This window comes from Gorilla gorilla, chromosome 7 (genome assembly GCF_029281585.2).
Source record: "Gorilla gorilla gorilla isolate KB3781 chromosome 7, NHGRI_mGorGor1-v2.1_pri, whole genome shotgun sequence".
Taxonomy (NCBI): domain Eukaryota; kingdom Metazoa; phylum Chordata; class Mammalia; order Primates; family Hominidae; genus Gorilla; species Gorilla gorilla.
This window is the reverse complement of record NC_073231.2, coordinates 132,920,285-132,992,373: the sequence shown is the minus strand read 5'-3', so window position 1 is coordinate 132,992,373 and position 72,089 is coordinate 132,920,285. Positions and strand designations below refer to the sequence as shown.

General features: G+C 38.9%; 1 long non-coding RNA gene across 1 annotated transcript; it reads left to right on the top strand.

The window, feature by feature from the left end:
• The first annotated feature begins 42,917 nt into the window (after nucleotides 1–42,917).
• Nucleotides 42,918–67,697, top strand: LOC129524236 (uncharacterized). Its single transcript, XR_008667989.2, has 3 exons — nucleotides 42,918–43,015; nucleotides 43,632–43,746; nucleotides 67,509–67,697. It is a non-coding gene; the product is annotated as an uncharacterized lncRNA (long non-coding RNA).
• The last annotated feature ends 4,392 nt before the right edge of the window (nucleotides 67,698–72,089 follow it).

The following is a 72,089-nucleotide window of genomic DNA, read 5'->3' as shown; positions in this document are numbered from 1 at the left end:
ATTACTAGTCACAGCAAAACCATACATGCTTATTTCTATTCTTCTGTAGCCAAATTTTGCTGTTAGTATCTTTATGAGTTGAGTACTGTTGTGTAATTTTAGACCAACCTGATGGTTGTTGGTCTGAAATTATGAGATTGAATACTATTGTACTATTGAGCACTATTGTACTATTATCTTTTATGAGATTGAGTACTATTGTGTAATTTCAGACCGACTTGATGTGAAAATTCAATCACAGGATTCTCAAACTTTCTAGCAATGTGTAATTCTAATTAAGGAATTATTCATATATTTGCTTTTCCATATCTTGGTAATGAAATGATTTCTATCAACATTAGCTCCTAATAAGTTATCTTTTATTTCTTTCACATTGAAGAACCGAGAGGACAATAACATAGCTTTGTTTTATTATTGTGTTTATTGAGTCCTCATGACCAATTTCTCCTAATCAGAAGAAAGAAACTTTCTCTTGTCCATAGAAGAGGGAAACATCAGGATGATGTAGTCACTAGCTATGTATGACTTGAAAGTTATGTGCAATAATTCTCCTCTATCAGATGAATATGACTTCTATATCGTCTTAAGTTTTAACAGATCAACATAAAGGATTTAGTAAGAAGCAACTAAGAAATTATTTTAAAAACATGCCGTTACCCATAAAGAGAAATTGATAATGTCTTTATGCTTCCCTGTGCCTTTTTAAAGAAAAAGTCCCAGTAATTCACCCCCTCTTCCAAGTTGATATCACACATGCCTGGAGACATCGTAAGGGGCCACAACAAATTAAATTTTGTGTTATTAAAGAAAGTTCCCATCTTTGGGTTGAGCATGAGACATTTTCACTGCCTCTGAGGTGACTGATTAGAATTCTTACCAACTGACCCACTTTCTGCCAATTGCTGCCTACAAAAACTAATCACACCCTCTCTTTTATAAATGTAAAACAAAGATGTGGGAGGGTCACTTAGCCCAAGGTGTTTACACAGAGCAAAGCTGAGCAACTTTCTAGATAACTTCTGATGCCTATAGAGCCAGAAGTAAGGAGACCTGGGCTCAGAGAGAGAGTGCTGCTGAGATATCATTTCTCCTCCTATCTTAAGCTTCTTTGTATCTTGGAATAGTTTGCTTGACTTTAAAGAATCTATAAATCTCAGGAATATCTTCAGCTAGGCTGGCCCAGACATACGTCTTTAAGATAGCCTTTTTGATGGCATTTCCATGCAAATTTTAAATCAAGGTTGATAACATCATCAGACAATAAACACTTGTGGTTTTAATCTTCATGATTTTGACTCTTTGGAAAAGATCTTGATGATCCATGAAATTTTTTAAAAAGTATTATCAAACCTCATCTCTAAAAATGTTGTGGTGGCCACTCCACATGTCTCTGTCCTTTCTTTTTCTACATTCATTTCCTAATCAAATGACATGACTTCAAATGCAAAAAATGTTTATCGTTTTCTGAAATTATTACTTAGCTAGTTAATTCTCGTATCTTTATTTAACCTTTCTTATGTTTCTGCAATGTTTTCTCAATTATTTGTAATCTCTTCTGAAGCCGGACTTCATATATTGATACTCTGCATCATCATTCCTGATTCAAAGTGAAGTACTCTAAGCCTCCCACAAAGCTTCTGTCCATTCAGTTCATTCATGCGTTCATTAATTTTTCTACTTCATTTATTTATTCATGCAGTAAATATTTATTGAGTACGTATTTTGTTTCACTCTTCTTTTTGTTGATACATAATAACTGCATATTTATGAAGTTCGTGTGATATTTTGATGCATGCATATAATATATAATGATCAAATAGGGGTAACTAGGATATCCATCATCTCAAATATTTATCATTTTTTTGTATGGAAAACATTCCAAGTCTTCTCTTCTAGGTATTTTGAAATATACAATAAATTATTATTAACTATAATCACCCTAGTGTGTTATTGAACCATAAAACTTATTTTTTCTAACAGTATTTTTGTAACTAACAAGCCTCTTTATTGCCTCCCCTATCAGCCTTTGGTAAGCACCATTCCACTTTCTACTTCCATGAGATCAGCTTTTTTAGCTCCCATATATGAGTGAGAATGTGCAATATTCATCTTTCTATGCCTGGCTTATTTCACTTAACATAATGTCCCCCAAGCTTACCCATGTTACTGAAAATTACAGGAGTTCGTTCTTTTTTATGGCTGCATAATATTCCATTGCCAGGCACTTTTCTTGATGCTAGTATAATAAAAGAGGCATTCTTGCCCTCATGGAGCCCATGTTCTAGTGGATCAAGGAGGCAAAATATATAGGAAACCTAGATAGCACAAGGGAGAAAATTAGCAGCTCCAGGTCTACTTGGCAAGGTTAAGCTGTCTGCATGGAACCCTAGCCAGCAATGGCCAAATCAAGAATGGTTTCCTGCCCATGGCTAGTTCCTGCTGTATCTGGTGTCAACACTGAATGGTGGAATGTTGACTGCTCTGAAGGTTTTCCTTGATGCCCTTCAAACTGGCCTGGCCAAAATAATTGGACTCTTCTCTCACTTCCTGTCCCAGATTTTATTTCACCAAGACTAAAGTTTTGCCTTAAATGTTCAAGCTTTACTTGAAAACTTGTTCCCTGATCTGCTCTTTCCAGCTCCCACTGGTAGAGATTGTTCCTGGTCTTTCCTCCCCTAATCCTGGCTAAAATACTGCTTTAAGATGGAATCATTACCATGGCATTTCCCTTTCTCTGTTTTTTTTTCCCAACAATTTATTTATACACATTAAAATAGAAATGAACTGCATGCTGTATATGAAACATTTTCCTGGGAATTGGGGGTATAGAAGTAAATGATACTTTTGATCTAACATGATTTACCATGTTTCACATGATATTTCTTACGTAGCAGCTACTCAATACTCTTTTGTCCTATTTGTCAATATAAAATTGTTTTCAAAAACTTTAAATGTCTTATCAATTTGTCAAGGATTTCCTCTGGCTGTAGATATGCTTTTGTGTGTGGGGTGTGTGTGTATGTGTGTGGTATATGTGTGTGCATATGTGTGTGTGTATGGGTGTGTGTGTGTGTTATGTCTGTACGTGCTGTATGTGGTGTGTGTGTGTGCATGTGTTTGTACATGTGTATATGTGTGTGTGTGGTGTGTGTGTGTGTTTTGCATGTCCTTCTAGGTTGCCAAGCACAACATCATGTGAAAATAAGGAATTTTGAATAAGAAGATATAAATGCAATATAAATTATTTCTGTAATGGTATAAATTTTTGTGCTTAATGTTATGGATGCTTTTGAAAATGGTAGCTAAATCAATGTTGAGTCACTTTATTTGCACCCATAAGATATCAGGAATTATGCAGAGTTGATGCATGTGCAAAGGTGTCTGTTATAGTCTGGATGTTTGTCCCCCTAAACCTCATGTTGAAATTGGATCCTAATTTTGAAGATGGGGGCCTAATGGGAGGTGTTCAGTTCGTGGGGGCAGATTCCTCATGAATATATTAATGCCTTCCCTGGAGTGGGAGGAGAAGTGAGTGAGTTCTCACTCATTAGTTTTCAAGTGAACTGGTGGTTAAAAAGAGCCTGGCACCTGTCCCCCCTCCCTTTTGCTTCCTCTCTCACCATGTGTTCAGTTCACACCAGCCTTTCCTTGCCTTGTACTGTGAGTGGAAGCAGCCTGAGGGTGTCATCAGAAGCAGATGTTGGTGCCAGGCTTCTTATAGTTTGTAGAACTGTGAACCAAAGAAACCTCATTTCTTCATAAATTATTCAGCTTCAGGTATTCTTTTCTCACAATACAAAATGATCCAAGACAGTACCTAAAAGCTTCAATTTGCCATTTGATTCTTTCTATGAGATGACTAGATTTTTTAGGAGGACAGGTCTATCTATCTGGAAAGAAGCCGTTTGGAATGGAAGCAGTATGAAACAAGCATAATTTTCTTGGTTTAAGCCAACCTTATATAAGCCCCTGAATCTTACAACTTTATTACATTTCTGCAAATATCCAGAAGCTTATGTATTTATTATTCTTTCAGGCTCTTGAGTTTGTGCTTTCAAGTGACCCTCAGAAATTCCCCCATTCACTGCAGAGGTTCTGCTTCTCCTTGCTTTGTTCTGACTTTACGGCAGAACTAAGCTAATGAATTAGTTACTATGGGTTATCACTTGGATTTGAAGAACCATCATTTCTAGGCATTGCTGCTCAGAGTGGTAAGTGGACCATCACAAATCAACATTACCTGGAAGCTTGTTAGAATTTAGAATCTTAGGCCCTACCCAAGACCTACTGAATCAGAATACAATTTAACAAGATCCCCAGGTGCAGTATAGTTTGAGAAGGACTGAGAGTCTAGAGGAATGGCAGATGCAAAGCAATAGGAAGGTCCATGCTTAGGGTTGTGGGGAGATACAGGTTCCCACACCTCTTCTCACCTAGATCCTCCGTAAGAGCAGAATTTACTGGTAAATTGTTTTGATTTTAGGATACTGACTGCAGACCTGGGACTAGGGTAATGTAAGTGAGGCTTACAGGGTGCAACATTTCCAGAAGCACCCACTCGCAGGTGCTGACCCTGCAGGTGTCACAAATCTGAGAATCCATGCCTCTGTAAAATTTTCACCTGAGGGGCCTTGCTCACCTCACCCTAACCTTGCCCTGTGGAGTGCTCAGTTTGACTATTAAATGGGAGCAACAGTTGTTGAGACGTTATCTACCTGTGGGCATCTCTGCTCTCTCCTTCCATTCTTTATGACAAAAGCCCTTCTAGAAGTCTCTCTCTCTCTCTCTCTCTGTGTCTCTGTGTGTGTATGTGTTTTCTCTCTCTGTGTGTGTGTATGAGTGCATGTGTGTGTGTTCTTCTACACTTCTGCAACTCTTCTGTGGTTTGGTAAGAAAACTGAGAATTGGAGAGCCCCTCTAGTCTATTAGTTGGGCCATTTATGTTCAGTTTACTAAGACTTTGGGACATCAATCTAGCTCAGAAAACTCCAGACCTTTGTTTATCTTTTCTCCTTCATCTTCAAGCATGAATTTTCCCAGATGTCTCATAGAGGGGTTGTTGAGAAATGGGGTAGGATTCAGACATTCCTGCAATCCCAGTTTCTTACTAGAGAGTTCCACATTTAGAGATATTTGGGGTTTCTCCGGTTATTTATGGTGTTAGTTTATTTTCTATATAGTTAATGCTCCCTGGGGCATGGTTTCCACAGCAGAAAACTCTGAGAGGAGGACAGCTGAGTGGCTGGGTTGCCACAATACCACCAGGGCTGGGGTAGGCTCCTGCAACTTTTAAATCTTCACTTTCCTCCTCTATAAAATGAGAATGACACTAATTTCTACTCTGTAGAATGAATGAGAAGATTACATTAACAAATTCATGTGAGTATTTCAAAAAAGACTATGCAAATATTATTAACCTCTTGATTGAGTTTTAAGAAGCATATAGGAAACAATATTTTTTGGATCAAAAAGGCTCAGAAATCTTAAGTGCCATTTCAAAGCCCCACATTCTGTAGGTTCTGGAGTAAGGCTTGGTCTGGAGTGCTCAGCTCGCTTTCTTTCCTTCCCATCACGCTGCCTCTCAGATATGTAGCACAGATAACTCATTGTTTATGTTCTTTTAAATTTGAATGGCATCTCCTCCACCCTGCATTTACTTTTCCTCATTATATCAAGACATCTCTTCAGATTCAGTCCCTTGGAACCTAGTGTCTTCAGTAAAATTATTATTGATTGGCTTCTTGCAGAGTAGGAGGGGAGGCAGCCTCTGAAGCAAAGCAGGCTCTTCCTATTTGCATTTCAGGTGGGTCAGCAAAATGTGGCACTACAGTTGTGCCTGCACTGACTGAAATAAAACATGTTGGAAGGCACAGTGCCTCTTTAGAAGAATTGGATCCACATTCAGTTCAAGCCAGGAAACTCTCCATGGACTAACAGTCCCCCTGACCACCCAAGTAAAAACTTCCCTGGGAAAACAAAAATCTACCTTTGAAATGCCTCATACGTAGACACTGCCCTTCCCAGCCTCTGCACTGCTCAGCTTCTCCAGCTGCATGGAAGCCCTTGACACTTCAATGGAGACTTCCTCCTACCTGTTTCTAACGTTAATCCTCAACAGAGGCCAGAGAGAGCTCAAAGGCTCTAATGCCTGGGATAAAGCATCAAGTGCTCACTCCTACAGGCCCAACTTTGCCACACTTCTGACTTCCAGGATGTTCCCTCAACCCTGTGTCTATCCTCCAGCCCAGAATCTAACCTTGGGCCTCTAAAAATGGGGTATTGACTTGTTCTTCTCAAATGACTTTCATAAGTGGCAGATCACCCTGCCTCACATTTCCAGACCCTTTCACTACATGTTTTAGGATCCTAATCTCACAGTCAATAAGCTACCCTAATTGTTTGTTCATTCACTCTTCTATTAATATTTTAAGTGTCTTTTACGAGCCAGACTCTGCCATGCACTGGGGACTAATGAAGAACAACACTAGTCTTATGAAGCTGTAGCTTCTTAAAGTTGACAGATGTTCACTTATTGACAACAAATATTTATTAAGCACCCTCTATGTAATAGGGATTTTTTTTTCTTTTTCTTTTTCTTTTTCTTTTTTTTTTTTTTTTTTGAGACAGAGTCTCGCTCTGTCGCCAGGCTGGAGTGCAGTGGTGTGATCTTGGCTCACTGCAACCTCCAGCTCCCTGGTTCAAGTGACTCTCCTGCCTCAGCCTCCTGAGTAGCTGAGATTACAGGCACACGCCACCACACCCAGCTAATATTTGTATTTTTAGTACAGACGGGGTTTTACCATGTTGGCCAGGATGGTCTTGATCTCCTGACCTCGTGATTCACCCGCTTTGGCCTCCCAAAGTGCTGGGATTACAGGCCAGAGCCACCACACCTGACCATAACAGGGAAGATTCTTAAAATGAAGGATACAGTAGAGAATGAGCAGATACAGTCCCTGACTTCTACAGCTTACATCGTACTGGGGTAGGTTGGGGAGGTATGCAACAGACACAAAATAATGATGTGCCAGGTGGTAGGATATGACAAAGGGAAAATTAAAGCAGAAAAATGGGAAAAGGAGCAATGAGGGGGATGATTTTAGGCAGGATGATCAGGGATGTTTTCTTTGATAAAGTGACGTTTGAACTGAGACTTGAAGGAAACTGGAAAGAAAGTTGTGTGGATATCTGGGAACAGGATATTCTGAGAAGGAACAGCAAGGATATAAACGTAAGATTATGTTTAAAGTGTTTGAGAAGCAAGAAACAGAGCAGTGCACTGGAGTGGAGAGAAAAAGGGAAGTGACATCAGACAAGGTATGGGAGCAGAGAGCAGTGGGCAGCTTTGAGTAGAGCCCTGTGTGCCCTGGTGAAGATTTTCAATTTTACTCTGAGTGAGATGATAATATACTAGAAAGTTCTGGACAGAGGAGTCACGTGGTCTGACTTAGGTGTTAAAAGATTTGCTTTGTCTAGCATATGGAGACCAGACTGTATGAGACCAGCGGGAAGCAGCAATATCATTAGAAAGGCCTCTGTGATGATTTTCCATGTAAGAAGTAGGTGGTTTGGACCAGGCTGCTGACAGCAATGTTGGTTAAGATATTCTGAAGGTTAAGCAGTCACATATACAGAAAGATCAAATTCTGAGTGTAAAAGGAAGAGAGAACTCAAAGATGACTCCAAAGCTTTCATATGAACCTCAGAATGAATGAGGTTGTCCCTTACTGACATGAACCAAAGAATTTCTCAATGGAGGCTAAAATCACAAATCTCGATGAGTGCTAATGTTGAAAGATGCTGGACCCTGTAACTTTCCAATTTCATATCCTCCACTGTCCCTTTTGTTTTCTGTTCTCCTGCTAACCACGTCCCCTCTCCCCACAAAGACCTTGCACAAGATGCCGCTTGTTAAGGATTTGGATGTGATCTAAGAATGATTAAAAGCAAGCATTACATTATACAACACAGTGAGATAAACAGATTTATGATTTGGAAGCTCACTTTGTCTATAGGTTGGATAACAGATTGGGGAGGAGTAGTGTAAATGAGGGGAACTAGCTAGGAAATGACTAGAGATCAGGAATGAGAAGACAGTGGCTTGGACCAGGGTGTCATCACATTAGATAGGCCAATATTGCAGGGCCATTCTGGAAGCACTAATTTCTATGATCTTCCTTAGTACCTAGTTGTCATGTAGGCATGGCGGTAGTTGGTAAATCAGAAAAGGCTAAATTGAGCTGTGGTAGGAGAAAGACAGGAGGCAACAGCAGGTATAGATTAAGTAGAGGAGGAAGTTAAATGTGGTTTTCTGGGTGGGGCCCTCAGGAAGCTATGAGCTATTTCCAGGAAGAGCTGGCACATTTCTTTGATGGCCTAGTGGTTTTTATATTTTTCTGCCTGAAGTTCACCACTTTCTACCCACGTACTCCTCTCCTGTTTTCATGACCCTCCTTCTTTCAGGACCACTTGAAACCCTTCATTTCTGCCCAACTTCTGGATGTTCTTCCCTATACTCTATTAGACCTCCAAACAGCTTGAAAAGGAGATATTATTGCATAATGGTTAAGAGCACTGGCTTCTGAGTTGGACTGGCTTGGATTTGAAACTCAGTTCTATTACCTACTAACTTCGAGGCTTTGGGCTGATTACTTAATTTCTTGGTACCTGATTTTTCATACCTGTAAACTGGTAGAAATTATGATAACATCTACTTCATAGGATGGTTATCATGATTAAAAATGCCAGGGATTTCTTGTTTCTAGTTTGACATAGAAGCAGCTTGAAGGTCCCCACTCCATCGTAAAAATAAGTAAATATCTGAAGAAATGGTAAAAAAAAAAAAAAAAAAAAAATCAACACCTCTTCTTAGATACATAAGTGAAGGAAGATCACAAGGGAAACTACTGCCCCCAGAATTGGAGGGACAGATGGGCAGATAAAGAGAATCACAACTTACTGGAGCAGAAACCTATGGGCTGAAACATCCATTGGAACCAGTGCCAGGGTGGGAAAACCTGAACTATACATTGATTTATTTCTGGAGGCTCAGTGTCAACAAGTCAGAGATAAATCTCCCAGAGGATCCAGAAATAGGGGGTACCATACTTTTATGAGTTTTACCTCTGGGAGCTCTAATACATTCTTACATTGAATATCTGAGAAAAATTTCTTCATGCTTTGGCAAGAGGAGAAAAAAAGGAAGCATTTTGAAATAGAGCAATGCATTCTTTTTTTTTTTTTTAAACAGGGTCTGCCCTCAGGGGAAGCTATCTAACCAGAGCCTGACCCACTAGGGTTTTATCAGAACCTAACTGACCTGAGGAAAAGAAACATTCAACTCCAGCAAGCTCCAGCCTTCCAAATGGAGGAGGAGAAAACCCAACTCCAGCCCACTTCAGCTATCTTGTCCCACATAAAGGGGAAGTGGAAGAAACCTGAGAAGCAGGCATGAAGTTCACAGTCCAGAGGTACAGACACATCAGAGTTCAGTATCTGATGAATTAGATGCAAAAACCTCAACAAAGTATTAGCAAATTGAATTCAACAATGTATGAAAATTATTACATGCCATGACTAATTGGAATTTATCTCAGGTATACAAGCCACGCTGAACATCTGAAAATCAATTCATGTGATCCATCACATTAGCAGACTCAAGAAAAAAACCCACATTATCATATCAGTAGATGTAGAAAAAAAAAATTTAACAAAATCCAGCACCCATTCACAATGAAAATGCTCAGTAAATTAGAAATAGAAGGTAACTTCCTCAAATTGTTAAGGAGTATCTCTAAAAACCTACAACTAAAATCATACTTAATGGTAAAAAACTAGAAGCCTTCCCAGTAAGAGTAAGAACAAGGCAAACATGTGTGCTCTCACCACTGCTTTTCAACATCATATTGGAAGTCCTAGCTAGTGCAATAAGCAAAAAAAAAAAAAAAAGTTATATTAATAAGAACAAAAACTGTGTTTGTTTGCAGATGACATGATTTTTTATGCAAAAAAATTCAAGATAATCAACAACAAAAAAATCCTGAAACTAGTAAATGATTATAGCAAGATTTCAGGATATGAGATTTATATACAAAGGTCAATTACTTTCATATATACAAGCAATGAACAAGAGGGATTTGAAATTAAAAATGAAACTATTTACATTAGTACCCCCAAAATGAAATCCTTACGTATAAACTTAACAAAATATGTACAAGATACATATGAGAAAAACTACAAAACTCTAATGAAAGAAATCAAAGAAGAACTAAATAAATGGAGAGATATTCAATGCTCATGGATAGGAAGACTCAATATTGTCAAGATGTCAGTTCTTCTCAACTTGATCTATAGATGCAATGCAATCCCAATCAAAATTTCAAAAAATTATTCTGTGGATATCCACAAACTAATGCTAAAGTTTATATGGAGTGGCAAAATACACAGAATAGCCATAATGAAGAAGAATGGAGTTGCAGGACTATTACTACTGAACTTCAAAACTTACTACAAAGACTGCATGATATTAGTAAAAGAATAGGAAAATAGATAGATGGAACAGAATAGATGGCCTAGAAACAGACCTACATAAATACAGTCAACTGATAATCAACAAACGAGCAAATGCACTACAATGGAGCAAAGATAGTCTTTTCAACAAATGGTGCTGGAACAACTGAAAATTCACATGCAATAACTCAGTCTAGACATAGACCTCATACCCTTTACAAAAATTAACTCAAAATGAATGTAAACCTAAATTAAAATATAAAAGTATAAAACACCTAGAAGATAACATAAAGAAAACTTAGATGACCTTGGGTATAGTGATAATTTTTTATATGCAACACCAAAGGTACAAACTGTGAAATAATTAACAAACTGGACTTCATTAACATTAATCATGTCTGCCCCATGAAAGGCAACGTCAAGGAATTTGCAGAAAAGCCAGACTGGAAGAAAATATTTGCAAAAGACACATCTGACAAAGAACTATTATTCACAATATACAAAGAACTCAACAATAATACAACCAGCAATCCTACTTATAAATGGACCTGCAATCTTAATAGACACTGCACCACAGAAGATATAAGATAGCAAATACGCATGTGAAATGATGCACCATATCATATGTCTTCAGATAAATACAAATTAAAACAACAATAAGATACCACTACACACCTATTAGAATGGCCAAAATGCAGAATACTGACAACACCAATGCCGGCAAGGATGTGGAGCAAGAGAAACTCTCATTTGTTGCTGGTGGGGATTCAAAATGGTACAGCCACTTTAGAGGGCAGTTTGGCCGTGTCTTATGAAACTAAACATACACTTGCCATAGAATCCACCAATCATGCTCCTTGGTATTTGCCCAAAGGAGTTGAAAAGGTATGTGCACACAAAAACCTGCACATGGATGTTTATAGCAGTTTTAACCATAATTGCCAAAACTTGAAAGCAACCAAAATGTCCTTCAGTAGGTGAGTGGATAAATAAACTGTGGTATGGTGGACAATGGAATACTATACAGCACTGAAAAGAAGTGAGCTATAAAGCCTCATGAAAAAGCATGGAGGAACCTTAAATGCATCTTACTAAGTGAAAGTAGCCAATCTGAACAGGAAAACGCTACATACCATATGATTCCAACTATGTTACAATCTTTAAAAAGCAAAACTATAGAGACAGTAAAAAAGATTAGGGATTGCTAGTGGTTGGGGAGAGAGAGGGATAAATATGAGGAGCACAGAGGATTTTCATGGCAGTGAAACTATTCTGTATGCTACTATAATAAGGATACATATCATTATCCATTTGTCCAGACCCACAGAATGTACAAGAGTGAAACCTAATGTAAGCCATGGAATTTGGGTGATAATGATGTGTCAATATAGATTCATTGACTGTAACCAACGCACCCGTCTGGTAGGGGATATTGAGAATGGGGGAGGCTATGCGTGAATGGAGGCAGGGGGTATTTTGGAATACTGTAACTTCTGATCAGTTTGGCTGTGAATCTAAATATTCCCTAAAAATAAGTTTATTTTTTAAAAACTCCTTGTTACACAGTGTTAAAAAAAGAGATAATATCTACTAAGTACATGATGCAAGGCCTGGAAAATAATAATAGCTGACATTATGAAATTCTTAATTTGTATTAAGCTGTAAAGTGCTTCAGGTACATTAACTTGTTTTATCTTTCAAGCTATACTATTAACTCCATCTAATAGATGAGGAAACTGAGGTACAGAGTGCTTTAGTAGCTCACGCAAGGAGACAAGGCTATTTAGTGTTAGAGCCAGGGTTTGCGCTCAGGCAGTCTCTCTCAGTGAGCAGACTGTACAGCCTCTCTCAAGTAGTAAACACTTAACTAAGGCAGCTATCAGTAGCCTCAGTGGGGCATTTTAAAAAATGGGCATTCTAGGATCTCAGTTAGGGGAGATCCTAGTTACTTAATTATTAATTCTACATTTTTCTTGCATTGTCTTTTAAAAAATTACTGCTGAGAATCTTTTTACAATAACTGAATCCACTTTCTTAGAAACCTAAGGGGAGGGTCGGGCGCCGTGGCTCACGCCTGTAATCCCAGCACTTTGGGAGGCCGAGGCAGGTGGATCACCTGAGGTCAGAAGTTCAAGACTAGCCTGGCCAATATGGCAAACCCTGTCTCTAATAAAAATACAAAAATTAGCCAGGCATGGTGGTGCATGGCTGTAGTCCCAGCTACTCGGGAGGCTGAGGCAGGAGAATCACTTGAACCCAGGAGGAGGAGGGTGCAATGAGCTGAGATCGTGCCATTGCACTCCAGTCTGGGTGACAGAGAGATACTCCATCTCAAAAAAAAAAAAAAAAAAAAAAAAAAAAAAAAAAAAAAAAAGAGAGAGAGAGAGAGAGAGAGAGAGAAAGGAAACTTAAGGAGAAAGAATAGGTGTTCAAATGTTAAATGAGTAAATGAATGATTGGATTGCCTGTATTCATTGCAGACCATTAGGAAGTGTTTGCTGAGCAAATGAGTATCAGGATTAGGAATGTTTAATAGGATCAGGGAAGCCTCCAATGAAACCTTGTTTAAAAATAGAAGGGACCAGTGTGGTGTTGGTTGTGTTGAGTACGGCAGAAGAGTTAAGTGCTGCTGTGTTATCGTTTCTGTATCAGAGCAGTGACTCTCCCAAGTTTTCCAGCCTTTTGGCAGGTAATATTTTTTGGCTGAAACAGAATACGCAGATCTTAATATTTCTATATTTAAGTGTCATAGGCTATGAGCCCCTGGCATGATGAGAGGCAGTGTGTGTGGTGGTTTGGCATGTAGGAGCTCAAGCCAAACTGCCTGATGTTTGAATTCTGATTCCACTACTTTCCAGCTGTGTGGTCTTGGGCAATTGTCTTAACCTTCTGGTGCCTCGATTTCTCCATCTATAAAATGGAGATCAAAATAGGACCTCAGCCATTTGACTGATAGAATAATTGAATGAAATAATACATACAAAGGGTCCAGCAAAGAGGCAATAAATGTTAGTTGTGACAACAGAGTGCCAGTTGTGGGCCATGACAGGTGACCACTTGTGCTAATTTTAAAGTAGAATAACTCAAGAAAAGCACCAGACTTTTAGGTCCCTATGTAGCTAAATCATCTGGCCTGGAACTATAATGACAATTTCCTGAATTTGCTAATGACTTTCAAGCCAATTAAACACATCTCTATATGTCTCAAAGCATTTAATGAAAAAGTCCATCTAATTCTATTGCATTCTGTATTTCATTTCACAATTTTGACACAATAATCTGTTTTATGTCCTGGTCTGTTCTGGTCCATTTCATTTGATTTCATTCTGTTTGCATTCCTATAGTGTATTCCACACCATTTCATATTCCATCGCATTCCATTCTACACAATTCCACATCTCCCTGGCCACATCAGCCTGAGAGTAACAAACAGGTAGCAATTGACACATTTCTTTTGCTCCATCCCCACCTACTTTCTGTGAATACTTTCCCCTTAAATTCTTCCTGAATAACTCTGGGTGTCCTGGAAGATCTATGGTCTAAACTAATAATCTGGTCTGTTTGGTGATCTGCAACCTATCTCACTCCTGTGCCAACTTGCTATGGGGGCTCCTCTGGCTTGAGTCCATTATACCAGAGGCAGCTGGTTGGGATAGTGCAAGCATTAAAGTTTAGACATTCTAAATGGAGCAACAAGACTCCTCCACTAATGCTACCTCTTGCAAATGGAAACAGTTATGGTTTCTTCTTCCTAGTTGCCTCCTTTTCTGGGTAGTAAGGTCTACAGTTGCCTTCAGAAATTAGATCATTAAGAAAAATCTATACTGGTGCTCCTTGGAGGTCTGTTCAGGCAACTGACACAGTGACTATAGATTTTACTCACTTGATAACATCAGGACTGAGCAGAGGGTGGGCCTTGTAAGCAGCCAGGGTTTTCAGCACCAAAATGTTGGGGTGTAGGGGGGCATAGTTGTACTGCTCAACAGTGACACCTGTTGACCCAGATAGAAACATTTTTTTTTCAAGTGGGGTTGGGGAAGGCTTTACAACTAAACAAATACAAACAGCAAGAATTCAAACTGACAACAGAGCAAATAACGTATATGAAAGCCATCTGCTCCCATCTGAGTTGGTTTCCTTGCTGCCAGAGTTGAGTTAACTTTAGCCAGGATACAATAAAATGTTAGCAGAATTGATGAGTGCAAGGCTTTGCAGGATATTTAACGAACATTTGGAGACAAGCAATGTACTCTGGTCAGTTGAGGGAAACTGAGGTCCATACATACATACATACATACATGCTCTGTATGAGCTATTGTATAGTAGTGGAGCCTAGACTAGGAATCAATCTGTTGAATCAAAATCTAAAAGACTTTTTACTTCAGTAAAAAGAGTAATGATTCTTACTTAAGTCTCTTTTGCTTATGAAAATGAAATCATGTCTGTATGCCTGCTGCCTCTCTCCCTCCCTCCCTTCCTTTGGATTTTCCTTCCTTCCTTCCTTTCTTCCTTCTACAAACACATACAAGATAGGTTTGTTGACACCATGAGTCAGGCACTGGACTGGACGTCGATGATGAGCATGACTTGGCCTAGACATGACGAGGTTCATCAAATTTCAGAAAGCCATTCCTGCCCATTATCTGGTATAATCACTGACACAGCTGAGCCCTATACTATAGGCTGTGACATCCCAGAAATGACAAAGATGGTATCTGGCTGAGGGAATGGTAGGTCAGTGAAACCTCCACTGAGGACAGGATTTTTGAATTAGGTCTTAAAATGACAGTAGAAGTTTCCCAGCAGAAGTAAAGAAACTCAATGGCATGGAGGGAAGTGACGGTTCGGAGAATGGTTAATAGTCTTGTGTGCAAAAACCTCTTGTTTATCAAGTAATTCTTTTGAAGATCGCATGGGGGCAGTAAAAAGAGCATAGGCTTTTGAAGAAGTCAGACCTAACCAAAATCCCACTCAGTAGCTATGTAGCTATGGCAAGTTAGTAGACTTCTATGGGCCTGTTTCTCCATCTATCGTGTAGAATTAATATCTACTTCCAAGGACTGACGTGAGGAAAGATGAGGTAACGTAATAAGGACATTAATACTGAGCCTACAACATGAAAACTAGTGGAGAAATGGTGCTGTCTCCAGATTCCATAGATCTGAGTCCTGTTCTTCAGTCTCCAAAGAGGCACATTGGCTTGTAATCGAGTAAATGTCTGCAGGAAAGACCATGCCATGCAATTAGTAGGCTGCCTCAGGCTTGTGAACTTTCATGTAAATGTATTATGTGCACACACACACACACACACACACACACCCCATAAGGTGACCTGAAAGCAGAAAATCTTCCTGTGGAATATCACAGAACTAGATCTGCAAACAGGAGACCCTTTCATAAAAGTTTCCAGATAGCCCATTTGGTACTTTCTACAACACTGAGAATCAGACCAACATTTCCATCTCTCTTTTGGCCTCTCCTTGCCAGTCATGGAAGCAAACCTTTTGCCACCTCCATTTTAAATTTAGATTTTGACATCATCTCCTGGCCTAAACGTGGGTCATGGTGGAGGGCCAAGTTCACATGGCTGTTTTCTCCAACTTCAGCTTTCCTCTAATCTGTGCTCTCCTGACAGTTTCATTCATTCCTTACAGAGTGCTTACCACCTACCCTGCTTTTTTTTTTTTTCAATTCATGGAAATGAATCAGATCTGTGATGGCGTCATTCAAAAGAGAAAGCTAATTAAAAAGGTCCCCTTTCCTTCCTCTTACAGACCTTGCCATCGTATCCCCTTTTGGAGACACAAGTCAGGAAGGAAGCTCTTCAGTGCAGCTGTGAATAGAGAAATGCTGGCTGAGGTTTTGGAGACACTGGGTGATCATTCCCAGTGAAATTTTTAGATCCCTGGGGACATGAGCTGCTTTGTCTTTTCCAAGATCAGGATAAACAGAATAACTTCAGGCTTCTCTACCCAGAAAGAACATGTGGCATAAATATCAACTGCAGAATAAATATGATTAATCTGGTACATGGACGAAGATGTTTTCTAGGAGATGCTTATCCTGGGATGAGAGCTTTCATAAGCATTGATATTTACATGACTCTTACTGTGTGTCAGGAACTGTTCTAATTGTTTTACCTATGTCAATTCATTTGATAGTCACAACCACCGAAAGGAGTAACTACTCTTATTACTTCCATTTTACAGATAGGGAAACTGAGGTATAGAGAAGTCAAGTGACTTGCCCGAGGTTATTAAACTACTTAATGTCAACACCAGGATTTGAACCCAGATCATTTGTTTCTGAAGTACATGCTCACAATCACTGCATTACTGATACACTGTTTTGTCTTTGCATACTTAAGTGGTCATAACTTAATCTGAAACACTTTGTGAGAGCAGGAAGCAAACTGTCCCCTTATTAGGTAGACCAGTATAGTGATAATACAAAAATGTATTGCATTTGAATTACTTGCTAATATCTTCTAATTGAGGCAATTTTGAACAGGAATATACATATCTAGGCTCTATTCTTCTAGCTAGAAGTTCTAAAATCCCTGGGCTTAATATTGTATGGCAACAATTGGCTGGAGTTGAGTTGCTGCCACTCTCTTTTAACTGAGCCATGCTCTCTCTAGTTTGCTACAGGCCCCACCACTCCCTATTGCCTCTCCAATACCAGGTCATTTGGCATCTTATTCAGCTCATTTCATGCACATGTGTTCCACAATCGGTAACATAACCCTTAAAGTATTTGAGTTTGTGGCTTCTGCTCTTGTGACAGAAGATTTTTCTCCAATTCCAAGGTCAATATATACCATATTGACTCTGGGCCACATTTTTTAATGTGCTCAAGCTCAGTTTTTCTCCTTAAAAAACGAGGGGTTAAAAATAACACTTCGTAGTTGCCTCATTTGTGGATTGGGAGAATGAATGCCTGTCATTTCTAGAGTTGTAGTAAGGGTCAGTTGGGGCAGTGCCTGTGAATATACGCAATGGGCCATCAAGCAATCTCAGGGTTTCAGGCAATGCTGGGGTTTATAAAGCACTTTATGTTTTAAGTTCACTTTTATTTCTAAAGTCTCATTGACTGCTCTGAAAATCTCTCAAGTAAAGTGGGCACTAAAGGCTTTATACTCTCTCCAATTATACCTTCCATTGTATAGATTTGGAAGCTGGGGTCCAAACGTGTTAAATGACTTGCCTGACACGGTCCATTCATGTAAGTACAGAAACGGAATGAGACCCCAAATCTGCTTCATGGAGGGACACTCTTCTAAGATACTGTGATGCTTCTTCCCAAGTAATTCCGTCTTCAGACTTCAAGGTCTCAATTCGAATGATAATTCATTATAGGACTTTCATAATCTTAAAAGCAACCTGACAGTCATTACAGCGGGCTGTGAGAAATACTAGCGCAGAGCCACATACTCTGGGCTTCATGCTAGGTTTTGCCACTCACTATCTTTGTGACATTGGGCCAGTGACTCAACCCATTAAACCTCAGTTTCTTCGCTTATACAATAGGGATAATGTCACCTGTTCAGACTACCTTACAAATTTGCTGTGAGACTCCATTGAGATGATGTCAGTGAAAGCACGATGTCACTATACATTAATATCAGAATGTGTATGTCTCTTAGCCTCCTGACTAAAGACTGAGCTTCAGGAGGGTATGTTGTAGACTGTCTTCTCTATTCTGGGTGCTTTTGTACTTCTCACATAAGGATGCGTGAAATGCCTAAACAATAAGACCTTAGCCGTCAGGTGGTTCCAGCCAGGGAAGCAGGAGATGGAGCCATGAAATGATTCTTTTTTGGGGACTGCTGTCAAAAAAATGAGGAATGATACTCGAGTTGAGGTCTGTTTGCTTTCTACCTGTGCAGGTATCAGCCTATGGGATTCCAAGACATTCTTGATCACTAGTCAGCAGTTCACACTGTCAACATTCAAAAATTACTGTCAGGGTAAAGGAACATTGGAGTTTAAGTCAGAAGATGTAGCTTTAAATTTTGATTCAGTTCTTTAGAAACTGTCCCTCTCTGGACCTCAACTGGGCTGTCATAATTAAAGGCGTTCTTAGACATAGCAAGCATTTATATTGGTTCTCTTCCTTCTTATAAGCTTTATTACAACACGCAAATTTTCACTGAAAGCTTGTACTAGGTTTGTATTGTATTTGCCTTTTTCTTATTTTTTTCTCTCTCTTTCTTCCTGTTTTTAAATCCACTTGTGAGCCAAGTTGGCTCTTATTCATTTTATCCCGAGTTACCAAACACCCTGCCCAAATTGAGAGCATTTCTTCTCCTCAGGCTGAAAATACTCAGTGAGTAAACCCAAGGTCTTTAATAGCAAGACAATCAGATCCACTTAATGTAATTTGGTTTCTGCCTCAGAATTAATGTCGCAAGAAGTATTTGAATGAGCTTTGCTGTCTTTTTTTCTTATAGAATTGTAGACTGGATCCCAGAAAAATTCTGGTCAAACTAACAAATGATTCACTAAAGAATGGGGGCAGAAAAAAAAAAAGCTGGCTTCTTGTTCTGTCTTTCTAGCTAATGAATCGAATTGATACAGGAACTTCATCGTGTTCTCAGGGAAATCCTGTTGGCTGGGGCTCACCCTTCAGCACCGCTAAATTTAGGTCACGGCTCGGTGAAGAACAATTACAGATTCTTAATAAAAGATAATTTACCCGGTGACATCCAACAGGACATCTGGGCAGGCGTTCTCATTTTCTTGTTAATGTTGTGGGGATGGGGAGCGTGGAGTGGGGATGAATGTTGACAGAAAGTCATTTTCTGACCTGCTTTGTGGCATATGTCAGTCCATGCTCTTCTAGCAACTGAAAGCTGAACCTAATGGGACCCCCACAAAATGGTTTTCTAAATTGGGCCAGGACAAAAAAATGCTAAGAAGCTTAGTAGTGGGAAGGCAGAGTTCATAAGTCCTGCATTTGAAACCTGGTTGCTCATGCCTTCTCTGGATTAATCTTTTTCTACCTTACCTTCTGCTCTCTACTAACTGCTATCTCTACTCTTTAGCCATGCTGAATTATTTTATGGCTCTTCACAAACTGTGGTTTATCTGTCCCACCTCCTGCCACCCTCCCTTTTTTTTTTTTTTTCTTTTTAGACAGGGTCTTGCTCTTTTGCCCAGGTTGGAGTGCAGTGGTGCAATTTTGGCTCATTACAACCTATTCCTGCCAGGCTCAAGTCATTCTCTTACCTCAGCCTCCACAGTACCTGGGTTCACAGGTGTGTGCCATCACCCCTGGCTAGTTTTTGTATTTTTTGTAGAGACAAGGTTTTACCATTTTGGCTAGGCTGGTCTCGAACTCTTGAATTCAAGCAATCTGCCTGCCTTGGCCTCCCAAAGTGTTGGGATTACAGGTGTGAGCCACCATGCCTGGATTCTCCACCCTTTTTGTCTTTGACCATCCTGTTCCTCTAGGTTGATATGCTTCCCCCTCCTTTTTGAATGACTTATTTTTGCTTTAAAACCTATTTCCATTGTCGTCTCTTCCAGGAAGCTTTCTGTGACCCTTGAAGGCAAAGTGTGAAGCCTTTCTCTAACTCTTTGCTTGGTTTCTTCATTAGATTGAGCTCTGCCAAGTACAGACTGTGTCATAGTGTTCTCAGTGTCCCAGGAGTAACCTACTCCATTCAAATCAGTTTTCTTAAAGTCCTAATGGCCCCACTGTTGCCAAACACAACAGACATTTCGCAGTCCTTATATATTTTCCCTTTTAATGGAATATTACACTGTTTACAAGTTCCTCCTTCTTGATGCCTTCTACTGTGGATTGAATTGTGCCCTCAAAAATACATGAAGGGCCGGGCGCGGTGGCTCACGCCTGTTATCCCAGCACTTTGGGAGGCCAAGGCAGGTGGATCACAAGATCAGGAGTTCGAGACCAGCCTGATCAACATGGTAAAACCTCGCCTCTACTAAAAATACAAAAATTAGCCGGGTGTGGTGGCATGCACCTGTAATCCCAGCTACTCAGGAGGCTGAGGCAGGAGAATCGCTTGAACCCGGGAGGCGAAAGTTGCAGTGAGCCTAGATTGCACAACAACACCCGAGCCCGGGCAACAGAGTGAGATTCCATCTCAAAAAAAAAAAAAAGTGAGGAGTTGTTGTTGTTGTTTAAACTTTTTATTTTCATTTCAATAGTTTTGGGGGACCAGGTGGTGTTTGGTTACATGGAAAAGTTCTTTAGTGGTGATTCTGAGATTTTGGTGCACCCATCACCTGAGCAGTGTACACTGTACCCAGTGTGTAGTCTTTTATCCCTCACCTCACTTCCAGACTTCCCCCTAAGTCTTCAAAGTCCATTATATCATTCTTATGCCTTTGCATCCTCACAGCTTAGCTCCCACTTATAAGTGAGAATATACGATGCTTGGTTTTCCATTCTTGAGTTATTTCACTTAGAATAATGGTCTCCAACTCTATTCAGGTTGCTGTGAATGCCATTATTTCATTCCTTTTTATGGCTGTGTAGTATTCCATGGTATATATAGGAATGCCATATATATGGGATTGCTGGATCAAATAGTAGTTCTATTTGGAATCTCCATACTGTTTCCCATAGTGGTTGTACTAGTTCAAATTCCCTTCAGCCATGTAAAAGTGTTCCTTTTTCTTCACATCCATGCCATCATCTGTTATTTTTCAATTTTTTAATTATGGTTATTCTTGCAGGAGGAAGGTGGTATCTCATCGTGGTTTTAATTTGTATTTCCCTGATAATTAGGGATGTTAAGTATTTTTTCATATGCTCGTTGGCCATTTGTATATCTGCTTTTGAAAATTGTCTATTCATGTCCTTTGCCCACTTCTTGATGGGATTATTTGTTTTTTTTCTTGCTAATTCCTATGAGTTCCTTGTAGATTCTGTATGTTAGTCCCTTGTCGGATGCATAGTTTGTGAATATTTTCTCCCACTCTGTGGGTTGTCTTTTTACTCTGTGGGTTGTCTTTTTACTCTGCTGTTTATTTATTCTGCTGTGCAGAAGGTTTTCAGTTTAATCAGGTCCCCTCTATTTATTTTTTGTTTTGTTGCATTTGCTTTTGGGTCCTTGGTCATGTACTCTTTGCCTAAGCCAATGTCTAGAAGAGTTTTTCCAATGTTATTTTCTAGAATTTTTATAGTTTCAGGTCTTAGATTTAAGTATTTGATTCATCTTTAGTTGATTTGTGTATAAGGTGAGAGATGAGGATCCAGCTTCATTCTTCTACATGTGGCTTGCCAATTATCCCAGCACCATTTGTTGAATAGGTCCTTTCCTCACTTTATGTTTTTGTTTGCTTTGTCAAAGATCAGTCGGCTGTAAGTATTCGGCTTTATTTCAGGGTTCTCTATTCTGTTCCATTGGTCTACCTGCTTATTTTTATACCAGTACCATGCTGTTCTGGTAACGATAGCCTTGTAGTATAGTTTGAAGTTGGGTAATGTGATGCCATCAGATTTGTTCTTTTTGCTTAGTCAGGCTTTGGCTACATGGGCTCTGTGTTGGTTCCATATGAATTTTAGTATTTTTTGTTCTAGTTCTGTGAAGAATGATGATGGTATTTTGATGGGAATTGTATTGAATTTATAGACTGTTTTTGGCAGTATGGTCATTTTCACAATTTTGATTCTACCCATCCATGAACATGGGATGTGTTTCCATCTGTTTGTGTCATGGATGATTTCTTTCAGCAACGTTTTGTAGTTTTCCTTGCAGAACTCTTTTGCCTCCTTGGTAAAGTATATTCCTAAATATTTTATTTTATTTTTTTGCAGCTGTTATGAAATGGGTTGAGTACTCGATTTTATTCTCAGCTTGGTTGTTGGCATATAGCAGTGCTACTGATATGTGTACACTGATTTTGTATCCCGGAAATTTGCTGAATTCATTTATCAAATCTAGGAGCTTTGTGGATGAGTCTTTAGGGTTTGCTATGTATATGATCATATCATCAGTGAATAGCAGCAGTTTGACTTCCTCTTTACTGATTTGGATGCCCTTTCTTTCTTTCTCTTGTCTGATTGCTCTAGCTAGGACTTCTAGTACTATGTTAAAAAGAAGTGGTGAAAGTGGGTATCCTTGTTTTGTTCCAGTTCTCAGGGGAATGTTTTCACTTTTTTTCCTGTTCAGTATAATGTTGGCTGTGGGTTTGTCATAAATGGCTTTTATTACCTTAAGGCATGTCCCTTCTAAGCTGATTTTGCTGAGGCTTTTAATTATAAAGGGATGTTAAATTTTGTCAAATGCCTTTTTATGCATCTATTAAGATGAATTTTGTTTTTAATTCTGTTTATGATGTATCACATTTATTGACTTGCAAATGTTCAACCATCCCTGCATTCCTGGTATGAAACCCACTCGATCATGGTATGTTAGCTTTTTGATATGCTGTTGGACTCAGTTAGCTAGCATTTTGTTGAGGATTTTTGCATCTATGTTCATCAGAGATATTGGTCTGTATTTTTCTATTTTTGTTATATCCTTTCCTGGTTTTGGTATTAGGACGATACTGGCTTTATAGAATAATTTAAGGAGTATTCCCTCTTTATCTTTTGGAATACTTTTAGTAAAATATGTGAGCATTCTTTATATTGGTATCCTACATAATTTCACTAAGAGGAGATCTGATTACATCATTTGTTTCCTGAAAATCTTCAATGACTATTCAATCTTTAGTTTAAGATGTAAACTTTCCATCTTAAGATCTGAATTGTGTCTAAGTTTCCATCCTCCTTCTCACCATTCCACCATCTTACTTGTTCTTCAACTAGCTTTAAATGTTCATGAGTTTTCACTTACACTGTGTTCTTCCATGCTTACAAGTATTTTTTGTGTAATATTCCCAGCACCTGAATCCTCTTTCCTATGTTACCCACCTGCCTCACTTTTACATAGCTTTCGATATTTGACTCAGTTATGATATTCTCCAATCTCCAAGAAGCAATTTCTGATCTCCTCTCCTCTCCAAATTAAATAAAGAGCCCTTTTTTTATGCGTCTGTAGGACTCCATGGCTACTTCTAACACTATACTTACTACACTGAGTGGATGTGTGTTCACATTAGACTCTGAGCACCCTGAAAGGAGAAATCGAGTCTTACTTATTACTACATAACCTGGGTCCCAGGCATATCAGTTAAAGGAAAGAATATATAAATGAATTAACTGAGTGCTATGGAAGTAGAGAGAAGATGATAACTGAAATGAAAATGACCTCACAAATCTGCATATATATGCTCAGAGACTATTTTGGTATATATACTATGCAGAGTTGTGCCCAGGCACATGGTTGGAAGAGGAGAGAGCCACATGTTTTTTGTGAACTAACTTGCATATTATAAAACTTTGATGGAAACTGAGGAGAGGACATAAAGGGATGGGAAATTCTACCTAATTCCTAAATAATAGTCTTTCAAGAAATTGGAAAATACATCTAGATACCAGAGCTCAATTCTAGATTTGTTGCTTACTAGTTTTATAATCTTGGGCAAGTGCTTTTGTCTTTTGAGACTGTCTTCCCACTTTTCAACCTAAAGTGAATTCAAAATACTTTGCAGGATTATTTTGAAAATCAAATAAAATCAAGTATATGAATGAGAACACAGTGCTGGATCCATAGTGGTAAATGTCAACTTCCTTCTTCCTCTCAGGATAAAACAGACCAGAGAAAGAGAAAAATAAAATAGCAATTTTTAAAAAAATTACCAACACAGCTCAGAGGGACAACGATGTTAAGAAAAACTTTAAGCAGAAACCCTTTGTAAAGTGGAGGCATTGCTACAATTTGGGGAAATTATTGGGAACAATAAAGAAACACCTTGGATACATTTTTTTTTTTTAGTCTGAGATAGAGAGAAATTGGGGTTAAGTAAAATAGTAGTGATTGATCTTTGAATGCTTAAATAGTATCATTAAGTTTTCTAGTAGGATAGCTCTGATTCTGATTGACATCACTCAGCTCTAATGATGAAAATAGATGCCATATTTTAGTTGTAATTCTGCTTTTAAGGACTGTATATTTTGTCATTTAATTTTTTCTGAAGCTTTCCTTTTCATGTTATCTAAGCAACGTAGGTTTCTTCTCAGAAAAAAAGAAAAGAAAAAAATGGCAACAATCTTACCCACCTAGAAACTACTGTTGACATTTTTTAATCGATAAATAATAGTTGTTCATATTATGGAGTACATGTGATATTTTGATACATGTATATAATGTGTAGTGATCAAATCATGGTAATTGGGATATCAAGCACCTCAAACATTTTATGTCTGTATTTTTAGATCCATTCAATAGAATATTAACATATTTTTCCATAATAAGCATAAACTGTATATGTCGCATTAAACTGTGATTTTTTTTTTTTTCACTTAAAACACCACAAACATTGTTACATCTTGGGAGAATGTCTGCTGCTAGCAGCATACTTTCTTATCACAAATGACTAGAAAATGGAATTAAATATTTGACAACAGTTTTCCAATACAGGACAGCAGACAGAGCATGAATGAGACCCCCAAAGAAGGGAAGCAAATGAGACAAGCCCCACAATTATTCTGGCTTTTTGCCTAGAGACAATCTATGAACTGTGGGGCAAACAACAAGGATCAAAACAGCTTGGCAATCTGAGTTGAGGATGAAGACACCATTAGGGGCAGAAGTAGTGATAGCTCAAATTTGTGGAGCAAAGTACCAGAGAAGATAAACTGCTCCAAATTCCATGAGGCTGGGCAAGGAAAAACTTTGTGGAAAGAAGAATTATCAGGGAACCCTAAGCTGAAAAATTGCCAGGGCTCACACAGACCTGGGGAATTGGTTGAGTTTATGCCACCTACAGGATAGAGAACTTGCTGAATGTTCAAGGATTTTGTTACAGATGCAAGATGACACTTAAAGGGATGCAAAACTAACATCTCTGGATTAGTCTTAATAAAGTTTAAAAATAAGCTTAGAAAAAGTCAAACGGATCCACAGTTCTTCTTGTGTGACTCTGGGCATGTTAATAAGCTTTCTGAGTCTCAGTTTCTTTATCTGCAAAATTGGAGTAATAGCTATATTTATCATCTGTGTTGCTTGGAGAATAAAGCTCCACAGTAGTACATGACATTCACTGGCCACAGATTCTCCACTAGCAGAGCTCTAACATCTGACACATAATAAATACCCAACAAATGCTGGCATTATTATTAATAGTTATATGCTATTCTGTCCTCAGGAAAGAACTGTGACCAGTATCAAAGCTAACACGAAGCATATCCATATAGATACCAAAGAAAATTACATGCAATGCATGAAAAATAGCTACATGTGTAAAAGACTCTATTATTTAAAAATCAGATAATTTAGGACTTGCTGATATTCCTCAATGACATCTAAGGTGAACGAAAACACCTTTATGAGAACCCCCATCCATGGAATGCTACTTACTTACTGACTTTACTCAAATGAATTGAGAGGTCTCAAAGGCAGAGACTATGAGTTACTCATTTTTGTATCTCCTAGCAGAGCACAGCCCTGTTGTGGAGTGGACCCCTCACAATAATGTTTACATAGTTTAATTAAATTCAGAAAGTAGTCATTCATTTGCAGAAGAAATTAGCTGGTAATGAAATACTATGTAGTGTTCTATTCTGCAGAGGAACTAGTAACCTGCTACAACATTTCTGTTTAATATTTGATAAGCAAATTATTCCCTTACCAAAGGAAACTAGTGCTAAACTTTCCTCCACCACACTGAGCATTTAAGCCCTCAAGATACACTCCTGGGACAGATGGGTGATGGGCAAGCTGGAATACTATAATGTGCTCAGAATGAAAAGCCCCTACACTCAGAAATTGAAATAAGATCAGGAGCCAAGTGGAGAGAAAGGTTATTAGAACATGTTCTAGAGAAAAAGCTGGAGAATGATCCACGATTCCTTCCTGAGGGAAGAGGAAACTTGCCTTTAGTTAAACTCTGTGAGACCTTAACTCTTTCTTCCTCAACACCTTCCATTTAAGGCAAGGAAGTCCATTTCATTCCCAATCTTTGCCAGGCTCTCAGAGCACAGAGGAGCTCATTCTGACCATTTAGTGACCACAGCTTGTGTTTTGAACTCAGATCATCTTGTGTGTGATTTTTGCTCTGCTTCAGACTAACTGGGAGATTTTGAACAAACCCTTCACTTGTTCTGAGCCCTGGTTTCCTTATAGGTAAGACAGAGATTGGTACCCATTTTGAGAATGGCTGAGAGGATTAAACCATAAAGTATTTTGTGTTTTGTGAAAAGTGGCGCCCTTATTTCATGTTACTTGAAAGAAGAGTAAATAAAATACCATTTTGAAAGGCATATGGAGAAAATATGTCATTATCTTGGTCTTCCTCTTTATCTTTCTCTGAATCAACGGTCAAAGTCTTTTCCTCCTTTCATGAATGGATGAGAAGACTCTGTGCGCCATTTCACACCAACAGAGACAAGCTTTCCTTCTGGCTCTTTGCAACTAAGTGTGGGCTTGTCTTAGGGACTCATTTAACACAAGGCCACCTTTACAATCTTTCTGAGGTCAAATCAGCCCGTTGTTCAGTGTTCCAGATGCTCCACTCTTTCTTTCTTCAGCTCATTGATGGCCACTTTATAAAGGAGTATCAAGAATCAGAGAGTGACTCTGGAAATACAATTATACCCAATAAGCCAATGTGAAGGTCAAAAGATTCTTTGGTGATAAAGAATTTAGCTTTTGACCTCCAGATTATTGTTGAAGGGTGAGGAACATGTTATAGTTTGTTTTTCATCATTTCATGTCCCTTTGCTTTTTCTCCTCCCTCTTCTGAAATGCAACTTGGAAAAATCTTACTTTTTTTTTTTTTTTTAAATTTTGACTTTACATGTTATTTTCCCCATGGAAACTTCTCTTTGCTACATTACTATTTATTGAGTTCACATTATAAGTATTGAAGGTCTTTCCCTATAAAGTTAGTCATACAACCAATGTGTCCCTTTTCATCCTAAGAATTCAAAAATTCAGGGCTTCTGTGTCCTCTTCATTTGACTACAGTAGCTGGAGAACCAGCAGTTCAGATTTCCTCAACTTTGTCTTAATTTCTTTGCTATGGATTCAGAGGTCTCCAGGTGATTTGTAGGTGGTCCATCTGGCTTAGTCTTACCTCATTGACTCTCTATGGCATAGGAATGCTGGTGGATGAACCGAAGCTGATCAAAGTAGGTTGTGCCAAACCCCAGTTGCAAGGATGTTCAGAGCTCCAATGCTGACCACAAACATGATGGCTTGGGATTCCAAGGAAGAGCTCCAGCTTAATTAGACAAGATCACTGAACTCAAAGATCTCTCATTTTCCTCTTGCCTTACTGGCACATTGCAGTGGAGATCAAAGCCTTCACAAAACAATATCCAGGGAAAATGTGGTGCTGTTTTTTGTTTCATATCAGATCGGGAATATACAGTGTTAAAGTTGCATCTGCAGAAAATAGGGTTCAGAGCACTGTAGCAGTGAATTTGGAAAATGTTTGAGAAAAGTGTACATTACAGGAGAGTATGGCTGGGACAAATGCCTTTTGGCACCCGCACCATTTTCTTATCTTGGAAATATGGGAAGACATTTCCCAGCCTCTAATGCAGGTTATGAAATTGTCCCAGTTGTCCGGGGGAGGAGCCAAGATGGCCGAATAGGAACAGCTCCGGTCTACAGCTCCCAGCGTGAGCGACGCAGAAGACGGGTGATTTCTGCATTTCCATCTGAGGTACCGGGTTCATCTCACTAGGGAGTGCCAGACACTGGGCGCAGGCCAGTGGGTGTGCGCACCGTGCGCGAGCCGAAGCAGGGCGAGGCATTGCCTCACCTGGGAAGCGCAAGGGGTCAGGGAGTTCCCTTTCCGAGTCAAAGAAAGGGGTGATGGACTCACCTGGAAAATCGGGTCACTCCCACCCGAATATTGCGCTTTTCAGACCGGCTTAAAAAACGGCGCACCACGAGACTATATCCCACACCTGACTCGGAGGGTCCTACGCCCATGGAATCTCGCTGATTGCTAGCACAGCAGTCTGAGATCAAACTGCAAGGCGGCAGCGAGGCTGGGGGAGGGGTGCCCGCCATTGCCCAGGCTTGCTTAGGTAAACAAAGCAGCTGGGAAGCTCGAACTGGGTGGAGCCCACCACAGCTCAAGGAGGCTTGCCTGCCTCTGTAGGCTCCACCTCTGGGGGCAGGGCACAGACAAACAAAAAGACAGCAGTAACCTCTGCAGACTTAAATGTCCCTGTCTGACAGCTTTGAAGAGAGCAGTGGTTCTCCCAGCACGCAGCTGGAGATCTGAGAACGGGCAGACTGCCTCCTCAAGTGGTTCCCTGACCCCTGACCCCCGAGCAGCCTAACTGGGAGGCACCCCCCAGCAGGGGCACACTGACACCTCACATGGCAGGGTATTCCAACAGACCTGCAGCTGAGGGTCCTGTCTGTTAGAAGGAAAACTAACAAACAGAAAGGACATCCACACCGAAAACCCATCTGTACATCACCATCATCAAAGACCAAAAGTAGATAAAACTACAAAGATGGGGAAAAAACAGAACAGAAAAACTGGAAACTCTAAAACGCAGAGCACCTCTCCTCCTCCAAAGGAACGCAGTTCCTCACCAGCAATGGAACAAAGCTGGATGGAGAATGATTTTCACGAGCTGAGAGAAGAAGGCTTCAGACGATCAAATTACTCTGAGCTACGGGATGACATTCAAACCAAAGGCAAAGAAGTTGAAAACTTTGAAAAAAATTTAGACGAATGTATAACTAGAATAACCACTACAGAGAAGTGCTTAAAGGAGCTGATGGAGCTGAAAACCAAGGCTCGAGAACTACGTGAAGAATGCAGAAGCCTCAGGAGCCGATGCGATCAACTGGAAGAAAGGGTATCAGCAATGGAAGATGAAATGAATGAAATGAAGCGAGAAGGGAAGTCTAGAGAAAAAAGAATACAAAGAAATGAGCAAAGCCTCCAAGAAATATGGGACTATGTGAAAAGACCAAATCTACGTCTGATTGGTGTACCTGAAAGTGATGCGGAGAATGGAACCAAGTTGGAAAACACTCTGCAGGATATTATCCAGGAGAACTTCCCCAATCTAGCAAGGCAGGCCAACATTCAGATTCAGGAAATACAGAGAATGCCACAAAGATACGCCTCGAGAAGAGCAACTCCAAGATACATAATTGTCAGATTCACCAAAGTTGAAATGAAGGAAAAAATGTTAAGGGCAGCCAGAGAGAAAGGTCGGGTTACCCTCAAAGGGAAGCCCATCAGACTAACAGCGGATTTCTCGGCAGAAACCCTACAAGCCAGAAGAGAGTGGGGGTCAATATTCAACATTCTTAAAGAAAAGAATTTTCAACCCAGAATTTCATATCCAGCCACACTAAGCTTCATAAGTGAAGGAGGAATAAAATACTTTACAGACAAGCAAATGCTGAGAGATTTTGTCACCACCAGGCCTGCCCTAAAAGAGCTCCTGAAGGAAGCGCTAAACATGGAAAGGAACAACCGGTACCAGCCGCTGCAAAATCATGCCAAAATGTAAAGACCATCGAGACTAGGAAGAAACTGCATCAACTAATGAGCAAAATCACCAGCTAACATCATAATGACAGGATCAAATTCACACATAACAATATTAACTTTAAATGTAAATGGACTAAATTCTCCAATTAAAAGACACAGACTGGCAAGTTGGATAAAGAGTCAAGACCCATCAGTGTGCTGTATTCAGGAAACCCATCTCACGTGCAGAGACACACATAGGCTCAAAATAAAAGGATGGAGGAAGATCTACCAAGCAAATGGAAAACAAAAAAAGGCAGGGGTTGCAATCCTAGTCTCTGATAAAATAGACTTTAAACCAACAAAGATCAAAAGAGACAAAGAAGGCCATTACATAATGGTAAAGGGATCAATTCAGCAAGAGGAGCTAACTATCCTAAATATATATGCACCCAATACAGGAGCACCCAGATTCATAAAGCAAGTCCTGAGTGACCTACAAAGAGACTTAGACTCCCACACATTAATAATGGGAGACTTTAACACCCCACTGTCAACATTAGACAGATCAACGAGACAGAAAGTCAACAAGGATACGCAGGAATTGAACTCAGCTCTGCACCAAGTGGACCTAATAGACATCTACAGAACTCTCCACCCCAAATCAACAGAATATACATTTTTTTCAGCACCACACCACACCTATTCCAAAATTGACCACATAGTTGGAAGTAAAGCTCTCCTCAGCAAATGTAAAAGAACAGAAATTATAACAAACTATCTCTCAGACCACAGTGCAATCAAACTAGAACTCAGGATTAAAAATCTCACTCAAAGCCGCTCAACTACATGGAAACTGAACAACCTGCTCCTGAATGACTACTGGGTACATAACGAAATGAAGGCAGAAATAAAGATGTTCTTTGAAACCAACGAGAACAAAGACACAACATACCAGAATCTCTGGGATGCATTCAAAGCAGTGTGTAGAGGGAAATTTATAGCACTAAATGCCCACAAGAGAAAGCAGGAAAGATCCAAAATTGACACCCTAACATCACAATTAAAAGAACTAGAAAAGCAAGAGCAAACACATTCAAAAGCTAGCAGAAGGCAAGAAATAACCAAAATCAGAGCAGAACTGAAGGAAATAGAGACACAAAAAACCCTTCAAAAAATTAATGAATCCAGGAGCTGGTTTTTTGAAAGGATCAACAAAATTGATAGACCGCTAGCAAGACTAATAAAGAAAAAAAGAGAGAAGAATCAAATAGACACAATAAAAAATGATAAAGGGGATATCACCACCGATCCCACAGAAATACAAACTACAATCAGAGAATACTACAAACACCTCTATGCAAATAAACTAGAAAATCTAGAAGAAATGGATACATTCCTCGACACATACACTCTCCCAAGACTAAACCAGGAAGAAGTTGAATCTCTGAATAGACCAATAACAGGAGCTGAAATTGTGGCAATAATCAATAGTTTACCAACCAAAAAGAGTCCAGGACCAGATGGATTCACAGCCGAATTCTACCAGAGGTACAAGGAGGAACTGGTACCATTGCTTCTGAAACTATTCCAATCAATAGAAAAAGAAGGAATCCTCCCTAACTCATTTTATGAGGCCAGCATCATTCTGATACCAAAGCCGGGCAGAGACACAACCAAAAAAGAGAATTTTAGACCAATATCCTTGATGAACATTGATGCAAAAATCCTCAATAAAATACTGGCAAACCAAATCCAGCAGCACATCAAAAAGCTTAACCACCATGATCAAGTGGGCTTCATCCCTGGGATGCAAGGCTGGTTCAATATACGCAAATCAATAAATGTAATCCAGCATATAAACAGAACCAAAGACAAAAACCACATGATTATCTCAATAGATGCAGAAAAAGCCTTTGACAAAATTCAACAACCCTTCATGCTAAAAACTCTCAATAAATTAGGTATTGATGGGACGTATCTCAAAATAATAAGAGCTATCTATGACAAACCCACAGCCAATATCATACTGAATGGGCAAAAACTGGAAGCATTCCCTTTGAAAACTGGCACAAGACAGGGATGCCCTCTCTCACCGCTCCTATTCAACATAGTGTTGGAAGTTCTGGCCAGGGCAATCAGGGAGGAGAAGGAAATAAAGGGGATTCAATTAGGAAAAGAGGAAGTCAAATTGTCCCTGTTTGCAGACGACATGATTGTTTATCTAGAAAACCCCATTGTCTCAGCCCAAAATCTCCTTAAGCTGATAAGCAACTTCAGCAAAGTCTTAGGATACAAAATCAATGTACAAAAATCACAAGCATTCTTATACACCAACAACAGACAAACAGAGAGCCAAATCATGAGTGAACTCCCATTCACAATTGCTTCAAAGAGAATAAAATACCTAGGAATCCAACTTACAAGGGATGTGAAGGACCTCTTCAAGGAGAACTACAAACCACTGCTCAAGGAAATAAGAGGATACAAACAAATGGAAGAACATTCCATGCTCATGGGTAGGAAGAATCAATATCGTGAAAATGGCCATACTGCCCAAGGTAATTTACAGATTCAATGCCATCCCCATCAAGCTACCAATGACTTTCTTCACAGAATTGGAAAAAACTACTTTAAAGTTCATATGGAACCAAAAAAGAGCCCGCATCGCCAAGTCAATCCTAAGCCAAAAGAACAAAGCTGGAGGCATCACACTACCTGACTTCAAACTATACTACAAGGCTACGGTAACAAAAACAGCATGGTACTGGTACCAAAACAGAGATATAGATCAATGGAACAGAACAGAGCCCTCAGAAATAACGCCGCATACCTACAACTATCTGATCTTTGACAAACCTGAGAAAAACAAGCAATGGGGAAAGGATTCCCTATTTAATAAATGGTGCTGGGAAAACTGGCTAGCCATATGTAGAAAGCTGAAACTGGATCCCTTCCTTACACCTTATACAAAAATCAATTCAAGATGGATTAAAGATTTAAACGTTAGACCTAAAACCATAAAAACCCTAGAAGAAAATCTAGGCATTACCATTCAGGACATAGGCGTGGGCAAGGACTTCATGTCCAAAACACCAAAAGCAATGGCAACAAAAGCCAAAATTGACAAATGGGATCTAATTAAACTAAAGAGCTTCTGCACAGCAAAAGAAACTACCATCAGAGTGAACAGGCAACCTACAACATGGGAGAAAATTTTCGCAACCTACTCATCTGACAAAGGGCTAATATCCAGAATCTACAATGAACTCAAACAAATTTACAAGAAAAAAACAAACAACCCCATCAAAAAGTGGGCGAAGGATATGAACAGACACTTCTCAAAAGAAGACATTTATGCAGCCAAAAAACACATGAAAAAATGCTCATCATCACTGGCCATCAGAGAAATGCAAATCAAAACCACTATGAGATATCATCTCACACCAGTTAGAATGGCAATCATTAAAAAGTCAGGAAACAACAGGTGCTGGGGAGGATGTGGAGAAATAGGAACACTTTTACACTGTTGGTGGGACTGTAAACTAGTTCAACCATTGTGGAAGTCAGTGTGGCGATTCCTCAGGGATCTAGAACTAGAAATACCATTTGACCCAGCCATCCCATTACTGGGTATATACCCAAAGGACTATAAATCATGCTGCTATAAAGACACATGCACAAGTATGTTTATTGCGGCATTATTCACAATAGCAAAGACTTGGAACCAACCCAAATGTCCAACAATGATAGACTGTATTAAGAAAATGTGGCACATATACACCATGGAATACTATGCAGCCATAAAAAATGATGAGTTCATGTCCTTTGTAGGGACATGGATGAAATTGGAAACCATCATTCTCAGTAAACTATCGCAAGAACAAAAAACCAAACACCGCATATTCTCACTCATAGGTGGGAATTGAACAATGAGATCACATGGACACAGGAAGGGGAATATCACACTCTGGGGACTGTTGTGGGGTGGGGGGAGGGGGGAGGGATAGCACTGGGAGATATACCTAATGCTAGATGACGAGTTAGTGGGTGCAGCGCACCAGCATGGCACATGTATACATATGTAACTAACCTGCACAATGTGCACATGTACCCTAAAACTTAAAGTATAATAAAAAAAAAATTTTATTGACTGTAAAATATATTATATTGTAAGATTATAAATAAGTTTTATTAAAATGTATTTTCAAAAATAAAAAAAAAAAAAGAAAAGAAATTGTCCCAGTTGTCTCCTAGAACTAATGTGTATGGTTTCTTTGGGATAAACATGGAAATTGATGCCCCAGTCTTAAAACTCAAGGAAGTTATGTTTGTCTTATCTGAGTTCCTTTTTCAGGAAACTAACCATCAGGCCTTCCAGATAGTATCAAGGAGCTGAAACTTAGCAGATCACTGCATCTTGACAATGAAACATAAGACCCCCTCACCCATCATGATTGCGTAACCAACCACCTGCTTCCTGTTCACCAACTTCTCTTTCTTGCCCCTCCCTAGTTTCTATTTTCCTATACATGGGTACATTTCTTTCCTACTATATAAACCCCTAATTTTGGTTGCTTGGGGAGATGGATTTGAAACTGATCTGTCATCTCCTTGGCTGTAGCACCTGATTAAAGCCTTCTCTGGCTATCTTCACTGTCTCAGTGACTGGCTTTCTGCGCTGCAAGCAGCAGAACCTAGAATAAACCCCTGGCATTTAGGTAACAGATTTTAGTTCCCTGACCAGTAACGCATTGCTTGTGGGTTTGTTTCCACAGGCTGAAAAAGTTTTGGAAGCCCTCTTAAGCAGCTGCCAGACCCTTTTTTGGCCAGAGGTGAGTCTCAGTTTCTCTCTCTGTCCAGCCCCACCACTGCTGGCCCCAACCATGTTCCTGATTACCTAGGAAAAACAGCCTTAGAAATTAGACATCTGCATCTGGATAGGTAAAAGTGTCCTTTGTGGGCCTAGATGGTATCTGCTTTTCTCAATTTGGGAATTTTTTTTTTTTTTTTTTTTTTTTGAGACGGAGTCTGGCTCTGTTGCCCAGGCTACAGTGCAATGGTGTGATATCGGCTTACTGCAAGCTCCGCCTCCCGGGTTCACTCCATTCTCCTGCCTCAGCCTCCCGAGTAGCTGGGACTACAGGAGCCTGCCACCATGCCCGGCTAATTTTTTTGTATTTTTAGTAGAGACGGGGTTTCACCGTGTTAGCCAGGATGGTCTCGATCTCCTGACCTTGTGATCCGCCCGCCTCGGCCTCCCAAAGTGCTGGGATTACAGGCATGAGCTACCACACCTGGCTGGGAAATTTTTTTAAGAATTTCCATTTATAGGCTGAACAAGCCCAACTGAGAGAGGGAAGCACCCTCACTGTCTCAGTTTGGATACTCTTAGAGCTTGTTGTTACAGCAGTTGGTTTATATTTTTGTGGTTGTGTGTGTTGATATAGTCATGGGAAATTAGAGTTTGATAAACTGATATAACTGATATTCTTCTGTAATGCTGTTTGACTTCAATATTCCATTTTTTTTTAAGACAGCATCTTACTCTGTTGCCCAGGCTGGAGTGCAATAGTGTCATCATGGCTCACTGTAGCCTGGAACTGCTGGGCTCAAGGGATCCTCCCAGCTCAGCCTCCCAAGTAGCTAGGAGTACAGGTACATGCTGTCACGCCTAGCTTTTTTTTTTTTAAATTTTTGGAGAGATAAGTTCCCATCGTGTTGCCCAGGCTGGTCTCTAACTCTTGGACTCAAGTGATCCTCCCACATCAGCCTCTCAAAGTGCTGGGATTGCAGGTGTTAGCCACTGCACTTGGCCTGGCCCCAGTATTCTTTGGGATCTGGAGTTTGCTGTTGAATGAGAAGGCAAGATGAAATTCCATGTAGTCAGACTCCTACGCTGCTGTTCTAAGCAGGGTTGGGCCTGATTAGTAGGTTATAGATGATGTTTTTCTGTGGTGCTATCTGGACCTAGTGCTCTTTGGCATCTGGGAAGGTATGGCTTTTAAAAAGCAAACTGCCATGAGAACTGCTTTACCCCAAATTTTGGTTCACAGCCTTCATTTGATTACGTATTGGGGCAAAAACAGTTTAGCCATGTGAACCTGTTTGTAAACTGGTGAGTTTCTATTGCTATTTCATAGCTAAAGTTTTGAGGTAAATGCTATTGGATCTTTGTGTCTGTGTGTGTATACATATTTAGATGTGTTTATGTGTATGTACATTTGTTATATGTTGTGTCTACCAACTTTGCTTATAAGCAAAAGAATGCTTGTAAATTAAGTAAATAAGTTCAAGAATTTTTTAAATTCACTTGATTAAGTAAATTGTTAATTTTAAAAACTAGCTTTAAAATTATTGGTAAGGTAAAAATAGAAATGTCTTTGGAATTGCCAGCATACCTTTTTGTCTGGGTTTTATATTTGTCTGTGCTAGATATTTTGGGGTGTCGGGGTTTAGCATAAAAGGTTATAAAACAATATACCCAGCCAAAACTAAATAGTCTTTGTTTGTGTGACTTTTTCTGATAAGTAAGACTAATTCAATGTTAGTTTAATGAAAATAGCTGAATTTTCTGAATTATTGACACAATACCCATGTATTTAACTTTAAAAGGGTTCTTACTTAGGTGAACATCTGATCTTCGCAGGCTATAAAAAAGGTTAACAAGGAAATAACTTGAAATGATGATTAGCTTTGTCTAATATTTCAGTTTTCAGAAGTAATCTTGATAAATCTTTTGAAAAAATGAAAGAATCATGTACATGTAAATGGGATAAATGCTTGTAGCTGCACTTTTTAATGTAATTTGAAATCTTGAAGTTATTTAGGATTGAATAATAGATGCTTTTTGGCCATGTGGGTCACTTCCAATTAAGAAAGGATTATGGGGCCAGATGTGGTGGCTCAGGCCTGTAATCCCAGCACTTTGGGAGGCCAAGGCAGGCAGATCACCTGAGATCCGGAGTTCAAGACCAGCCTGGCCAACATGGTGAAACCCCATCTCTGCTAAAAATACAAAAATTAGCTGGGCACGGTGGCAGGCACCTGTAATCCCAGTTTCTTGGAAGGCTGAGGCAGGAAAATCACCTGAACCCAGGAGGCAGAGGTTGCAGTGAGCCAAGACCGTGCCATTGCATTCCAGCCTGAGTGACAAGAGCAAAACTCCGTCAAAAAAAAAGAAAAGAAAGAAAGAAGGGGGGAAGGGAGGGAGGGATGAAGGAAGGAAAGAGAAAGAAAGAAAAAGAAAGAAAGAAAGAAAGAAGGAAGGAAGGAAAAGAAAGAAAGAGAAAGGAGAGAAAGAAAGGGTTATGACGTTGGGAAGCATGTTTTTTAAAATTGTGGAATGTTCTCATCTCTAAAATGTTAATATCTGACAGCTAGTTCAGAATGTCTTACTTCCTAGGTTTTCACTAAAATTTAAAGTTACTAAGAATCAGAATGGCAATTAATATATTATTCTGTATATAAAATGTGTGAGAGAAGATGTGTTTTTACAGAGAAAAACAAATTATTTTGTCTAATTCATAAGTTATGTAAAGGTTGATACAAATTATGGACCATGGTAAACTTTTGTCCTAAAATAAAATAATTGGTCATTTTAAAAAAAAAACAAAAAACAAAGAAAGAAAGAAAATCTAGGACAAAAAGAGAAAGTCCAAGCATGTTGGATGGTTTGTGTAAATAAGTAGTAAAATACTCTTTAAAATCTGATAGAAAATTGGAGACATTTGGCTAATTAACATTGCTCATAGCTAAAGATCTTAGTATTGATGAAGGTAAATTAAGAAATACTGTAAAGAAATATATTGGCAGCTTGGCAATTCTTTTCTTTTTTTTTTTTTTTTTTAACATACTTAAGCATGAATCCAGATTTAGCATGTAGCCAAATTTTACATACAGGCTTGCATTGCTTTGTTTCACACTGTATTTGCTATTCTGCGTAGATAGTACTAGCACTAAAGTACTTACTGGTCACGTGCTTGAAGTAAATTTCTTAATTGCACAGAAGGTATAGTGGTGTTGCTGGACTTAGAGACATTAATTTGTATAATAGGAACAAAATATCCAACATATGTTTGTTTTAGGCTCTGGATTATACTGTAGCCTTCAGAGTAAACTGAGTAGGTGAAAAATTGGGGGTTGGTTTCCAGTTTGTTTTTGCTTTTAATTTTTAATTATTTGCTATTTGTTCTCCTTTGGGTTTTACTGGTATATACACATACAAAAAACCATTGATATTTTTAGTTTTTAATGGAAGGCTTGTATTTTCTTCTATGAACAGTCATTTTGTTTCCTATGCATTTCCAACAATTCATTATTTGCTCTATTTATCTAAAGTTCTTAAGCTATCTTTGTCAGGCCTGCAAAAATGGATAGGGGACACCAGCCACTAAAAATTTGATTGGTTTTGCTGACTCTGATGATCTAGACAGCTACAAGAGCTTTAAGGTATGGGTCAAAAAAGAACCCCTAAAAAACAAAAAACCTTGTTTCTTTAAATAAGTTCTGAGCAGAAATAGTGGATTACTTATTTATTTGGAAAAGCAGGTAAGAGAAGAAATGTTTAGACAGTTTTTTTCCCTAAGGAAATTCAATTCAATCAATAATTTGAATCGGTTTCAGATCTTTTTCTTTAGGTAATGAGGAAAAATTGTGATAGGGGTACAAAGTTTTAATGCTCAGGAAAGACTAGCTTTGTCCTTAAAAGAAATTATATTGACTGGGATTTCTCTCAGACTACGTTAGTTGTATTTACCACTATCAAAACTAAGTGACATTCATTTGGATTAAGTAGAAGTAAAAATGTCAGGCTTTCTAGTGATTCTTTTTTATTCCTAATCTGTTATCACTATTAGGCCTTAATGTGTGTACTTGAAAACGAAATATATTCTAGTATTATTCTGTTTTGAAGATCCTGGAGTTGAAATCCACCTAACAGTTGTCAGTACCATATCTAGAAACCAGTCTTGGAAGTGTATGATTATGCTCTTTTAAAATAGCAGAAAAAAATATTCTGTGCTTGTTTTTACTTTGTCCCTGTTTCACTGTATAGTATTTAAGCAAAAAGAGATTATTTATCTTCATATTGAATTTCCAAAACCGATATTTGCATTTACTATTTTCTTAAATGATGGAGAATAAAGTTAATTGTCTTACTTGGATAAGTTTGGCATTGGACCTATCACATTTTTGATGCTTTGGGTCACAGTTCTGTCACTACAATGTTAGAAATTAGATATATGCAAGGAATAATCTAGCCACTTTAATACAGTGATTTAAAGTGCTGCAGGCATTAACTACTAGACACCAATTCACAGTGCTTTAATTTGTGACATGTGAGGGAGAATGACAGGACTTTCTATAATATAAATGTCCTATTAACTAGTCCTTGTACTGTTAAGTTAGGACTTTGACTCTTGGGTCTAAAAAAGGCACAGACTCATGCCAGATCTTGAACATTGACAGTAGTCAAAGCCTTGTTTTCAGACCCAGGAGAAGGTGACAATCAAAATGAACAACTTGCCCGAGACACAGGGCTAGAAATGGAAACTATTCAATCCCTGTAGGCCCAGGAACTATTGTGGAAGATGTGGGCGCATGTAAGATTTTAAGGGCTAATTTTAAGGGACAAATTAGTTCAAGGTTTTCTATAAATTAAATGTTAATATCAAAAGCACACCAATGCAATACCAGTATCTGGGCCACTGTGATGGAATAACACAGTTTTCTTAGAGCAATGATTTTATCTTTAATAAAAAACATTGTAAAAGGTTATAAAAGACTTCTTACCTTATGATCAAACTGATTCAAATTAGATTTGTTTATAAGGTTTTGTTAAAATTAGCTTTAACATTAATGCATGAGATTCCTAAAATTCTGATGTCTTAATATATGTTATCAGTAATAATTATGATTATGTTAAATTTTTGTATGTCACAGAAATAACCAAATTTTCTTGTCAATTGTGTCTGTTGAGACTTTTCTCATCCATAATTATTTTGCTTTAATTGTTTTTAAAAACAGGCTTATCATCAGCTACAGTCTGGAACTTGCTTCTTTTGGGGAATTCACTAAAAGAATCCTTGAATGCAGGTTTCTGATAATTTTGGAGATTTTGCCAATGGGCTAGACAGAAAACTTCCAGGATATTAATTGAAAAGCTGATGTGTTCTTAAAGATTACTAACCCAATATGAAGCAGAGTGGGAGTTGATTGCATGGACTGAGCTAATGGAGGACAGAAATAATTTTTATGGTTTTTTTTTTTTGGTTCTTTGAAACATTGCTGATTCTTTTTGTTTTGTTTTTCAGAGTCTGGAGAACACTTTTTCTTTTGAGCTGTTTACAACCTTTAGCAATTGAGTAGAGTGTACTCTTGTAAACAGAATTTGAAGCACATTTCTCTCTCTGCCTGATTTCTCTAGAATTTGTAAACTATTTGTGAATATTCTTAATTTATGGCAATATGGTTGCTTACATAAGTTCAATAATAATCTGTTTTCTTTTACCATGAGACACAGTTGGAGGAACTGGTTACTTTCCCAGGGCTTTGACTGAAATGGCCTTGTGAATGGTTCCAGGAAAGCCAATTTTGGAGACCCTATGTGGATGATGATGCTTGCTGTACTTTCTGTAGGTAATCGGGCCAAGTATATGAGACTGAAGCTAATTTTTCAGGTAGGGTGGTCCTGCTATGATTTGTCTTTGGTGGAAGTGGGAGACTAGAGGGAGAAAGATTGTGTCATAGAAGGAGACTGCAGTATTAGATTAACATTTGATTCATCACCCTTAGTATGGAGCTGCTTGTAATGCCCCTCCTCAGCATGAAGCAGCCAGAAAGATCAATGACCAAATTTCCCATGATCGAGGAACTGAAAATAGAAAGGGGAGACTGAAACTGGTCCAAGTTTTCTACAGAACTAATGTTTATTATTTCTATTGAATAAACATACAAATTGATCCCCCCAGTCTTAAAACTCAAGAAAGTTACATTTGTCTTATCTCAGTTTCTTTCTCAGGAAACCAACCTTCACACCTCCCAGACAGTATCAAGGAGATGAAACTTACCAGATCACCGCATCTGGACAAAGAGATGCCAGACCCCTCACCCATGAGGAATGCCTAACTTTCCACCTACTTCCTGTCAACCAACTTCTCTTCCTTACTCCTCCCTAATTCCTGTTTTCTTATACATGGTTACATTTCTTCCCTGCTATGTAAACCCCTAATTTTAGCTAATTTGAAAGACAAATTTGAGACTGATCTCCTAACTCCTCAGCTGCAACATCCAATTAAAGCCTTCTTCCATGGCAATACTCATTGTCTCTTTGATTGGCATTCTGTGCTGTGAGCAGCAGGGCCTAGACCAAATCCCTAGCATTTTGGTGACAATAAGTTGGGATCATATGACTGAATTTGGGGCAATGCAATGTGGGTGGAAATTATGTAAGCCATTCTAGGCATGGTCCTTAAATCCTGACCCTGCGGCTCTCTTTTCCCTTTCAAGGCAACATAGAGAGACTTGAGTTCCAGGGGGAAAGTTTTAGGATGGAGAGAAGCCCTCACTGGACTGTGATGTGGGTGAGAAACCTGTGTTAAGTCCCTGAGATATAGGTGTTTATTACTACCCCAGCATAGCTTAGCTGATTTAAGAGGAGTTAAGAAGCTTCCCTTGCCTTTAAAGGTATGCTATAGGTAAGTCCAGGAATACAAAAGCACTTCCAGAAAGCTCCAGGGAGCTATAGTTTAGGAGATGGAAGGTCCAGCAGACTAGAGCCAAAAGTAATACAGTTCTAGCAATTAAGCCTTTCACTTTGTGCACACAGCTGGCGCATAAACTAGTCCCAGAGCACCTGAGCAAGGATTATTTCTAGCAACTTTCACATTACCAACTCAGAAACAATTCAATTCTTTGTCTCCCTTGTGATGCTCCTTCTCGTAGGTTTTGACTCTCTTTTCCTCCAACAGTATTAAGTCTGCTCCCCTGTATCTGACTTTGAGGGGAGGTCACCACTGGTGAAACCAATGTGTCTTGAATTATACTCTTCTATGGAAGCCCCCACTTAGTAATTCTGAAAGATTCATTATTCCCACCTTTAATCTAAAGTACCTGATGACTTATCTTGCTAGAATCATCATTTTAATCTCTAGGTGAATGTCCAAGATATATATTATTGTTAATATCTTGACTGCCATAGTTACTGTAAGACTGCCCGAGAAAACTGTGATCTCCTTAAAAACAAGGACCATATTTTGCATCTTCATCATCTCTTTGTGTCCAGCACCAAGCATGATGCTTGGTGCGAAGTGACGTATGCTTCATAAAGGCAGGACCAAGGTCTTCACCTTCACCCTACTACACCCAACAGTTCTTTTCTGCTTTTCACTGTGCTTGTGGTGGTGGTTTGACTGGAGTTGGAGGCTGTGTTTTGCCATATGTATCTGCCAATATTTCTCTTCAGAGAAATTTTACCTAGGATGACCTCTTCAAGGTGGCACAAGAGAATGCCTGAGGGACATGTCTCTCAACCCCATGTCCATTAACTGTAACAAAATAGTTGCCTCATGGCTGGAACACTCCTTTATCCCTACTGGCAGCACCCAATAGCTCTGCTGGGCCAGTAGGGTGAAGTCATAATTGGAGCACACTTTGCTTATAGAGATTAGTTACAAATGCCAAGTTCAAGGGAGACTGGCCACTGCACCCAAAATAAACCTGGGAAGCAGCCCTTCTTATAATTTTCTCTCAACTGAGGGAGACAGTCCAAGAAAAAGAATTCTGGGGACTCAGATATAGAGAGGCATAGAATCATAGATATTCAAAGATGAAGGGGCCTTAAGATCATTTTCCAATCTCCTTACTTTACAGGTGAGAAAATGGAGGTCCAGAGAGAAAAGTGACTCACCCAAGCTGAAAACAATTGCAGGAAGTAAAGCCAGGACAGAACTGGGCTGTTAGAAACCTTGGTAGTGCACTTTTGATTTCACTCTTAAAATGCTCAAATGTCTTTTTCTGACAACATGTAGGGAGACCTGAGGTTGGACCTAAAGACACCATATATTGTATTCAGTGCTTCACACAAGTTAATCTAAATTTACCTCAAAAACCCAATACCATATTTTGTCGAGTAGGCAACTGAGGCCCGGAGCAGGATGCCAACTTGCCCAAGGACACTCAGTGGCTCAAAGGTTATCTTTATCAGCTGTTTCTAGGCCCCAGGTTCCTGACAACATTCCAGGTGAAAGGACAAGCTGGAACCATTGAGAAACAAATGAGCATCTTGTAAACCCAAAATACAAGACCTTGCTAAACACCAGAGCTTGCCCGCAGCCAAGTTGTGAGACTTAAAATTTGTCTTTAGGGCATACAGCCACATCCACTCACCCCCCACACACCAAGGCTTCTGGAACATTTCTTCCTGCTTTAGATGTCTATTTCCAAGTGGTTAAAAAAAAATAGTGGCTGAGGATCAGAATCCCAAAATTTTGCGTTTTGCTTTGCTACCAACATCTTGCATGTTCTTTGTAGAGTTACTTTACCTTTCTTTCCTTTAACTTCTTTATATCTGCAAAAACGATGAAGGAGTACACTAAAGATGAGGAACTGAGTCACCGCAATGCCAAATGTAACACGCCGTGGGTCAAAATTTGGATGGTTGCGTTGGAAATTATTCTGAAGCCACAGACAGGGCTAAAAGGTAAGTATGAATAATTAGTAACGCTTGCCATAGACAGATTAAAGTGTTGACATCACACAGGACAAGAATTTGCCACCAATAAATGAGAGGATTGTTGATGTCCTTGAATTGGAAATGAACGAGCTAATTGGTTACTTACTTATTCACTCTAACCCAGAAAGCAGCAGCTTGTGAAAAAAGTTTTTGCTGGTAACACACAGGAAATAGAAAATTTAGTATTTTTCCCAGTGGAAAAGACCTCTTGTATCACCAAGCAGAGGAGAACATGATGTCTTTTCTTTTGATGTAATTTAGGATGATTCACAAAGTGTTCATAGCAGGGAAGCCGATGGAAAACTGACATGCCCCTAGACTTGAGAGATGCTCTCTAAGTTTAAAAAGGAAACAGCTTATTGTAAAATTTATTTGAATCCTACAACCTTCCCATATCTGTGTAATTAGCAAAAAGACAAGCTGCAACCAGAGAGGTAAAGTATCAATTTATGTCATACTTATTTATTGAGAACCTCCTCTGAGCTGTGTACTATGTTAGGCAGAGAAAACAAACAATAAGCAAGACACAGTCCCTGACTCCATATGATTATCAGGGAGGCTAGGAAAAATCATCTCTGCTTGGACAACTCCTTTCCAGAAATACCTCTCTTCTCTTAAAGGGACATGCACATGTACATATTATAATAAATGAATCGAGGAAATAGATAATATTTATATATAATATATAAATATATTATTTATAAATGTATTTATATATTATGTGTAAATATAATATATAAATATATATTATATATATTATATATGAATATTATGTATTTTCTATTTTATAAAAATATTCTACCATTTTATGTGTAATATACAATCTATAAATATATAACATATATTCTAGATGTATATCTCATATATAGTATATAAATATGTTAATATATTACTATAGAATATGTATATAACCTATTTTTGTATAGTGTATTATTTCTAAAATATTACATACTGTACATATATAAAATATACAATCTATACATTTTGTATATACATATATATAAAACCTATATTAAGCCACTGAAGTTTCAGAGTTTATTTGTTCCTTTGGTTAGAATTTTCTTAACAAATACACCTTACAGTATGCCGGGCAGATGAATAAACCAGAAAATGCAACTCAATGCAATTTTGTGTCATGATAGGACTGAGTTCTACATGTTATCAGAACATAGATCTGGGAACCAGGGAAGACCTCTTGCTGAAACCACCAATAGGAACTAGCTCCTCGAAAGTGTGTGGATAGGGTGGATTTGGGAGGAAATCAGAGTAAATGACAGGTGCAAAGTCCCAGAGGAAAGTAGCAACATGGCTCCTTCTCTAAAAAGCAAGGAGATGAGTGCTTACAGCTGAGATTCAAACAAGGAATGGAAAGTAGAGAGGATGGAGTGGTAAATAAGGGTCAGATCATGGCACAGTAAATGTTTTGACTTTGACATGAAGGCATTGGGGATCATGGGGCAATGGCACTGTCTGATTATTCTGGATTAGGGGAAGCAAGACCAGAAAGAGGAGAGCATGACTATCCCATACATTAATACTTCCCACTGTCAGGTTAAAAGTAAGAAGTGAATATTTACCTGTTACATGATGGATGAACAAATGAGTGAACCATTTCAGAGCCTGTTACACTATTTAGGTTAAAGAAGATTGGGTTTAAACAATGGTAATGAAAGTAGAGATATCCTGATATGGATCTATTTAAAATATTTAGAAAAGAAGTGGCTAGGCATGGTGGCTCATGCCTGTAATCCCAGCACTTTGGAAGGCTGAAGCAGGCAGATCACTTGAGGTCAGGAGTTCAAGACCAGCCTGGCCAACATGGTGAAGCCCTGTCTCTACTAAAAATACAAAAATTAGCCAGGCGTGGTGGTGCACACCTGTAACCCCAGTTACTCGGGAGGCTGAGGCAGGAGAATCGCTTGAACCAGAGAGCTGGAGGTTGCAGTGAGCCAAGATCACACCACTGCACTCCAGTGTGGGCGACAGAGCAAGACTCTCTCCAAAAAAAAAAAAAAAAAAAAAGTGACTAAATGGAAGTAGGAGTTCAGAGATGGCTTTCAGGTTAGTTTTTCTTGCTGAGTTGCTACTTGCGTATGTAACAATTGCCATGTTTTTGGAGCTATTCTGAGTGTTTACACATGATAATTCATTTAACCCTCATAAAGACCCTATGAGTTAAGTAATATCAATATCAGATGAGAAAAAGGAGGCACAGAGGGGTTAATAATTTATTCCAGGTCACACAGCAACTGACTATTAGATCCGAGAGTTAAATTCAAATAATCTGGCTTTGGTGTGTACCATCCTGGGTATGAGGTTTGTGTTTGCTATTAGAAGTCATAGGAGAAGAATTTGCATTAAGAAGAAGAAAATGAGTTGAAATTGAGACTTGTGAAATTTAAGTTCTCTGTGGAATACCCCAGTGGGAATAGCAATTAGGCAAGTGAATATTTATAATAAAATTAGTGAAAACTGCACCTAAAGTGCAAACTCTAAGAAAATGATTACTAAAAAAAAAAAAACTGAGTGTTCATTGCACTTAGAAAAAACTACTAATAAAAGAAGCAACTCCATGAGTATAAACAATCTGAGATGAAGTGTTGGGGGTATAGAAGACAGGAGTGGACTTTTAGGATGTGCATGAAGAAAGTAGGAAGATTAAAAAGGAGGCCAGACAGAGACATTTCATGAAGGAGAGCCTGGAATTCAACGGTATTGCTATGGTACATTATGCCTGTGTGTTGTTCTCTATGTAATTTCTTTAGCTATTAATGCTACAGTAACTATTTAATACCAGAGTAACTATTTATGATTTTCATTCCATAGGGTGTGTTTAGTTGTTTAAACTTATTTTTTTTTCGTAACAAATCTATAAAGGAACCCTACTACACATTGAAGAGGAAAGGTGTTTGACCTAAATAATTAATAATTTTACACACATTTTGGTCGTCACAACCTCTTGAAGAACAGCTGGAACAGAGCTGAGTCCTACTTGAGTGTTTTATGTATTTCATTACAAGCAATAGTTAACATTTACTGAGCACTTACCCTGTTCTGGGCACTGTGAAAACATTCCATACACATTCTCTTTTTTAATCCTCTTAACAAACTCATGAATTCGGTAAAATGTGTATTTTGCATTTCCATTTTGCATATGGGGGGACACAGAGGTTTAGAGAAGTGAAAGAAACTGTCCAAGGACCCAGGAGTGGTGAGGTTAGCAGAGGCACCTGCACCCAAGCCTTTTGACCTTTACTCCTGCCCAGTGCTCTCTCTCTCCTAATCTGGCAAACTCAGTCTGGGCCAGACTGTGTGCTTCTTAACTAGAAAGTTTCCTAATGGTCATAGTTTGTTCTTTAGGTTTGTAGTTCAAGACAAACCATTGCCCTGTAGCTGCCCTTTTCCCCACTGGCTTATCTTTGGACAGACTGGGAGGTGAAGGACACTGTCCTTGTATGTGCAATTCCCAATTGGCTACTTCCTGGTGAACTTGATTTCTCATTTTGGGGCCCAGGAGGGTGATCATTGCCTAAGAACATTCCAGAGTTTACTTAAGGCAAACTATGAAAAAAGGTAAATTCTGTGCTTTCTTCCTTTCATTCCACTTCAGTAACTGCCTTTTTACTGGTATTACTCAAATTCTCCAGCTTTCTTACTCTTTAAATAATTTTACTGAGCCTCCACTCTGCGTCTGGATTTGTGCTCTATGTTGGACATATAACGATAAATAAGACAACTTTTATTAGTGGTTTCAGGTATGTAAACAAGTTAGTATGGTACAGCAATGATAAATGTGATAAAAAAAAGATCCTTCAAGGTAGAGAGAAGCACCAGGTAGGCAGTAATCAACCAGTCTTAAGAGTGAGGGTTTGATAGTTAAGGGTAAACTTCCCAGGGCTAGAAAAAGTTAAGCTAGCTTTTGAAGGATGAAAGATTCCCTAGACTGGATTTGGGGGTGATGTTAAATAGCAGGTAGAAGAATCAGTCTATTTAGCGGTGCAAGGTCTATATTAACAGGGCACTTGCTGGAAAATGTGAGTGGTTTATTATGGCTGGGGCACAGGCTGTGAGATGGAGAGAAATAGGAAGTGAAGCTGAAGAGGCAGGAACTGTCAGATTAAGGAGGGTTGTGTGTATCATACTAAAGAGTTTGAACTTTCTCCCACTCTTCTGACTGAGAAAAGCCAAAGAAAGATTTTAATCAGGGCAGCAGCATTATGTGAGTTTGGTTCTGAAAGTTTATTCTGGGGGCTTTTATGATCCAGTAAGACAGATTCTGGAGACACGGTTTGAACATGGGGCCAGCGTAATAGACAGTGAGGGCCTAAATTAATGCGGAGGCAGTGGGAAGAAAGACAAGGGTTTTGAGAAGTATTGATGAGACAGCCATAGTACTGGATGGGAATGTTGTTGGCCTTAGAGTCGATAGGTTTATAAAATAAAAAAAAATCATGAATGGTGATACCATTCACTGAGAAAGGGATGCCAGCTCTACCAGTTTGGGAGGTGCGAAAATAATAAGTGTAACTTCAAACATGTTTTCATTTGAAATTCCAATAACACATCCAGGTAGAGGTAATGAATTGGGGGTTAAAAATATAGATTTGAAGCTTAGGAGAAAAATCTGGACTGGAGATAGAAATTCAAAAGTTATAAGCACAAACATGGTAAGCAAAACCAATTTTTTTTTTAAAAAAAAGGTATAAACTTTATTCTACAGAGTGAGAAGAGGGCTGGAGAGAGGGTGGGCATTTATGGTATATCAATGTTTAAGAGTAAATAATGGAAGAAGAGACGGATAAATAGTTTCCTGGAGATATAAGAGAAACCAGGAGAGAAAAGTTTCATGGAAGGCAAGAAAAGAAAGAGTTTTAAGGAGTTAAATGTTAACAGAACAGCAGGGAGTGAGATACAGAGTGGAAAGGGTCAGCAGGCTGTGCCAGTTAGTGGGTCACTAGAGACCCTGGAAGAACAGTTTCTCTGAAGGGATGAGGCCCATAGCCAATTAGCAGTAAGTTAGGAAATAAACAACAGTTGAGCAAGGGGAAGGAGAAAATGCAGACTAATTTAAGAAGCTGAGGTTAGAGAGGGTAAGTGATTTTGTGGAAGGTAATAAGGCTCCTCAGTGGTATCATCTGGGACTTTATGTCAAGTGGTCTGACTCATTAAAATGCCTTTTGGGACTCTCTATTTATTTAAGTATGTATTAGTCACCTACTCTGTTCTAGACACCTTGGAGTTAGACACCTTAGGTATTATAGCATACAAAGTGAGTTATGGATGACTGTCAAGAACTGTGAAGGGTCTGAAACTTACTTGCAAGCTAACAAGGTAGCCTGCTGCAGTGTCATAGGTATTGGCACATGGCATGAGATTTCAGAGTCAGAGACAAAAGACATCTGGTTACTTACAATAATAACAGTAACCAGTAACTTCATTTTCTCAAGCCAGTCCCTGGGCCTCAATTCCCATAGGGTGACATGAATAGGGCCATGTGATGCCTGCACACGTGATGCATAATGTTACAGGAAAGAAATACTGAGTTTAGCAAATTTGAATCTTTAATAACTGGCAGTGCTCATGCCTAATCTTCACCCCAGAGAGACAGACATTACCTTTATTATAGTGGACAGTAAAGAAACTTCTCTCTGCTTTGAAGGGACACATGATCTCTAGCTTCCAAGGCTTATACACAACCTTGGAAAATCACTTCGGAACAAAGAGAGGCAGTGCCTCTGTCTACAAGATGTGCAGAAATTCTGGAGACCCATAGAAAATTGTCTCTTACCAATGATGTGGTAAAGATAACAAGTTGCCTACCCAATTTTTTTTTTCACTTAGCAACAAAACTAAATATATGTCAAGCAGCCTTCTTGTAGCCTTAAACAGTATAGCTACATAGGCCAGGCGCGGTGGCTCACGCCTGTAATCCCAGCACTTTGTGAGGCCGAGGCGGGCAGATCACGAGGTTAGGAGATCGAGACCATTCTGGCTAACGCGGTGAAACCCCGTCTCTACTAAAAATACAAAAAATTAGCAGAGCGTGTTGGCAGGCGCCTGTAGTCCCAGCTACTCAGGAGGCTGAGGCAGGAGAATAGCGTGAACCCGGGAGGCGGAGCTTGCAATGAGCCGAGATCACGCCACTGCACTCCAGCCTGGGCGACAGAGCGAAACTCCGTCTCAAAAAAAAAAAAAAAGATTACAGCTACATAACAAAAAGGGTAAAGCATAATGACAGGAGTCTAGGTCTCTGATGACTTTGTGGCACTGTTATAGCAGCTATGGACTGCTTAGCTGTGGATTTGATGTAGGTGGATAAATATTATGTGTTTAAGCCATCATAGTTGGGTTCTGTTATTCACAACCATATACAAATAGTTACTATTAGTAAATAAATGCAAATACTAATTTGGAAGAAGAAAAGAGTACTAGATAGTAAGATATCTGAGACCGGAAGTATAGTCACAGTAATTACTAACTTATTGTGTTAACTTGTCAACTGACTTCTGTGAATTTTATATTGCTCAGCTTAATATTATGAACTTTATAGCTCTTTTTTAATCCTAAATTAAAAATTTAAATTTTAAGAATTTAATACTAAATTCTTAAAATAACCTTTTATATAATAAAATATTTATTTATTTTTAATAATAACGTTTATTTTTAATAATATTTTTAAAAATTAATTTTTAGTTGACAAATAACTATATATTTATAAGGTACAATGTGATTTTTGATGCAGGTAAGCACTGCAAGATAGCAAGATAAATCAAGGTAATTAACATATTCACCATCTCAAAGATTAATCATTTCTTTAGGGTGAGAACATCGAAAGTCATATCTTTTAGCTATTTTGAAATATACAATACATGATTATTAATTATAGTCATCTCGCATTGCAATAGAACTCTAGAACTTATTCCTCCTAGCAATTATGATGTGAAACAAGTGGATAAATGCGTTTTGTCATTACTTTTAATGGCAAAAACGCAATTACTTTTGCACAAACCTAACATTATAACTTTGGACCTGTTGACCAACATCTCCTGCTGACTATCATCTCCCCATACACTACCCTCCTAGCCCCTACCTGCCTCTGATAACCACAGTTCTACTCTCTACTTCTATGAGTCCCATTTTTTAGCTTCCACATGTAAGTGTGCCTGGCTTATTTCACTTAACATAATATCCTTCAAGTGTAACTGTTGTAAATGATAGAATTTCCTGTTTTGTTTTTTCAGGCAGAATAGTATTCCACTGTGTAGATGTACTGCATTTTAAAAATCCATTCATTCATTTTTGGACACAGATTTTTTTCATATCTTGGCTATTGTGAATAATGCTGCAATGAACATGGGAGTGCAGGTATCTCCTTTGGTATACTGACTTCTATTTACTTGGGTACATATCCAGTTGTGGGATTGCTGGATCATATGGATAATTCTATTTTTAGTTTTTTGAGGAACCTCCATACTATTTTCCAAAATGCCTGTACTAATTTACAATGCCACCAACAGTGTGTATGGGTTCACTTTTCTCCACATCCTCGCCAACACTTATCTTTCATCAGTTTGATAATAGCCAATATAATAGTTGATATCTTATTATGGTTTTAGTTTGCATTTCTATGATTAAAAATTTTAAGGATTTTTTTCACATAGCTGTTGGCCATTTGTATTTCGTCTTTTGAGAGATGTCTATTCAGGTTCTTTGCCCGTTTTTAAAATTGGGTTCTCTGTTTCCTTGTAATTGAATAGTTTTGAGTTCCTTGTCTATTTGGGATATTAGCTCTTTAACAGTTATGACTTGCAATATGATTTGCAAATATTTTCTCCTAATCTGTGGGTGATCTCTTCACTCTGTAATTGTTTCTCGTGCTATGCAGAAGCTTTTTAGTTTGATGCAATTCCATTTCTTTATTTTTGCTTTTGCTGCCTGTGCTTTTGAAGTCATACCTAAGACCAATATAATGAAGCTTTCCCCCTACATTTTCTTCTAGTAGCTTTATAGATTCAGGTGTTACATTTAAGTTGTTAATCCATTTTGAGTCGATTTTTGTAAAAGTGGTTAGATAAGAGTCTATTATTCTTCTTCTGTACATGGATATCCAGTTTTCCCAACATGATTGTCTTTTTAAAAAAATTCCTTTTTTTATCCTTCAAAGCTCATTTCTTTTTTTTCTTATCCTTCAAAGCTCATTTGATCTATATCCCATTTTCTCTTCAACGAGAACCCATCTGAAAAATAATTCCATAAACAATACAGATAATAGCTTAATTTGCTACTTCCTTGCCCCCAACATAAGAATACGTGTACTTTAGAGATGTCTTAACCTACGGGTATGACTTTTTTGGGGGGTGATATCTTTACTATTATTATTATTATACTTTAAGTTCTGGGATACATGTGCAGAACGTGCAGGTTACATAGTTATACATATGCCATGGTGGTTTGCTGCACCCATCAACCTGTCATCTACATCAGGTATTTCTCCTAATGCTATCCCTTCCCTAACCCCCACCCCCTGACAGGCCCCAGTGTGTGATGTTCTCCTCCCTGTATCCATGTGTTCTCATTCTTCAACTCCCACTTATGAGTGAGAACATGTGGTGTTTTGTTTTCTGTTCCTGTGTTAGTTTGCTAAAGATGATGGTTTCCAGCTTCATCCATGTCTCCATGAATGACATGAACTCATCCTTTTTTATGGCTGCATAGTATTCCATGGCATATATTTGCCACATTTTCTTTATCCCATCTATCATTGATGGGCATTCGGGCTGGTTCAAAGTCTTTGCTATTGTGAACAGTGCTGCAAGAAACACACGTGTGCATGTGTCTTTATAGTAGAATGATTTATAATCCTTTGGGTATATACCCAGTAATGGAATTGCTGGGTCAAATGGTATTTCTGGTTCTAGATCCTTGAGGAATTGCCACACTGTCTTCCACAATGGTTGAACTAATTTACACTCCTACCAACAGTATAAAAGCATTCCTATTTCTCCACATCCTTTCCAACATTGGTTTTTTCCTGACGTTTTAATGATCTAATTAAACTAAAGAGCTTCTGCACAGCAAAAGAAACTATCATCACAGTATACAGGCAACCTACATAATGGGAGAAAATTCTTGCAATCTATCCATCTGACAAAGGGCTACTATCCAGAATCTACAAAGAACTTAAACAAATTTACAAGAAAAAAAACAAACAACCCCATCAAAAAGTGGGCAAATGATATGAACAGACACTTCTCAAAAGAAGATATTTATGCGGCCAACAAACATATGAAAAAAAGCTCATCATCTCTGGTCATTAGAGAAATGAAAATCAAAATCACAGTGAGATACCATCTCACACCAGTTAGAATGGTGATGATTAAAAAGTCAGGGGTATGACTTTTTAATGTTTCCCAACATGCTTAAGTTTGGTAAGGGAGGAACTTAACTGAAACATCTTATAATAATGCAAATAGCTTGTGTGTCATAGCTTCTATGTCCCTAGTGCTTAGCATGGACGCTGACATGCATAGTTCCTCAATAAATACTTGTTGAATGAATGAAAACACAACAGCATTTTAGAAAATAGAAACTTAAGAGAAAAAAAAAATTGGGGCACGACCCACTTTGACCTGATCTACTACCTCTACTGCCATGCAAAGTGTGACCCAGAAGATTTCATGTAAAATAAATCCTTTATAATCCAAAATAGACGAGATCAGACAGAAAAAAAAGATATTTAAGTTAAATGGTTTCTGATTATCTTTTTTTTTATTTTTTAAGAAATGGTAGGTCATTTGTTCATTGGAAACATAGCTGTCAGTTTAACTTATGCCATCGTTTGAATAAATTGATATTGGATAATGAGGTTTCACTGAATCACTGAATGGATACATATACTTTTTTCCTCTGGGCAAAATAATTTCAATTCCTCTAAGCTTTTCTCATGAATTCTATTTTCTAGCTCTTAATCACTCTTTTGTTCTCCCATGAAATTGAATTAAAAAAATGTTAAGCAGCAACAAATATGACAGGATGATTTTTATATGAACATTAGCTCTATGTTCACCTTTAAATATATCATGCCATTGGTGGTGCTACTATCAGATTTAATATTTTATGATATACTAGAATACTTTTCTGTCTTACTAATGTCTGGAATTGTCTCTTAGTTTATAGTAGTCTGTGGGTCCATGATTCTAGCTATATAAATATTACCAAGTAGGCAAATAATCAGTATCAGGCAAACCAAACAGCAGTTGACAGATAGAATATTCTAATGTCCAATCTGGATATTTCATTTTTTCATTCACGAATCTGCACATACATTCATTCAGTTGTTATGTACTATTTCCTTATTCTGTGACAGGCTCCGAGCTAAATACTGGTATAGAGAAGAAATGGAGTTCACAGCAGTTCTCAGGTGTCTATTAAAGAAACAATTATAATAGAACATGATCAAGCACAAAGATAAAGACAGAATGCTACACAAATATAAGAATGTACCTCAATGCAGTTGACATCAGGTGTCTTGAAGGATAAGCAATTAGCCAGAAAAGAAGAGATGATTGGCCAATTGCTACTTTGAGTGATACGAACATATAATATATTCTAGTGATTACAACAAAAGAGTTGTAAGTTTGAGGGAGATTGTTTTATCTGTTCTTGCCATGACACAGGACCATGACTGAAGAGCAGATCCTTCCCTGTGTACTATGTTAGATGCTAGAGATAGAGCAGAGAACAAGCTAAATATGGCCAGCGGCTTAATGTCTAGAGGAAGAGACACAGCACTGAACTAATGGTGAAAATCAGAGTGACCTATTTTTACTGAGGACATTCTGAGTTTATTCCCTTTTTCTAGCTTAATTAATAACCATCCTCCCTTTCACTCTTGAAAGTCCCAGTTTGAATAATAAAGTTATATGGTCATTTTTCTGGGACAATGTGATCATTGCCACCCTAGAGGTAAGATAGAATAGGATGGGAGTCCTGGGGGAAGAACATCAAACAGAAACTTCTAACCCAGTTGGTGGGCCAGTACACTGATATTACAGATGACATATTTCTAGAAATTTCCAAATAATAACAATGAGGCAAATCCCTTGCCAGACTTTTTAAAAACCCAAACTATCCAAGTGGCTGTTTTAATAGTCTGGTCCAAGCAAACATTGATAACTCAGTTACACTGGTATGAAAATGAAGATATCAAATGAGATATCAAGTTGTGTTCATGAGAAGTCAGTTTTTCTTCTGTGCAATTAAGAGAGAGGCAGAGTCAATAGTGTATGCTTTTGGAAGGGTAAAAATATCAATGGATTCACAACATTAAGCAGGTCTGAATGGCCATTCTGCTGGAAGAATGTTTGGGCTGCCATTGAAATGAATCCTGAAGCCACACAAATGAAAATCAATTTCAGAATTTCTTGCAGGACCTGGAAATATTCAAGTAAAATGCTTGTGCATATTCAGAAAGACATAGATGCACATATAATGACTCCAGGTATTGTTTTTTTTCCCCATTAAATGAATATAGATACCTTGGAAAAAGAAACATGAACATTTAGATTTCAGAAGGCAAAACGTACTTTGAGATTGGATTGAATTGACAAACAACATTGTATAAAAATGAATCTTGTCTTCTCTTTTTGAGGTTGTGGGAGGGGTTCCTTGAGCTGAGAGTAATCCAGTCAGGAGACCCCAGCAAGCTAAAGAGGAAGGGGGCTAAAGAGACATCTGTCCTCATTTATCCAATTATCATTCTCAACTTTCTGTAGCTACAGGTCCACTTGAGAAAAAAGGACAGGCTTTGAGAAGAGTCAGGATGACCTTTGGAGGGTCAGAATTGGAAGAAGAAAGAAAGAGAGAAAAACAATATTTTTAGCATCTCTATGTGTCGGGTACTGGGCTGAGTACTTGCCATATAATACTTTTCTGATTTCAAGAATGACCCATTGGTAGATACGACCTGGGAAGCCCATGGCTCAGGAAGGCTAAGTCCAAATTTAGACCATATACAATTGATTGCAGGCACCTCAGTTAAAGCCCAGTTTAGTTAAACTCTGATGACTGTATTATTTCTTTTATTTATCCCTTAAGGCATTTCTGAGTTCAAAAAATAATTTTTGATATGTGAAACTGGTTAAAAGAAAGGGGATTCCAGATGAAGAGACCATGATGAATTAAGGTGTTATTTTATCCAGGGCTAAAACATGTTTATAAAAATGTATCTTAGAATCTTCCATTATTGCCACAAGTTGCCATAAATATAGCAGATATGTTCTTGCAACAGAACAAAAAAAAATAGAAATAAAGATGAAATTAGAGAACACTATCATGTTCTCTGTAAAAGAAGAACCAGAACATTAATCATGGGTCCTATATCAGTTAGACTTCTTTGCTGCAAGCAATAAATGCCATCTTTGGTTCACTTAAGCAAACAAAGAAGGAAAAGCCAAAGAACTGAGTTGCAGGATGCACAAGAGCTGGGACAGCTCCTGGAATCAAGGAAGCAAAACGGCCAATTTATTTTTTTTTTCTGGGAGCTATGATCAGCATAAAGATCCAAACTGTAGAAAGAATCAAAAAGCTCCAGCTTGGATATGAGCCACCCCTTGATGAGTGGAGCAAGGTACCTTGATTGGCAGTGACAGAGATAGTTCCCTAGAGCAAAATCCATATTAAAAATCACATGATGTCACCAAAGAAACATCTTAGGACATCTCTTCTCTTACTACTATAGCTTTAAATGTCCTTCCCCTGTATGTTAGCTTCCTAGGGCTGCTATGACAAAGTAACACCAATTGGGTAGTTTAAGAAAACCAATAAATTTATTGTTTTATAGTTCTAGAGGCTAGCAATCTGAAATTACAGTGCCAAGGGAGCCATGCTCCCTTCTAGGGAAAATGCTTCCTTGCCTCTTTTTAGTTTCTGGTGGCTCCTGTCAATCCTTGTCTTTTCTTGGCTTCAGTCTCTGCTTCCATCATCACATGGATTTTTTCCCTGTGTGTGTCTGAGTGCATGCTCTCTCCTTTTTAAGAATATCAGTCATTGCATTTAGAACACATCCTAATCTGCTATGACCTTAACTAATTACATCTGCAAAGACCGTATTTCCAAACAAGTTGCCATTTTGCGCTTCAAGGTAGATGTGAATTTTGGGGTGATAGTTTTCAAAACTTTATACTTTGTCTTCCTTTGGAACCATTTGGTTCCAAACTAAATATCCTGTCCTCTAATTTACAAACTAAATGTGTTTTTATATAGAGTTATGGTTCTTTAAGGGTAAGGACAAGGCTATGTTCATCTTTGCTTATTTAGCATCTAGTAGAGTGTCTGGTATATTGTAAGCACAAAAGCAGTTTATTGAATGAATGAATAAATAAACAAAAAATGAATTATTCAACTAATGGGAGACATAAGAAAAAAAAAAACTACAAAGGAATCAGGAATGGCACTTGATGTGTATCCCTATACAAGATTATAGAGTTCCATGGTCCTGTCGTGTACCCAAACAACACTATTGCAGAAACAGCGAATAAAAGCAAGTTTCCTGTTCCCCACAAGGGTTTATAATGGCCTGAATATTGAGAAAATTGACCTTGCTTCCACTTTGATTCTTACAAGTTCTCAGATAAAATAGACAATTTACAACTTCCATGTATTTTCTCTATATTTCTCAACTAGTTTGCCTTTTCTTAGTGTGGGTTACATCATGCAACCCTGTTTACCTCCTCCGGCCTTGGCCAGCTTCCTTTACTTTCACACCCATTGCAAAGCAGTTTTGCTTTTCCTTCAAGGATTTTATTTTTATACCCTGCTTGTCGGTGCTTAATTTACATCTTCTCCCCCAGCTTCAAAGGTTTGCCGAGGCTATGACTTCACCTCCTTAACAGTGGTCACTTTCTTCTTTGAAGTTGAGTATTCATTTGAAGAGAGATGCTGTGTCTTTTGGCTCCTTCTCCTCATCCATGCTGTCAGGAGATGAGGGAAAACACAGTTGCCCTAATGATTTGATCAGATAAGTCTGATACTTTCTGGATTTAAGGAGCCAGTCCACTTCCCTGCTATGAATTGGAATGAGAGAGAAAAATGATTCTAGTTTTAGGCTCAATCTTCAGAGGTTAGTTTCCTTAGGCATTGCTGTCATGGGAATGTTTGGGGGCATAACTGGGGACATGAACAGCCCAGAAAATTGCCTGGTGGGGACAGGCAGCAGGCTGGCTTTTATTGTTGACCCCTGATTCCCACAACGTAACCTTCCTCCTTTGCTGTGCCTGCCCTGATCGTACTTCGAGTTTACAATTACAATTTGTTTTTCATCCTGTTCCATGTCCTTGGAGAGGGATCACTTTGATGACAGTGCCAGAAACTAATTGTGAGGGGAACCAATTGTATGGGAGGATGAAGTCCATGGAGCCAGAGGTCCTCAGCATCCTGAAGAGAAGGGAGGTGCGATAAGGGAACATGTTTCCAGGGAAGACTCCAGGCTTCCTTTCCTGGAGACCTCTCAGAATAGGTTGTTTAGCCCTCCTACTGGAATTACTGAGTCGTATGTTTGGAAGAGACCATATTAAGCTGTGCTGTTTAAGTTCTTTAAGAGTGTGAATTCCCTGGGCTATGAGTTCCATGCTGTCTAAATCAATGGGCCGATGTGTTGCTGTAGAAGAGTTGGCTTAGAATCAGGTCAACTAGAGTCGGAATCTTGGGTTCTACCTCTGGCTGGGTTATTTTATTAACAATATTATTAAAAATACTAGCAAGCATTTATTGAGTACACATTATGGGCATGTTGTTGGGTTGAGTGCCTGACTCTCAACAGCTTAATTTATCACAATAATTGTTCTATGAGAAGGTATTATAATTGTTGTTGTCATTAGGTTTTACAAAATAGAACACAAAATACATAAGGCACAGCTTGTAAGATCACAGAATTAGCAAAGGACAGAATTATTAGGGAAGAGCAAGGTCTTGCAAGTTCATGTGCATGCTAAACAACTACATAATACTGTCAAACACTACACTACACATTTGCCAAGTCTTGTTTCCTTATCTGGAAAATGAAGACAATAATCCTATTTACAGATGTATAGGATTAAGCAAAATTGTTACTGGGCTGTGAAAGTGAGTAGCCAGTTACCCAGAACGTGGGCTTTCAATGATTGTCAGTGCTTTTTTATTTCCTCCCTTCTCTTTTCTGCAAACCACAAACCTTAAATCTTACCTTGGGAGACATCCTGTTCTACATGGCTGTTCTACATGGCCATGGGAGATTGCTTGGTAATTTGTCCCGGTAGTTCCATGGGGCTTACCGGCCTGTTTCCAGCCAGCCCCATGAAAGCAAAGGCATGAGAGGGACTATGCAAGGCTGCCAGGGATTCCCTGTCTACTCTGGGCCCATCCCACTAAGCATGAGGCCCTGATACATGTTGGCCAGAGGAGGCTGCCTGCTGCTCCCCATTTCACAATATCTTGATGAAATGTGGTTCAAAAGGGCACCAATGAGGCTTACACAATCCCCCACTCCTTCAGGATTAAGAAACTAAAGCATGTTTCTGGCTCCTCTGCAGCCCAAATGGGGAATCCTATCAACTCCATAGCCCCTTGGAACTCCCAGTGGGGGAAACCTAAAACCGAGGCCCACTTTAGCCTTCTTTCCCCGAGGAACTCTTATTGGCCTGCTCTATGAAATTCTCACCATGATCCTCCAGTGTCCATGCCCCCACTTTACACATAGAAAACTGATGCTCAGCAAGAATCAGTAACTTGCTCAAAATCACACATGAAGAATGCAAGCCAGAGCTGTCTGATTGCAAAGCTCTTTACATTACTTAGCTTTCCATTATTGCACTGGTCTGGCAATCCAGGTGACAAAAATCTAGCAGAGCCATTTATTCACTCATTTACAAATAGTTGTTGAGAATCAATGATGTGCTAGATATAGATGTTGGGGATACAACAGTGAATAAACAGAGCTTTTCTGTTCTCAATTAGAGCTTACCGAATGGAGTAGGAAACAAACAAGAAACAAACATATAGATACATAAAATGTCAGGTGATAATAAGCACCAAGAAGAAAATACATGTGGCTGAGGAAGACTTTTCTGTGAAAGTGACTTCTGAACAGAAAATTAGATTAAGTGGGAAAGTGGTTCATGCAAATATTGGGGAGGAACAAAGCAGGAAATGGAAAATTCACAGCCTCTGATGCAGGAGTGTGCTTGGTGTGTTCGAGAAAGAGCATGGCGATAGCTAGACACAACCGGGTGAAGGAAAGTAGGAGATGAGGTCAGAGAGGTGACATCACAAATGGCCCATGCAAGGCCACTGTGGGGACTTGGCAGTTTTCTCTGAGAGAAATGAGCTGGGAATACAGGTGAAGTGGCTGCGACAGTGGTACATCTTCAGAAAGTTACGGTTCCAACACTAATAAATGAAGGGGTTGGATTTCACTGGTGGTTCCCGAACTGGCTGCACAGTGAATCTCCTAATCACTCAGTTAAAGCTGTGACTACCCGGGATCCACCACCAGAGACCATGATTCAGTAAGTCTGGGGCACAGGCTCTGTTGATGGTTCCGATACCCAGATATATTTGGCAACCATTTCCCTAGACTCACTCTAAGACTTTACTGATCAACACCTCTGTTAATGACCCCAAATCTGTACGTGGACAAGAGCTGTAAATACAACATGAAATATTAGCCAGTGTGAAAAGCCTTCTGTTATCTTATCGATGTAAGGATTTGCAGTATGATCTTATTACTTCTCTCTCTCATCACTCATTTTCTCCCTCTGAACATGCGGAAGAGATTAAATAGCTAAAGAGAGCAAATGACTACATTCTAATGCAGAAGGCTATTGGATCAAACCCTCTATTTTTCTGTGTACTTTTTGATGGCCTGTAAATTGACTTAATCAAACTGGAAATGTATATGCTATCTAAATAATCTGCTTAATATTCTGTAACATTACTCCAATTACTCATCCTTTCAATAAATTTGATCTATTGATTTGAAAGCCTTATTCTATTTCACACTCTCTCCTTTGCTCAAGAAAAGCCTCAGTAGTCTCATAATAAAGGTGAAATTAGATTTAAAATGCTCAGGGAATTTTTCTCCCCTCACACTTCTTTATTCCAAACCCAGATATGATATGAAGCATGAAAAATTGCTGTATTTTCAAGTGAATGAATTTCAAATTTAAGAATTGACATGGATAGGTTTACCTACTGATTCATGTGCTGTGTTCTAGACTGGGAAGACGGCATTTCGAAATGTGTGGTCACACATATGTGCTTACATTTTTAGATGATTTTAGACCATAGATTTCTCTGGTGCCAGTCAGCAAACTCTCCAAAACAAGAAGTAAATATTTTAGGTATTTTGGACCATGTTGCAACACGGTCCACTGCAACATCTCTGTGGCCACTACTCAGATCTGCTGAGGCAGCGCAAAAGCTTTCATGGACAATATGCAAATGAATGAGTGTGGCTGAGTTTCAATACAATTGTATAGACAGAAACAGGTGGTATGCCAGATTTGATAAGCAGGCTTTGGTTTGCTGAATCCTGATCTAGTCTAATTGTTCTGTTTTTGTTTTTCTTTTCATTTTAAATTTAGAAAATTAAGTCCCAGAGATGATATTTGACTTGGATTGATTACAGCACTGCTGAGACAGGAACCAGAGTCTGTTGACCCAGATCAACGGTCTTTCAACTCTACCAAGCTGCTCCTACTCAGGGGCTCACATTGATAGTCAGTGCAGGAGCTCCAGCTTCCAAGGCAGAGCTAGAAATGAGTTGAGTGCAAGCTCATTAGATCTTGATGTGGACATGAGTTCACTGCCAGGAGTCCTTGGCTATTACCTGTCCTTCCTCTTCCCTTTCTGGTCGTGGTGCTGTGGGAGGCACTTCTCTCCCTAATCTCTTTTAAGGGTACATTTATACCTTCTGCAACCACAACAGGTAAGAACCAAGACACTAAAAGAATCCAGAATATTTTTTTGAACCAGCTATGAAGATGGCATTGATGTTAGCCCCAACTGCACTTGCAAACGCAATCCATTATCCCTCTCTTTTTTTAATAACCTGTCCCTTCAGACAGCTCCCTACTCACTTTCCTCTGAGGACAATTTTTACTCAGATAGTACAATTGATTGCAGCTACAATTTCTCTCTGGGGCCTAAAACCCCATTCATCTTACTTTTTTTGAGAAGTGAGATAAAAGCAAGTGTATTTCTTATCTCTGTGGAACAGGAAGTTCCAAGTTCCAATTTCCTGTGGATCCCACAATCTTGTCCCAAAATGTTAGATACATTTTTGTCTTCTTGTGATATTTATCTTCCTGTTTTCCTTTCACTTGCAATAACATAGATATTACATTTCGTCTTTTTTTAACTCTTTCTTATATAAATCCCCCATATTGAGTTGACTTTTGATCTAAAGTTCTAGAATTTGCTGTGAAATTGTCACTTTCTGTTTTTAATGAAGATTGAATAGTCAACCTTAATGAAGGTTGAAGGACAATAGTCCTTTCTACCAATTGTGAATTTCTCTACTTCATGCTGCTGAGTCCTCAACGATTTCAAACTCCTTCCAACAAAGTAGTTCAAAGTACTCCTTTGCCCTGATTGTACTGACAACATCCATATCTTTTTTTTTTTTTTTTTGAGACAAACTCTCGCTCTGTCATCTAGGCTGGAGTGCAGTGGCATGATCTCAGCTCACTGAAACCTCCACCTCCCAGGTTCAAGAAACACCCATATCTTAAGCTAGAAGTTGAATCTCCAAATGGTTTATTTCCTACTCAACTCAGGAATAAAATTTAAAGAGATGACATTTGTGGCCATTTGTGGAAGTGCTTTGCAAATATAAAATAATATGTTTAGTTGTCACTTTTATTGTTTTCATTTTCAACATTTTTTCTAGGCTCCTTTATTTTCATGCCAATTGTCTGGATACTGGAATTTAAGAAAAACCTCAATAGATTTCCAGCATCTGGTTATTGGGCCTCCCCTTTCTTAAGCTCTAGGATTAAAATGTTCTTCACTCGCTATTACTAAAAATTAATTCTCTTAAATTATTTTAAAATTGTTTGAAGGAAAATATAGCCCTGCCCTTTTAAGGATCAAAAGCCATTTGTTTCAGCAGAAAAAAAGGTTGTAAAAATCCCATATGACAAAACCTGTAGTAAAAACTGATCCTACATAAGTCTTTGCAAAATAAATTCTACCCAACAGAGTAGTTTAGAGGAAGAAATGTAGACCTGTGATTTCCTACAAATCTTTTCTAAACTGGAGTGAGAATTAGAACCACTACTGCAAAAATATCAGAAATGAATAGTGCTACTACTAATCTCTGTTCTTCCTCATCATGGCAGCCTATGAAAGAACAAGCTGTGGCCATGAGTAAAATTATTCAGGTAAAATACATTTAGGTTGTATATTTATGTTAATGGTCTTCAAAAAAGCTTACTTACCCTAACATGAAAACAGTGAGTGGCTAGCCAGGCGCAGTGGCTCACGACTGTAATCCCAGCACTTTAAGAGGCCAAGGCAGGTAGATCACTTGAGGCCAGGAGTTCAGGACCAGGCTGGCTAATACGGGAAACCCCCTATCTACTAAAAATATAAAAATTAGCCAGGTGTGGTGGTGCACACCTGTATTCCCAACTACTTGGGAGGCTGAGGCACAAGAATCGCTTGAACCCAGGAAGTGGAGGTTGCAGTGAGCCAAGATTGTGCCATTGCACTCCAGCCTGGGTGACAGAGTGAGACCCTGTCTCAAAAGAAAAAAAAAGAAAAGAAAAAGAAAACAGTGCACAGTTAACAGGGTCTCCTTGCAAACTTTAAGGCATATTTATTTTAATGCTGTATCAATTTCTGCCCTAGTTTTTGGTAGACTGATTCATAAACTAATCAGTTAACTAATTGATCACATATCATCATATGCAGGTAATGTGCTAGGCACTGTAATAGTAGGATCTGCTCTATGGGCAACATGACTGTTACCAGCACCTGGCTTTACTGTAGTTACTCACATGAAGTTGCCTTCCCACCATTCCAACGGCTTCATTATGGTCTTAGACTCTTTGGGTTGCTGTACAAAATACCTTAAACCTGGTAGCTTATAAACAACAGAAACTTATTTCTTACAGTTTTGGAGCCTGGGAAATCCAAGATGAAAGCACTTGTCAGTGTCTAGTGAGGTCCTCTATCCAGGTTCAGAGAACAGCAGCTTCTTGCCGTGTCCTCAGATAGTAGAAGGGTTTAACTAGTTCTCTGCAGTTTCTTTTATGAGGGCATAAATCCCATTTGTGAGGGCTCCACCCTCACAACCTTATCACTGCCCAAAGGCCCCACTTCTTAGTACCGGCACCTTGGGGGTCAGGATCTCAACATATGAATTGTAGGGGGCACAAAATTTAGACCATGGCAATCAATTCTCCCATTTTATTATTTCTATGTGCGTAGTCTATTCTGCTGACAATAAAGGAATACATTAGTTCCAATACCATCCAGTGTTCTACTTGGTGAGCTATCTCTTATTCTTCAAACCTTAATCTACATCTACTGAGTATCTACTATAGGCCTGATGACAGGTAGATACTAAGAATATACAATGAATGAAATAAGACTCCTTCTGGGCTAAGGTGGGAGGATCGCTTGAGGCCAGGAGTTCAAGACCAGCCTGGGAAATGTAGCAAGACCTTGTCTCTACTAAAAATTAAACATTAGCCAGGCTTGATAGTGCACACTTGTAGTCTCAGCTACTCAGGAGGCTGACGTGGGAGGACCACTTGAACCCAGGAGGTGAAGGCTGCAATGAGCCGTAAATGCCCCATTGCACCCCATCCTGGATAACAGAACAAGATCATATCTCAAAAAAAATTCTCCTTTAAGTGGAGAAATATATATGTGAGCAAAGAACTGTTACACATTGTGACATATACTTTATGTATATTTCACATGGTGAAGGGCAATCTTCCCTGAAGAAATGACACTTGATTTAATCTTGTAGGTAAACAGGCGTATTACAAATCTTTTATGAGGGTAGCTCCACCATCTGATAGATCCATTTTCAAAAATATAAAATCAAACCTTACCTGCTGCCTCAGACTTGAAACACATTCAAATGCTTCTTCTACCCCAAAGTCCTTCCTCAGTGACAACTGACTACTATTCCATGACTAGACTAAATACAAAATTCTTTTACTGCTGAGAAATATTTGTATCTGTTTCAGACACTATCCTAAATATTGCAGGTGACTTTTGAGCATTATTTATTTGAAAGTCACAGCATTTCTCTTTATTATTTCTCCAGTAATTTTCACTGGGTCTCTTTGTAAATAGGTCTCTGTCAATTGTCTGACTTGACAGATTCCATTCTTATACAGTAAATTCTATGCAACTCTAAATTTCTCAACATCTTTCTTTGAGCTCCATGTTTTTCCCTCTTACTGTTCCAGTTGCATGACAGAATTCAGGAGTTTGATGCAGGTGAACAGTAGGAAAATTATAAAGAGAGAGGCTGGGTGCGGTGACTCACGCCTGTAATCCCAGCACTTTGGGGGGCCAAAGTGGGCAGATCACTTGAGATCAGGAGTTTGAGAACAGCCTGGCCAACATGGTGAAACCCTGTCTCTACTAAAAATATAAAAACTAGCCAGGGGTGGTGGCGGGCACCTGTAGTCCCAGCTACAGGAGGGAGGCTGAAGCAAGAGGATCGCTTGAACCTGGAAGGTGGAGATTGCATTGAGCTGAGATCACACCACTGCACTCTAGCCTGGGTGACAGAATGAGACTCCATCTCAGTGAAAATAAATAAATAAATAAATATATAAATAAGTAAAAATTATGAAGAAAGAAACACAGAGAAGAGGAGAGGCCAGAGGAGGAATTCCTCTGCTGTAAATGGAAGTAAAAAGCAGCAATTTACATTATGGTTTAGGCATCCAGATCTTCAGTAGGAAAAAGATAGGCATTCCAACCAAAAGACGCAGAGAAGAGCAGGACAGAGCCTCAAGAGGCAGAGAAGAGCAGGGCAAAGCCTCTGAAGCAGGAGAGGAAGAGACCAACTTAGGAGGACACCTCTGTAGGAATGTCTGGACCAGCAGTACAGATGGGGTGGAGGCAGGAGGTGAAGCTGAGAAAATAAGCAAGGACCTGTTTCTGCTGCCCCAGTTTTGGGGGCACTGTTTGAATGTGTGCATCTATTATATATCAAAAATATAATAAAAATAAGTAAATAATTTAAAAATAGGGTTGGGGGAATTTTTTTAAAGGGGTAGTCAAAGAGACTGTTCTGATAGGAGATATTTGAAGAGGCATCTGATTATGAAGTGTTTTGTATGCTATGCTGAGGATTTTGAGCTTCACCTTTAACATGGAAAATTTAGGAAAGATTTTAATGGTGCAATGAAGCAAGGAGATAATGCATTTTTTTCCTTAAGGTTACTTTTGGTGACAATAGTTAGAATTGAACAGGCTCAAAAATTCCAGGGCTGGGCAAGTTGGCTCGCGCCTGTAATCCTAGCACTTGGGAAGGCTGAGGTGGAAGGATGGCTTGAGGCCAGGAGTTCGAAAGCAACCTGGTCAACAGAGGAAGACTCAATCTCTACAAAGAAGAAATGAAATAATTCTCCAGGCATTGTGGTGTACACTTTCATCCCAGCTATTTGGGAGGCCGAGGTGGAGAATCACTTGAACCCAGGAGTTGGAGGCTTTAGTGAGCTGTGATCACACCACTGCACTCTAGCCCTGGCAACAGAGCAAGACCTTGCCTCAAAAAGCAAACAAATAAAAAAGAACAATAGGTTCGGAAGATATTGAAAAAGTCCTGAGTAGAAACTAAATTGGGGCAGGAAATGAAGAAATATTTTTAAGAGGCGTAATCATCCAAAATCATCCAAATTTTGTTTAGAAAGACATTACTGACTGATTTGATTGATTCATTCATCCATGATTCATTCATCCATTTCTTTTTTTTTCATTCATTCATTTATTCCACAAATATTTTGACTGCCGTGTAGTAGGCATGCATGTGTTCGGCAGTGAACCAAACAGATGCTCAGCTCTCATTTGGTTTATAGCCTAGAAGGGGAAAAGTATAAGAAGTAAATATAGTTGTGGAATTACAAATTAATAGGTACAATATATAGTTAGATAGAAGAAATAAGATCTAGCATTTGATAGATCAATAGGGTGATTATAGTTAACGTTCTTCTATTGTATATTTCAAAAAGTTAGAAAGTAATTTGAATGTCCACAGCATAAAGAAAAGGTAAAACACTTAAGGCAATGGATATCCCAATTACTCCGATTCAATCTTTATGCACGATATGAATGTGTCAAATTATTATATGTACCCCCAAAATATGTGCAGCTATTATGTATTGTTAACAAATAATAAAAATAAATAAATAAAAGTGTTAACATAGGGTTGACAGGACTATTTTTTTAATGGGGTCGTTTGAAAGACTGTTCTGATAAGGAAATACCTCAGTAGGCACCTGAAAGAAGTGAAGGAATGAGCCCTGTAATATATTCAGGACACAGGTTTTCTGGACAGACTCAATGGTATAATCATAGTCCCTAAAGCAGTGCATGCTGGGAAGGTGTTTTTGTGAGAGGAGGAGCAGTTTGGAGGGTACTGCATTTTCAGAGATTGTCCTTCACCTTCAGTGTCTCTTTTCTTTGTCCCCAGTCATAAAACTTCCCTTGCTCTCTCTCAGAGTCTAGAATGTCCTACTAATGGTTGGAACCTGCTGGAGTTCTAAAGGCATGCGATGTCCTGAATGTGCTTGACCGATGGACACAGCAGGTATTTGAAGAGTTTTGATGCTTCCTTTCTGTTTTCAGTGCTATTTTTTGCTTTATTTCTTTTTAAAAACTTTCCCCACAGAGGCTATTTATTACACAGCAGCAGCCAGCATGCACCAAGCAGAATTGCTTTTCATAATAAACCTATTCATCTTCTGGCATGTCAGAAATTTCTCAAATTGATACTTATAATAAATATGATTAATAACGCATTGTATTTCAGTTGTTGCTGTAAAATAATTGGGAACAAATATCGTATTGTGATGTTGACAGTGTCAGGTTGGTTGGTGCCAAACAGCGGGAGCAGCCAACTGTATTTCATTAACAGCCACATTGCTACAATGCTATTAAGTTTTTCATAATCCCTTTTACTCAAGGTTGATCATTCATTCTGTTAGACAAATTCTTGCAACAATCACACTGGAAGTAAATCTGCCAGCGACAATCTCAGCAAGATGGGTTCTCACAGGGACATTAGGTCCCCTGCCTGTGAAATATGCTAGGCAAGTATTGCAATGTTGCGCTTGTGGATTAAGGACTAATCAAGGAGCGTGAGAAAGACACCAGGACTAATAGACATATAAATGGTGAACCTGAATTTGAAGTGGCAGGAGAGGGAGAATAGGGAATGGCTTTTAAAGGAAGGTAATATGCCTCATGATCCCTCAGGCTTCTCCAAACACAGCAGCTTCCTCCTTCGTCATATTTACTGCTTCTGCCATACAGTTACTCGTTGTTCTCTAAACACATTAAACTGTACCACGGCTCCTCATACTGCATTTGCAAAATGTAATTTGCATTTCTATATATTCCTCCCAACCCCCTTAAAAGTATGGTAAACTCTAATTCATCCCTCCGAACCTGTTTTAAGCTACATTTCCTCCTTGAAGCCATACTAGAACACTTGCCTACTCCTTCTACAGGGCTATCATGAAACTATATGCATTTGTCAATCACTACATATTTTACACTGAATCACAATTAGTTGGTTTTCATGTGTGTGTCTCTCCTTATGCAATGAGTTCTTGGAGGCAGGGCTTACACTTAGCACAAAGCAGATGCCCGGCTCAGAGAAAGTGCTCACTAGATAATTGTTGAACTGAACTAAACTGAAGGGGACTTATAAACAGTCTGGGCAAAGCAGGGAACCAGACTTGCTGGTCATTCCAGCGACAGGCGCAGAATGTCCCTTCTGTGCAGTGTGCTAAAGGCCTGCCAAGGATCCTAGATGCTTTAAAACATTTATCGGCTGGGCACGGTGGCTCACGCCTGTAATCCCAGCACTTTGGGAGGCTGAGGCAGGTAGATCACCTGAGATCAGGAGTTTGACACCAGCCTGGCCAACATGGTGAAACCCTGTCTCTACTAAAAATATAAAAATTAGCTGAGTGTAGTGACATGCGCCTGTAATCTCAGCTACTCTGGAGGCTGAGGCAGGAGAATCCCTTGAGGCCAGGAGGTGGAGTTTGCAGTGAGCCGAGATTGTGCCATTGTACTCCAGCCTGGACAACAAGAGTTAAACTCTGTCTCAAAACAAACAAACAAACCAACAAACATTTTTCATGGGTATACCCATGTATGTGTACATGAGAAGCACGGAGGAGTAGCACAGAATCACAGATTCTGTGATAGCTAAGAATCATAGGATCTTAGCTTGGGATGAATTTTTTAGATAATTTTTCCCAAATCTGCATCAAATCACTTTGATAGCATTAAAATTATTGAGATTCCTGAGACCAATTGTTGACTTACTGTATTATTCATGCATCTATTCAACACCCATGTACTGAACACCCTTACTTGTGAGGATGCTGGGGTGGGCATTGGGTACAGAGTACTGAGTAAAGCTAACATAGGCCATGAATTAATATAACTTATAGTCTTAAAGCAGGGAGGAGGGGTCAGACAGTCATTCATCAATTAATCACACAAATAAATATATAATCACACGCTGTGATTAAGAAATATTTCAGGGTGCTAATGCGTATGTCAATGGCAGGATCTAACCTTGTCTGAGCTGAGCTCCAAAAGATAAGTAGAAGTCAAATTGATGAATGTAGGTGGAAGGGTGGAAAACATCAGGCAGAGAAAACAGTTTGTGCCAAGGCCCTGCAGCCAGAAGGGAATTTGAAGCTGGGTGATATGTGAAGCATTGAAGGCAAGCCCATGTGGTTGGAGCACAGAGGGAGGAAGCTGGAGAGGTGAGACCAACAAGGAACTTTTAGACTATAGTATAGAGTTTTTATTTCAGTCTTTGTTCTAAGAGCTACAAAAGGTCTTCTAGGAGATTTCATCAAGAGAGTAAATGTTGAGTCACAGCTTTGCTTAAAAAGATTGTTCCAGCTGCAGTCGGAAGAAGAACTAGTATAGAGTCAGGTCGGCAAGTCAAGGGTTCCTGGCAGTGGTCTATGTGCTTGTAAAAGGATAGTAATAGTGAGGATAGAAAAGTTGGTGGATGAAAGAGATATTTAGGAAGATATATTGACAGGAATTGGTAATGGATTAAATAAGCATGAAATGGGAGATGAAGATAGACTATGGAGAATAACCACCTTTTCTGGAGCAAATGAATAAGTGTAAGAAATCATTACCAAAATAAAGATTTGGTGAGAATAAGAGTGTCTTAGTCCCTTTAGTGTTGCTCTAACAGAATACCTGATCTGGGTAATTTATAAAGAAAAAAAAATGTTATTTGGCTCACAACTCTAGTGGCTAGAAAATCCAAGAGCATGGCACTGGCATCTGCTCAGCTTGCAGAGGGTTATGTGCTGCCTCACAACATAGCAAAGAAAAAAAATGTCAAGAGACAATGTGCAAACACAGCAAAACATGAGGAGAAGCTTCACAACAACTCATTCTTGTGGTAATTCATCCAGTCCTGCAAGAGAGAAGTCATTCACTCCCACAAGACAATATTTATCTATTCATGAGGGATCTGCCCACTGGACCCAAACACTTCCCTCTAGGTCCCACCTCCCAACATAGCTGCATCGAGGACCAAGCCTCAACATGAGTTCTGGTGGTGACAAACCATATTCAAACCATAGTACAGTCTCTCCAGATTTGAGAAAATTTCTAGGGTCTGTATTTTCAGTAAGGATTCCATGCGATTCTTGTTAGCCAACACGGCACGGGTACAGAGACTGGCATTCAAGAGTCTCTGGTCACATATCCTACAACGACCCCACAAGTTGTCAGTTCTCAGTGAATGTTCAGTGTTCCTATGTTTTATCTGCAAATATGTGTCTGAATCTCAGTTCTTCTTGGCACCTACTTATTTCCAGCCTTGTTTGAGTCTCCAGCTTAGGGTTGTTGTGAGGATTATATAAGGCTAGTTATTCAACTCAGAAATATTTATTAAGTTCCTACTATGTGCTAAGCTTTGTTCTAGGTATGGGTGCTTCAGAATAGAACATACATGATACATGCCCTCAAGAAGCTCAGAGTCCATAGAGAAAGGTAGATGTAGTATTAAATAGTTTTTCAACAGAATTAAATGCTCTCCCATATGAAAGCCCAGAGAAGTGAGTGATGACTTCCCAAAACATGGAGACACTTGAAATAAGTCTTCTGGGATGAGCAGGATTAAGCCAGACAAAGTTATGAGCGAATGTTTGAGTTAACCTTTTGGATACAGAGGCTACCACAGAGTAGGCAGTTAACATCCCTTCCCTCCCTTTCTGTCTCTTCTATTTACCTCCTTTCTTCCATAATCAAGTACCAGTCCTGTCCTGTCTCCATTAGCTGCTATCTTTACCTTCTATCTCCCAGAAATGTACAAATTATGTAATTCAAGTTTCTATAACTGCCTTCCCCTCTATACTAAAACATGTTACTACACCTTGGTTTCTGTCTTCTTATTTTTCTGAATCTGCACTAGTCTTTTCATTGCTATAGCTGTCCTTCCTCTGTTCTAAGGCTCATGGCACCATTGTAAGCCCAGGGCCCTATGCTGACACTCATATAACAACATTTTGCTCAATCAGTTACTAAAAGTGCCCTCTTATATCAGCAGTCTTCCTGTCTTTGGAGAGTATACAACATGTATTCTCATCCCATTTTTCCATTATGTTCAGAGCGGTTGAATGACTTGTACAAGTTAATGCAAGTAGTTGAGGCAGAAATGATACTTCAATCGAGATCTTCAAACTTCCAAGTTCAGTTCACTTTCTTCCATAACATGTTATCTCAAAAATACCATTTGCCAGATATAAGTAATGCTAAATCGTTAACACTGCTCCACAACAAAGACCCCACACTTTCTAGAGCCAGCAATTGGCTTCAGATGTATTTGTTGCAAATGGTTTCAAATGTATTTGTTAAACTTTGAACTTTGTATCATTTTAAATTTATTTCTTTCATTTTATTATTTTCAGAAGTGGAAACAGCTGGCTTTACTAAACCCTAGGGTCATTTCACTTTCCTATGGCTGTCTCTACCAAGTGTAGCTGGTCTCTTTTGAATACGTGTTGCAAGCTTGAGTTATGTGCCTC